Here is a 72089-nt window from a genome sequence, read left to right as displayed (position 1 = left end):
TAGCCACAGCAGTAAATGTCAAATATAATATACTGCAGCAATATTCTTCAGTTTGACTATGGCTCTTTTATTTCTTGCTCCCATGTATCTCCTGCTGTTAACTGTTCATCTCCCATCAATTTTATTCTCATCAGTATTGCCCTGGTCAGACAGAAAGACTGGCTTGGTTTAATTAAATGCTCCCATTAATAAGAGGGAGCTAAGCAGACTTGGGCATGCCTAAAGTATCACTCGCACATTTGAGCAGGTGGCGACCAGCCTTGAGTTTGCACTGATGTGAATTTTATTTCTGCGTGAGTTGAAGACTCAAAAGAATATTATCTCTAAATATTTCGCTGAGTCTTGAGGCCCTAATGAATGAAAATTATTTATACCGAGACAATTATTATTGATTTTGGCTCCATAGAACTCTATCATAATGACTGAGATATATTATGCACCCAACAATTTTGCTTTGAGTAAAATTTTGCTCCAACTGTTGCACTGTGGATCCAGCAAGATGTTCACCTAAACGAGTTTTATTAAAACTAAGGTTTAGGTATTGAAATATTACTAGCTGTTTATAGATCGAGGGGGAATGCAGGCACCTTTAATTAATCTTCACCAATTTCTGTCTGATAAGAGGAAGATGAACAAGGAGGAAGAAGAAAAACAGCGTTGGAATCTGATAACCTGGGAGGTTGCAAGTTCCTCTCGCATGTGAGCAGGAAACCAAAGGACCCGGCAACACCATCACCGCGGTCACATGAGCATGCTTCTGTGTGTATCCTTGCAGAATGAAAATGAGTCTAATTCCACACCTGTTTGTGAGAAAGTGAGCGAAATTACAAATGATGGCGGGCTCAACGGTTTATGAGCGGCAGGAAGTGCAGAGGCACGGGCCCTGCTCTTGAGGCGTCTACAAGGAATCTCGGCAGGCTCACTGAGCGAATGCGCGTGTCTGGACTGAAAGAGTCTAAATTAGAGGCAAACCAGAGATTCACAGGCTATTTTAAAAGTGATTTGGTTACCATTAGTTCTTATGTATTGCATGGAATTCATATAATTTTTTTAAAACTTTAAAAAATTAACCCACAATCACCCCAACCAAAAGTGTCAATTACTTTCTCTTGTCAATATTCCCTGCCCACCCTTATCCACATGCATATGCAGTAGATCCGTGTGCCAGGGGCTACCCTGGGCACTGCCCACACAGCTCCCTTCCTCCCCACAAAGACTCTAATCCCCATCGCATGGGGGAGCCTGAGAATTAGGAAAGGTAAATAACTTGTTTACCATTGTGTGGGAAGTTAAAAGATCCTGGAATTCAGTTTTGGTGGGTATAAATCTAAAGCCTATACTTAGCAACTCTGTAACAGGATACCTGTATTATGTGATCAAATCATGGATGGACTTTTGTAGCCTGCTCTATTTTTACAACTTGCTAAATGAACTTGTTCTTATCTTTTTTATTGGCTGCACGAAATTCATTTGAAGAAATGCATTGTAATTTAACTGGCTCACTATTCTTAGATATTTATGTATTTCTCAATTCTCTGCCTGTGTACCTAGCACTACAATGAACATTTTCTTGCACAATGCTTTTCTTTTCCTCCTTTTGAATTGGTTCTCAAGGATGAATTCCCAGCACTGATATTATTTTGTCAAGGGATATATATATATATATATATATATATATATATATTTAATTATATAATTATAAATCTATATTATATATTTAATTATGTTAAATACATTTGCAAAACTGTACAGAGGGTTTTAGAAAACTTTTAATGAAGCGGTAAGGATATACGACATATGTTACATTCTTTCAACCTTCCTTATGAGCTTGCTAAGTGCTAGGTACTGAGCTAAATGTCAAATATACAAAAACACCAGAACATCTTGCCTTCCTGGTAATTCATTCTACTAAGGTAGAAAATTACATTTAAATATACTTTTTTCATAAGTTATATGATGACAAAATTCAAAACGGATCCTTCTAAATTATGAGAAATAAAGACTAAAGTGGTAAGATACTTGTCTATTTTTTTCACAAAGGAAAATAGCATTTTCAGGTGCCTGGTACAGTCTCAGCTCCCACACCTACAACATGTCCTTGGACAATTAATCTTTCAGTTTCCACTCGTGTAGAATGGATATAATGAGTTATAGGAATAACTGAGATATTACCTCTGGGTGCTTGGGATGGTGCACAACACTTAGTAAGTGCTCAGTCACTGTTGGCCACTTCCATGGTGTGCTGGAGCCTACACACCACCCCTAGGAACCAATCTGCCACCATGGAGACAGCAGCAGGGGCCCCGGAATAGCGCTGTTTAAAATATACACTCTCTCCAGTTGGCATTTGCCAGTGATCTTTTTTATTTTCATCATTTAAAACATGAGAGTGGACATATCTGACAAAAATGTAACACAAATGAAAACTGTTTGCAAAGGTATGCCACAGCAGAAAAGTCATGAGAAAATGCTAACCGCCAGAAGGGATTTATGCTTTGCCCCTTAGCACCACTGGAAATTCCACTCTCAGATATGTTGGAGGTATTTTTTTCCAAAGGGTTCCTAAAATCTGGAGTTCATGGATCTCCTAAAAAAAGAAGGTAATCCCCATAGAATTCCATTTATTCAAGTGTTTAGAGAATGCCTACCATGTGCTAGGAGACAGAGAGAGACAAAGACGGAAGAGAAAAAGTCATAAGACGAGCATACAAATAACTAAAAAAATATAAAGTATACAGAGAGGTTACATAGAATAATGGTTCAGAGCTGGTCTCTGAGTCAGACCGATTAGGTATGAACCATGGCCTAGGCACTTAGAAGGGGTGTGACTTCATAAGTCACTTAGCTTTTGTGCTTTGAATTTCCCCATCTGTGAAATAAGGATTAATATTAGCACTTACTTCCAAAGGTTAATGTGAGGATTAAGTGAGTTAATTTATATAAAGTGCTTAGTATATAGCAAGTACAATATTCATGTATACTATTGTTAATTTTAAGATGGATTGTGACAAGTGTCATAAGACAGGTTAAGAGGACACGCAGTGGACATTTCAGAAAGAAAGTTCATGTTTCAGGAGAGCACAACAAACTTCAAGGAGGAGGTGAGCTGGGTTATTGGTGGTGTGATAAGGGCAATAAGTATAAGCAAGTACGGAAGTGACCCAGCAGAGGGAGAGACAAGTCATCTGAGGAAGACGAAGGCACAAGGTGCCGGTGGGCGCAGTTATGGGGTCGTCATCTGACAAGACAGCTCCCCACTGGCTCTCTCAGGGGAAGGGCACAATAAACACCTTCAGGTGTTAGATAATAGAGTCTCAAGATATAGGTATGGGCTTTAACTAAATGTTTCCATTGCTTTGGTTGTCACATAGCTTATAGTCAAAGATTAAGAAAGTCCATTAGTCATGTCCTAGGGGCTTGCCTGTTAAGCAAGTTCCAGGAGAAATATTTAAAAGTATACTTTGCTTAAGATAATAGAAAAACATAGCTAGTTCAGCACAAAACAATGATAGCTTAAATAATAACAATAATCATGAGATGTTTAGTTTCTGCTTTTTGCTTTGAAGATAATTACCATCACGGATGTACAACCACAAGCTATTTTGCAGATCCTTGGTTCCTCACCCTGGTAAGGTCACCTGACCACAGTGACGAAGACACCAGACAAGATGATGTCAGGAACTGAATTAATCAGACTAAGGAAAATTCTGAAGCTTGAACAAGAACTAACCAATCAGCTTTGCCTGTGACCTCTACCCCTTCACCCTCCATCTTTGCTTTTATAAACTCCTAATGAAAAACCATCAAGAAGTTTGGATTTGAGCACTAGTTTCCATTCTCCTGGCTTGGTGCCCTGACAACAAACTGCTTTGATTTCTCCACTGTAAAACTCAGTGGTCAGTGTTTGCTCTGCTGAGTGTGGAGTGGATGGACCACCTTGTTTGGTAACCCAAGTATAGCGCTGTAAGGTCTTCAGGTGACAATGGGCCATTGTAGTCAGTACAAAAGCTCTGAATGTTGATGTAACTCCATGTGTTTAGAAAATGTCAAGAGTTCAGTTTTGGCCAAATGATAATTGTGCTTAGTTAAGAGTTGGCTGAAAGGGTTCAGGAGAAGAGCAGAGGAGGAAGCTGAAGAGGGGAACAGGGGGTGCTGGGAAGGCCAGGAAGTCCACTGACACCATGCTTAGTAACTGGGCTTCATTGTGCAAGATAGCTTTTCTCAAAGTGTACGTGGTCTCCTCAGTCTTTCCCTTGGAATCTATTATGGTGTTGATTAAAAAGACAGATTTCTCAGGAGGGGAGAAGGATATGGGACTGAGAGGGTGCAGAAAAAGGAGGCAAGTGGTTGCTTCAGGGAAGGAGAAAACAGAAGTCATCTTCTGAAGTTCCTCCTTCTGACCCTCTCCTCACCAAGATCTTCCTTCACCATAAGGTACCAGGGGATAGGGTAGCCAGACTCGGCAATTTATAGCTCTCCTACCCATCCGCTTGCAGTTACCACCTGAACACCCGGATATATGTTTAAATCTTCTTTGAGGTCCAGTGTGTGGGAGCTCACTCCTGCAAATGGGAGGCAAGACCACATCAGGGAAGGGATCGTCCTCTGGTCATTTGTAGGCATCAGAAACACACTGAGGCAGATTGGGAGTGACCCACAGACAATTAGGGATCATCGTGAGGAGCTCTCACTGCACAGTGACTCACTCACACAGCTGGAAAGGGATCACATGGTACAGGACACACCAGGTTGTGATAACACAATGGCAACAGGAGCCCTAACAAAGATGTCAAAGATGAAAGCTACAGAGCCAGGAAAATGAGCTGCCATTTCTAAAGCTAACAGTTTTCTTAAGCCTGGTAATCAATGTAAAGAACCCATCTTCCTGGTGTAGTAAATGTCTATGCAAGGCTGTAGCGCCATGGTTTGGTGGTATCCTTCAAAGTCTACTCTTTTGCCCTCATTTGTTGTGGTGGTTGTTGTGGTTGTGGTGGTGGTTGTTGTAGTTGTATTCAAAGAGCTGTCTGTATGTTTTTCTTAATTCAACAGACAGAGGCTGAGTCTGCTGTAAATTCCGTTACTCAAGGCAGCACCCATACAGGTTCCCTATTCAGGTTCATGTGGGTGAAAGGAAAAAACGGTCCAGGTCGAAGCTTAGACTATCAGAGATAAGGGAGGTCTGAATGAATGAAACATATAGGGTATCTTCTTGTGCAAATTAATTGGAGGGTTTTGAGAGAGCAAAGTACATATACACACAGAAATACATACACACACACACAGAGGCAGCCAAATAATCTCGTTTGTAGTCAGTGAAGAATTTACTAAAACATGTGTTTTAAAATTAAATAATGATTTAATGTTGTCCTTTGCAAAAGCTTGAAAGTTTCTGACTCATTATAAATCTGTTAGAATTTGTATTAGGAGAAGGTATATCCTAGAACTTTGGACAAAATGTTATGTGGTAAGGACATTCAGGTACTGAATGTATTTTAAAAAGAGAGAGAAGAATGGGGAGAAAAGGCACACAACTGTAACTGAATAACAATTAAAAATTAAAATTAAAAAAAGAGAGAGAGAAGAAATTTAGATTTCACTAATGCCTGGTTTGTTCCAGACACTGTCCAGAAGTCTCATCAAATGTGTGTTACTTATTTAATGCTACCACAATCTCATATAGGCAATAGAAATCATTCCATATAGTGGGTTGTATTCCAAAGACTCTAAAGGGTATTTCTGATATGCAGTACCTGAAACAGTGTGAAGGTAACAATAACCATAACAAGAATTGTGTCTGCAAACCATTTTTGTAAGAACTATCATCTCTGCTTTTCTAAATAAAAGTAATAAATAAAGCTCAGGAAGTTAATTGACTAAACCGGTGAAATCCAGTTCAATGTGAATCCCAAATATTGAGATCTCCAGGCCCACATTCTTCTTCCCAAAGTCTCTTTTTAACAGAAACTGATCTTGGAGGAACCAGCAACCACCCAGTCTACATCTGGGGCCACATCCCACCCTGTCCTCACCATCATCCCTAAGAATCATAATTTATAAAAAATATATATGTTTGCTCATTCAGATGACCAAAACATATTTATCCTATGTATTTGGTCTTTGTCCACAATTACTGACTCACAGCCCCCCAACCCCCTGGACTTTCCTAAGTTTCCAGAGTGATAAAGTTGTCTTTTGCTTTGTTAATGAGGTAACTTTTGGAAGGCACCTAAGAGTGGGGACTGTTTGCCAGTGGACCCAACCATGTGATGAGAAGGTTAGAACTTTCAGTCCCACTGCCCTATCTCTACCCTCATCCACCAACCCCCAACCCATGACTTTGGGGAGGGGAAGGAGACTGGAGGCTGAATCAATTTTCAGTGGCCAACGATTTAACCAATCATGATTATGTAAATAAGCCTCCATAAAACCGCAAAGGGACAGGGTTCAGAGAGCTCTTGCATTGGTGAACACATGCAGGTGCTGGAAGAGTGGCACTCATTTCCTTTAACATTTTCAAGTCATCATTGTTTAGGAAGTGCGTGCAGCATGATGGGAGAACCAGGCCTCTGACATCTCATGTCCCTGAATTCAGACTCTGGTTCGAGCCCTTATTGACTGTGAGGGGCTGAGCAAATTACTTAACCTCCCTTAAAAAGGATCATGGTAATGCCCATCTGAAAGCACCAAGCACTGTGTCTGCCCCCTCTCCCTCCTGTCTCAGGAAAGACATCACTCATGATTGGAAATTGAGGTTTGGGGCAATGAAACATAACGATGCAATCTGGTACAAAAAGCAAACATAGATAACCCCTGAAGTTTCTAACCTTGTCACATTTAAGCATCATTTTACTTAGGTTTTTCCCCCCATCATTGACATGTAAGGCACAATAGTAATTATACATTAAGAAAGACTAAATAATAGTGAATACAGTTCAAAACTTTCATGGGACATCTTTAGTACAAGTATCTTGAGAGAAACACAAAGGTCAAAACCAACCACATCTGCCATCTAGAAGGAAAACCGTAAGCCTGTATGGTTCTAGCACAGGGCAGTAACAGTACCGCGGCAGAATCTGTAAATCAACGCCATGGCCGGGGAGGGGGGTTGAGGAAGGTTGGTGGTTAAAGCACTATTTCTCAAAGGCTGAGAGATGAGAAGTGGGTCTTGACTGATAAGAGGATCCCTGCTAGAGGCAGAAGCAAATATGGGAGGAGCCAAAGGAAGAATGAGCAGAGAGCAGGAAAGTAGAGGATGCTGAGGATAATATTTTTAAATGCACAAATATTCATAGTTATTTTGAAATGAGGAATGATATTGAATGAGAAGAACAATTTTGGGACAGCTATAAACTTCCTCATTAGATGATTGTTTTATGTTGGGTGTGACTTCTACCTTGAATCATTCAGGGTAATAAAAATATGCTATAAGATACATGCCACTTCCATCTCCAAAAGCCTGAACTCAGGTCAGCTGGCAAAAAGACACACTGATCAGGTACGATATGGGGGGGGGGGGAACTACCTTTCTCTTCTGGGAATCATCTGGTTCTGATCCTTTCGAAGAGTAAGTAAGAGTATTCCTAATTCTTATGGATCAGCAGGACACGGGCACGAAATACCTATGGAGACTGGGCAGTTAAAATTGCTAAATAAAGATTTATTGCCATCCTAAATTTTCTATTATAATTTAAGGCCCTAAAATCTACTTCAGGCTTCTCAGTAAAGACAAAAGCTTGGTTTCTCTCATTCTCTTTTTTCTCTGAAGAGTGAAACCTTGATTCTACATGAAGACTTTAAAATGTTTTTGAAAGTGGAAAACTCAGTAGCAGAAGAATAACTATAAATAGATTTTGGCAGAATTTGAATAATTTTTCAACTTTCTGCTGCATATGCAGACAATAACCAAATAAAATTATAAATCATGATGTGCCACTTGAGAGTTTCATTGAAAGAAAAATGTCATCTCAAATCTCAGCCAAAAGGTAGGCTATAAATAAATACCTACACACTCTCAAGTTACAATTTCCAAATGTTTCACTGCACAAAGGGGGATATTTTGAAGCATCTCATTAGCAGTCCCAGCTTGTGAGAGCTCATTGAAAACCCCAAATCAAATTGATGATATCAGTATTTGTCATTTACTGTTGATGCAGAGATGGAACCAAATAGGCATGCCGCTAGCAGTAAGATAAACATAATCCACATTTATCATGTGCTGCTAAAACAAGTGTTTGGAGGTTTTAGAAGCAACCTATTGTACTTGCCCTACCCTAGTACGTGAAGCCATTAGAGCTGCATTTCCCCAAAATTCTAAATAGCCACTAATCCCGCCTCCTCCTTGTATACATGTGGAAGCTGCGTCCTAGAGTGGTTAAATAACTTGCTCGCCCTGTCCAACAGCACGTGACATGTTCCAGATGGATGATCACATAGCTCCAAAGACATGGACCTGCAGGGTCCTATCCTTGGAGTTAGGATGGACCCAAGATCATGTAGCTTTTGCCCCTGATTTCTATGCATGTATCTAACCTGAATCTTTGTGCCGCTGATTCTTGGAAGTCCCCTGTGTTACTTTAACTTCCTTCTAAAGAAAATAATTACCTGAAAAAAATTCTCTTTTTCTCTCATCTCCCTCCCTTAGGAAGAAAGAGAGAGAAAGAGAAAGATAATTATTTTTCATCCAATAACTGTTCAGTCAAACTGTCTGAATGACATCTTGAGAAATTAGGCTTTCAAGAAAGCTCAGCAACTAATTTGCTGTTCAGGACAACAGAGGAAAGGAAGTATGGAGAGGGAGAAGACACATGCCTCCTATTTGTCTGAGGTCCCTCTGCATTAACCACCTGCTCTGCGGCTCATTTGTAATTCTTCCAGACACACTGCTGCTTGGCCTCGTCACGATGACCCATCAGAACTGCAGGGCAGTTTCAGACCGTAGATTGGAATACGCGAAGGCCAGAGCAAGAAACAAAATTGTGACTTGAGTAACATCTTGCCACTTCCATACCACCATCTAAAACTGACATTCATCAAGGTGAATAAATACAGCAGATTTGGTTACCCAGATAAGTTCACAAAGGCCTCACAACACTCGTGCATGGCCTGACCAGCCTTTTTGAGAAGAGACGTTTTCCCTTCTGACCTGGTACTCGGTTCCACACGGGGAGCATGGCAGGGCAATGGATCCAAGGTCACTCTTTCTATTAAAGAGCAAATGGTCAAACAAGGAAGGAACTTTCAAAGGCAATGGTAGAATTTGCTGTAGCTTCTCTGGAAAGTAAAGCCATTTAACACTGGCTATGACTAAAAAGTATGAAAATAACCAATCAACAAGGAAACATTGTTTCAGATATTGGCTAGCATATTGCCATGATGAAAGATTGCTTAACAGCTATTATTTTCAACCCATACAAAGGGATGCCGATTACAGACCCCATCCTTTAGTGTTGAGATGGTCATCAGATGAAAGGGTCATTGAGAAGATGCCCCTTTATTGGCAATCAGCTCCAGAGAGGATACAAGGGTAAAACTACAGAAAGGATGAGAAAATTTTCTCAGCCTAAGCAATGTTGAGGCTTTTACAACAGAGACCCTATAAACATTCCACAACTCCCTGAAACTAAGCCAAATTGAAATGTGAGACCGATATCCAGAAATTGCTGTACATTATATAACAACATACCACTAAGCGAATAAATTAAAAATAAGGCAAAACTGAAAATATGCAAGTGTTACATTGTAGAGTAGCCAGTAACATAGTAGATTGTTTAGTTTTCTAAGGAGCACGCATGCACGCGCTCGCACTGCTGAAGCACGTAAACGCTAACACATCCGTGCTTGCAACATTCCCATGAGATGCGGACTGCATCAAACGCCGAGTTCTACCTTCTGGGTTCTCGTATTCTCCTAGACTTTGGCAAAACAATTCTTCTCTCTCAATAGTTATTTGATGCCCTTGAAAAAGCACTATATTCCTAATGTCTTTATTTTGAATGACTGGCAAGCACAAAGGAGACATATATCACTTACAATAAGGGATAGGTGTTCGTCTCAGTTGTCTAGCCAACTAGCAAAAATTTTTGTTTAATTCACCAGGTATAAATTCAATGTTCTTATTTTTAGGAAAAATATGAAACATACAAAGATAGAGAATATTGCAATAAACCTCCACATGTTCATCCCTAGAGTTAACAAAGATTTTCCCACCCTGGCTGGTGTGGCTCAGTGGATCGAGCAATGGCCTGTGAACCAAAGGGTCGCTGGTTTGATTCCCAGTCAGGGAACATGCCTGGGTTACAGGTCAGGTCCCCAGTAAGAGGTGTGCTAGAGGTGACCACACATTGATGTTCTCTCCCTCTTTTTCTCCCAACCTTCTCCTCTGTCTAAAAATAAATAAATAAAATCTTTAAAAAAAGATTTCCTTACACATTATTTCTCTTTCTCACTCTCCCCTCTCCATTCTCCGAATTATTTTAAGGTGAACCCCCAACACTAGCTCATTTTACTCCTAAAATTTCAATATGCATCTTTAAAATAACCTGGAGGTTTTCTTAAATAATTATGGCCTAACCATAATGTCCTCATTAGACCGAAGAAAAGTAATAGTAACACTTAGGTATAGTCTAAGACCTTTAGGTGCTTTTCCTGATCCTCTCAGTTGGTTTGTTTTAATCAAGATTTAAACAAGGCCCGTATATTGCACTTAGCTGTTATATCCTTCAGGTCACATTTAATCTAGAATAGATCACTCTTTCTTCTATTTTTTATAATATTTATTCATGTCATTGGTTTATTAAAGAACCTGGGTCATCTGCCTCACACATTCACAACTTTGCCGATGGCTTTCTTATGAGGCCATTTAACTAGTTTCTTCTTTTGCCATAGCTGCTGTAAATGGAAGTTAGACACAATACTTGATTGGATTTGGATTTTACTATTTGCACAGGGACATGTCATAGCTGGTGCAGTATAATTTGAGCTAAATTACATCAAGAGGACACAGTCTTACTGATGCTGGGACTGATCAGTCCGTGGGTTCAGGTGATAACAAACTGATGCCCCCCTTGATACAATTTCCCACCAGCTTTTCATCTTGTGGCTTCACTCAATCATGATCATTTCCTGAATCTATTATTTCTGGGTTTTTTTTCCAGTTCATACAGGAAAAACAAACAAACAAACCCAGAATACATGCTTAATTCATTCATATTAGTTTTCTATTTTTAAAGTAATTAATTGTTATTTCAGTAATGCCCAATTATTTCTCTTTCTCTTTTTATAGTTTTATTATGAATGCATAGGTTTTTATTATTTAGTCTGTTTACAATAATTGCATCCATTATCCCTTTCATGCCCCAATTGTCTCATCTCTGGCCCGTGGGAGCTTCTGTGTCCTTTGATAACTCTATGAATTATTGGAATGTTCCTTTCAGTTTTATATGTTTTCTGCTCAAGACCTGGAATCAGTCATTCCTCCAAGTAACCCTGGCTCCTGTCAAGAGTGGAACAGTATTTGAAAGCCACGTACGGCATGGGTGGCATGTACGCTCACTTCTGTTGGGCTACTATTGCTTCCATGTCCTTCACTGGACAGAACTAAGAAATACATAATGCTTTTAGAAATACATCATTTTTAAAGAAAAATAAAATTTTAAGTTTATGTTGCTGCCATTGCCGATTTACATTTGATAATGTAGGATTTTACTTAATTTATTTGGGTTTTTACTGAATTTATTTTCTCATATCTGAAAATCTTGATTCCTTACAATAGTAAAGTAATTATTTACTTACATCATGTAAATAAGTACAGCTTTAGAAACAATAGAATAGTTCTGGTATGATCCCTACACTGCACATGAGTAAAGTTTCAGATTTTTTGCAGCTCTGTATGTCCTCAGTAGTATTTTTTCAAAGGTAGTCAAAATACTACTGTGTCCTGAAGTCACTGAAATAATGAAATAAAAGTAGACATGGTCCCTACCCTCTTAGGGCCTTCCTGGGGGAAACAAAAAATAAACAAGTAAAATAAATTAATTAAATAATAACAAATAGTGAAAAACCAAAAAAAAAAAAAAAAAGGAAAGAGGACAGGATGTAGTTTGAGAGAATGGTAGTTGAGGAGGACTTCTATAAGGAGTTGCCATTTAAACTAATATTCAAACAATGAGGGGGAGCCAGAGAGGTGAAGAGGAGGAAGAAGAACACTCTAGACAAATGGATAGACTATGTGAAGCCCATAAGGTGAAAACAAATAAACAGAAGAAAGCTTTGTGTTCAGGAAAATAATAGAAGGCTGGTGTGGCTGAAGCGTTATGAAGAGACAATGGCCAGATCATTTAAGACATTATGGATCATGGTAAAGAGTTTGCACTTCACTTAAGGTGCAATTGGATACCATGGGAGTAAGGAGATGGTATGATGCAATTCAGGTGTTAGTAAGTTTGTACTGGGTACTCTGGGGGGGTCAGGTGAGAGCAGGCAGGGAACTCGGTGTAGGAGATGATTCCGGGGTGTTGGTAATGATGATGAAAAAATTACACAATCAAAGAGACATTGTTGAAGGTAGACTCAACAAGATTGGGTGGTGAGTGACAAGTGTATGGGAAAGAAGGAGTGGTGGTAAGGAGAGGAATCAGGTCTTGAGCAAAACATCACTAACTACAGATGAATTTTATTTTATAAGCAGAGATTAAAAACTTAAAGTAGAAACAAAAAAACAACTTATAAAGAAACTACCCATTAAAACCAAACAGCAATTATATTATAATACAAGAATGTTTAATTTCCATAATGTAACTCATCACTTTGATTAATAAAGCAGCCTACGTTTTTTGGGCTGGATCTTCTAGTGTATATAATAAGACTATTGGGAAGGAGGGAACACATTTATTATTATTTGTTGATGATAAAATTACATGCTTAGAAACTTCAAAACAATCAAGTAAAAAACTTTTAAATACGAATAAGAGACTTCCATAAGTTAAAGAGATACACAATCAACATACAAAAAGCCATTGTTTCCTATATTCTAGTGAAAACCACTTAGAAGAGGAAAAAATGAAGTAACTAATTTATAATGAGAATAATCTTCATAAGTAAAATAGAAAATGTACATAATGAAATTCCAAATCTTTCCTGATATCTGTATCTATATTCATAACCATATCTATTGAAATGCTATGTTCCAAGATAGGAAAAACAAATTTGAAACAATATCAATTTTTATCATACAGTTTATAGATTTGGCACAACTTTAATTAAAATTGCCAAAGATTTCTTTTGAAATTTAACTACACAATTTTAAAGTTTATTTGGAATGAGTATGACTAACCAAGAACATAAAAAGAAATAAAGTAGAGACTTTCTGTAGCAGATATTAAAATCTATAATAAAGATGTAATATATCAGGCAGTCTGATCCAGGTACTAGAATTGACAGATGTAACAGGAAAGTAGCTCAGAAGGAGGTTATAATAGATAGATTTTTAACATGTGATAAAGATCATGTCACAAACCAGTGGAGAACAAAGGATTCATTGGCAAACAGTGCTCATGTAGTGGGTTAACTACTTGTAATAACACTATTGCTTCTATTGGGAGAATATTTCCCACAAATATGAAGGTAAAAGATTAATATACATAATTTTAAGGAACTGTACAAATAATTGAGAAAAACAACAAAACCTCAATAAAACAATAGGCATATACATAGCTAGACAATTCACGAAATAAAGTAAAATGGCCACAAAATGTAAAACTGTTAAACTACAGTAATTAAAATTTTAGAATTTAAAACATATGCTACTTTCAAACTATCAAATTAATGGTATTGGCAGACAGTTCCAGAAACATAATGATATGAATCAAGACCTTTAAAAAATTTATAAAAATGTTTTATGCTACTTGTGGTAATCTATTTTAAGGAAATAGAAATGTAAAAATTTATAAACACCCCCAATATTGATGCTGCTGATATCAATAGTGGTGTGGTTCAATTAGTTACAACTCATGTATCTATCAGACTTTGGGGCATTTTAATGACATAAATTAAAACATAAAGTTTAAAAAGCAAAGTTAAAAATATTGGAAATATTTCTTAAGGGATATATATATATCGCAAAATTCCAAGGAAATTCACCAAATGTTAACAATGGTGGCCTCTGTCTGTTCGATTAAGGGTAAGAAATATTTTTTAAACTTTGTCTATAATTTATAAAATAAGTATAGACACATTATGATTAGAAACAAGTATTGCTAGAAAATGAGACAGAATTAAATAAAAAATGTAGTTTAGAAATAGCATCTCAGAAAATATGTTGATTTTTTTAAAAAGCTAACCTGCCATTATTTGGTAGATTTCACTTGTGTAGAAGCCTCATTTCCTGACAGTTTTAGTACAGTCATCACTGCACTTTGATTTAAAGTGCAAGGAGCTCCTTTCTTCCACTGGCACAGCTCAGATTTGTGGGTCTTTATAAAGATGCAAAATGTCTTTACTAAGAATAAGCAGGTTCCAAGCCATACCTTTTAGCTCTTTACACTGAACAATTCCTATAAGCACCTTTTACTCAAACATATAAGTGGCACATTACTATTTGTCAACTATACATGTGTATGTGCTTAGGCATATATGCGGAAGCCTATGTGTTTCAAAATAATTCTGATCCAAATGAGGAAAACCATTTAGAACCCTTCTGTGTAACTATGATCACATAGCTTAAACTTCACAAAAATAAATGCTTCCTGGATCCCAACAAGTTTTCATGCCTTTCTTTTCCTTCCAAAAATCATTAAAATGAAATTCTAAAAGTATATACTTCTTTCTGCTTCTAATTAGCTTATTCTTTGTTTAGTTGGCAAATGTGACATTTGCATAACCAATCACTTTCTTTCAAAGAGGACTGTGATTGTGGGTGATTCTGAAAAGTCTAAAAAAGGTTTTGTAGCCTTCAACAGGGTCCATATAACCTCTCAAACAGCAGCTTCCCAGCCACAATGGCCATGCGTCAGACAGGGAGCTCCCTCCACACGTGCACACACAGATTGCTCCTCCCCCATCCCTTTTCTGCTGGCACTAGTCAGAGGTGCTGTTTCAAGTGTGAAATGTGGGTACAGGCAGCAATTCACAGACTGTGCGTTGCTTCTTTGTGTTTGTTGGTGGGACACTGGAAAACGGGGCTGGCACAGTTCAGCCCTCACAAATGCTTACAGCCATCCCTGGGGACAGGAATATCATGAGCCCAGAAAAACACAGCATTTAGCAGCTTGGTACTGAGAAATTTCAGGCAGATTTCCAAAAGCCTTCGAAGCTAATGTTGAGTTGACAAAGTGCCAAAAACCTTCCTGGCATTAAATTTCCACTCTTTATTTTTCTCCCTTCAGGTCAACAGTTGTTAAAACAATAATGTGATAATGCCACCCTGTGTTCCAAATATCTCGAAGCACCATCTTGTTAAGCCTCTTGGTGTCCCTTTGGGACTGATGAAAATTGAGCTGACTTATGCATTTACCGAAGAGATAACCTCATGCAGATAGGTCAAATGCCTGGGCAATGGCCATAAGACCACTGGCTTATGTGGTAAGGTCCCAGGTCGGAATTTTTGTTCTAAAATCTATGCCAAATGTAGAAAAAGACCTGAAAAGCTCAGCTAGCATTGGAAAGGGCCAGAGCAAGTATCACACAGGATGCTGGGGTGGGGGGTGGGGGTGAGCTAATAAAGTAGTGAAAGTGACCAAAACACACCCCGGGAGGCACAACAAGGCACAGTCTAGGCATAGCAGTAAAGCAAAGTCTAGGAGTCTTGCCAATTGGAATAGGTGAGAATTGGCATGTTGGCATAGGCCATTGGTAGAGCTAATGTGGCATAAGGGCCATCTTACAATAGCAGGCACAGTGGATCTGTTCTTTCTTTTCTTTTCTTTTTAAAGCACATGTAAGCCCCTGTTCCATAATTACAGATTCCACCGTTATGGGAGTTAGTGCGAGGAACAGGACTCCACCCCCTACTACAGAAGTAACTTCCCTTCCCTGAACCCTAGCAGTCTGGCTTTGAACACATGATCTAAACCCATCGATGGGATAGCTCTGATTCGGGGCTCTGAATTTGAAAGCAAGTGTCTGAGAGCAGCAAGGCACATTTTTTAGAGCTCCTTGTGACAAGTGCATCCAATGTCATAAGGTCAGCAGCATTCCAACAATGTTGTCCCTTAGGTCTGCCTTTGCCTGGGGTTCTGGCCAACCAATTTCCGTTAGTGCCTCCTTGTTTTCTGACCCTGAGGCTCCAGCCTTTCTGTGAATTCAATTAGATAGCTGATAACTTCTTAATAAGTTTTTATTAGCTGGAATTAACTAGGGTCAGTTTCTGTAGTTTGCAACCTGGAAGACTGGAAGAGGCAATGGTCGTAGAGAAGTTAGCACTGAGCAGACCTAGCAGCACACGTCCACTTTGCAGCAGCAGGAATTGTAAGTGTGGAGGAAGAGCTCTGCCCAGGTAGGACAAAAGTCCGGATATGGCAGAAAGTACTAAGTGATCTAAAATCCATGGTTTGTCTTATTTTTATGTATCCTGTAGGATGACATTTCCCCGTTGTCCTTGCAGTTAGGTGTGCATGTGACTGAGTTCATTAAAAAGAATGCGAGTTGAGTGAAGGTATCTCTTTCAGACCTGGCCCATTAAAACTTTCATGTGTACTGCTTCATTGCTTTTTTCCCTTTCTGGTTTGCTTTAGGTTTTGATTCTAGAGTGGCTTTGGAAGCCACATGTTGAAGATGGCAGAGCTCACATCATCCTGGGTTCTCTGAATGACTGCATGAAGGAGGGTCACCCCACTGACCTGCTCACTGGTCCAGTATTGATACCTAAGCAAGAAATATACTCCTGTTGTGTGAGCTATTATACTTTTGGGGGATCTTTTTGTTACAGCACAGCCTACATATACCATGCATAGTAAAAAAAACCTAGTTAATCAAGGAAAGATTCAAATTCAGAGCAAGGCTAGAAGCAGTATTGACTTGATGATGGGCCCTTGAATTGATGGTCTACAGCTTCAGAATTTGTCCTGATTAGGAAAAGGACAGAGGACAGTTGGGATGGAATCATTTTTTTTCTTTTTTTAAAAAGAATTTAATTTATTTTTAGAGAGAGGAGAAGGGAGGAAGAAAGAGAAAGAGAGAAACATCAATGTGTGGTTGCCTCTTGCATGCCCCCTACTGGGAACCTGCCTGTAACCCAGGCATGTGTCCTGACTGGGAATCAAACCAGCGACCCTTTGGTTCACAGGCCGTTGCTTAATCCACAGACCTGAACCAGCCAGGGCTTGGGATGGAATCTCTGAGGGTAGATTATACAGCTACAGCTACACAGGTGAAAAGGATGCAGGCAAAAAGGCTCATTAGAGATTTGGAAATACTAAATAGAGTTGTAGAATTTATTAGATATCGATACATTCTATTTTTTTTTGTTTCTGTTTTATGCATTGAAGTATCTCCATGCTAGAAAAAATGAAGAAATAAATTATAACTTTGATTCTGCTTCTCTCCCCCCACCCCTTTGAATCTGGTTTTCCCTTCTCAAATAGATCCAAGTGATGCATTTTACTCTCCCTCCTGGTTTCTTGCCCCTACCCAGTCTCCCTCTTTCTTACTCCTCAAATAGGTGGCTTCTCAGAGGGCTTAGTCAGACTTCGGTAATCAAATCCATTCTTAGAATCACCCAATGGCTTAAGTATGTACGTAATAAATGTTTGCTGAATATAGAAATTAGTCTTGCTTTCTCCTTTTCATGAAACAACTTTGCACCAATATCTCCTCCTATGTTCAAGTTGAAAGAGATCTTAGAGGTCGTCTATTCCAACCAGCTCACACAGACACACATACACACACCCTCCTAAAACATAGAATCCCCTTCCGCAGTCTCTCTGATGGGACCCATCCAGCCTGTGCATGCATATTCCTGGTAATGAGAGGTTCGTTGCTTTATAGGAAAGCCCATACCATTGAATGACAGCTCCAAAGTTGAAGTGTGTCGAGTGCAGACATGCGGATGAGATGGTGTCAAGGGTCCAAGTAAGTGAGAATCAGGAGCCCAGGATAAATTAGGCAAAATGGAAAAGGCCTGAATTCTTCCCGAGGACTGCCTGGCTGGGTGTGTGCTTGTATTTCACATGCTCCAGCTTGAGTTTACTTAGTGGAGCGATTCATTTAGAGGAACTGGCATTTGAAAGGCTAAATTGAGGAAAGCATTATGTCCAGACATTTCTCTCTGGAAGATATTTCTGATCTTTCAATTATCTGGAGATCTTCCCTGGAAAGTCTCTAAGTTCTATTCAGTTCTCTGAAACAGCTCAGATTGCTTCACAGTTTCTAGTAATATTTAACATAAATCTCAAATCAGTAGGGTCGTATTCACTTAGGACCAACATGTACTGTAAAGTAGGAATGTCCCTTGTGAGGACAATTGGGAGAGGAAACTAACAATAAAACATGATAGCAGGGGACAAAAGTCACTTGATGGAAATCTCTGGGCAGGAGCACCAACCCAGAATGATTCTCTAAGGACCTGGAGAATTGCCCTTGGGTGCTGGATGTCACCTGAGCCCTACCCATATGCTAGAAACACATCAATACAAGCCTAGAGTCCATATGGAACCAGTTGGGGTCCTGCTTCACTGAAATAACCCAAGAATCCCCATTTCCCTTGAAGAAGCTATCCTTTGGGAACTTCCGCCAACACATTCCCCTTTCAGGCTCTCCTGGGCTGACAAGGGCCCTGTTGGAACTTCAGCTGGAAGAGCTGCTTCTGGTAGGAAGCTGAGATGGGGCCACCACAATGGAAGTGAGTCTGTGAGCACCTTAGAGGTAAAAACTCTCTCTCAAACAAATATATCTCCTAGTGCCAAGAAAGGTTGAACTCAGCAGTAAGAATCACACCTGCCAGACAGCTATCTCTATGTTCAGCCACCCTGAAAAGCATCCTAAATAGGGTGGTTTTCATGAACTGAATAAGCCCTTAAATCCTTTGTGGCCAAAGGTTGTAAAACCTTTTCAAGGGTGTGTGGACCACAAAAGGAAGAGATCCATGAGCATATTTTCACATTGGCAAGAAAAGCAAAATGTCACTCAACTAAATTTAAGATTGTTCACCCACATCTGCTACCACCAGAATGTTATAGAATAAAGAAAGAAAGAAAAAGAAATGTGAAGAGCTCACAGTCTAAATAGCTCCGGGCATTTTTCTATTGTTCAGATGACTTATGCTATTTCAACACTGATTAAAAGGCTATCAAAGCAGAAGCAAAAACATGTTTGTGGTCTGTCATGTAGCAACAATTTTTGGTTAAATAAACACATAGACAACCATATCTCACTACAAAATGTTATGTTAGATCGCTATCATTATAAATACATCACTAAAATGTGTACAGAAAAAGCAACAAATATAAAATGTTGCACTTCCTACAATATCATAAGTGAATCACATCTTTGAGAGACAGTGACAGAGACAACAATTGCTAGAGAATAAATTTCTGAATGAGGCACATTTGCCCCCATTTTGGAACATAAAGCCCATGCATTTTGTGATAGAAGCTTCAAATCCTCTAAATGACAATATTATAGACTCATCAACCATAATGATTTGGCCAAAGTCCACTACAAGCAGGGAATGGATACAGTGTATCTTGAAAGAACAAAGTTTTAAAAGAACAGAAGTGCACTCAACAATGTGTGAAAGGCAGTGCTTATTCATATGTAAAAATCAAAGCATAATTATAACATTTGGGGAAATTAAACTAAAAGAATTGGAATCATAAATCTACATTTCACTCTTACTACAGAACTGAGTCATTTTAAATATTAACATCAATTAAAGAAATCATCATTGGATCCATTAAGCACAGCTGACAAAAATGTATAATAAGTACTCAATAGAAAATTAAGTGACTTCCTCTAAAATTTTACAGTCCAGACACTATCAAAATTTACCCCAAAATCAAATGCCAAATTACTAAAGAGTTAAGAAGCAAAACAGCAAATTCACTTGGAAGTCATGTATATAGAAATAGTTATAATTCTTTGTATAAAGAGTTAGGGGGTTAGCTAAGTAAACTGTATTTTACTACTGGTTTTTACATATGAGGAGAACTACTGAGGGAAACAAATTCCATTGTAAAATAATATAAAAAGATAGTCTTATTAGACTTTAAAATAAATGGTTCAGCATAAATAAGTGTTCCAAACCTCACAACTGGCCTGAGAAAAGATAATTTGTTAAATTACTTTTTATAACACTATATACTCTTAAGACAAATTTGAATAATTAATCAAAATAGCTACTGGGGTATCTTGATAGCAATTCAAAGTATCTTTCTTCATTGTCTGTGTGATATCAGAGTTACACTTTTGACAGTTTTAAAGAGAATGTTGAAAGGTTTTTAAACAAAGCATTTTTTAAATTTCTGGCTTGAAAATTAAAATAGACTATTTTGAAACTAATTAAATATTTCCAATGATGCCTAAAAGTACCTCTGCAGTGGCCTGTATCTGATCCTTTTATAAAAGGATCTAACGTTTCCTCTTATTATATGCTCTAGTTCACATACTGTATATCGGGAAATGTAAAATTTCATAAGCCATCAAATAACCCTACGTGTCCCGGCATTAGAATACCTAGACATCTGCTTCTTTGGTAACTGAAAGTCAGATAAGCAACTGAAAAGTCTAAAACTGTCCTTTCAAATGAGCACAAGTCAGAAACTACTTCCAAAAGGAGAGCCTTGTGTTTACAAAGGTCAACAACCTCTATATTTCAAACTATTTAATGCATATATAAAAATGCTATTTCCAAAGCAATTGTCTTGTCCGACGGCAAGGCAATTATTTCATGATGAATTAAAAATAAAAACTCAGATTCCCAAAATTCAAAGCACCAAAAATTCACATACCAACATGTGCAATGAGAAAGTAATTTTCAAGTTAATATATCAATACTTTCTAATATTATATTTTAAATGGTTAATCCCAAATTAAAAATGTAACAAAGGCCATCACTGTATATGGCTTAAATTTAGCCTGGCTTGGTTAGACTGTGCATTTTCCTCCCTCCATGTGTAAAAAAATATGATATACCTAAAGTAGATGACAGGTGTTTGTGAAACTTACACTGTCAGACTGCTTGCCATGGTCACAGTCCCACGTCTTCACACACTGTCCAGACCTCTCCATGGTGCTGAAGAGTTACTCTTGCCCATTTGAGAGGAAAGAGGCGTTGATTCGACCGGCTTCAAAAGAAATCCATAAAGGGCCGCCTGTGTTAGCAGGTAAAGTTACCTGAAGAATTTTGGTAGCACATACTACAAACGAGATGCTTTGCCCTTCAGTTATCAACCACGATGCTCAGGCAGCTCAAACAAGATTTTGGAGCAGAAATCTTCAAATATTGACCAAAGAGAGAGAGAGCTCTTTGGGAGTTGAAGTTTGCTGATTTTTGTCAGTGTTCTTCAAATTGAAAACACACACACACAGAATACGAGGCTACTCAGAGAAGAGAGGATTCCAGAAAAGTTCTTGATCTTAATGCAGAAAACAAGCTCCCATCAGTCCAAAGCAGCCAATTCACTTCATCCTACCATTACATCATTACATCCACTTTTTGATAAAAACATAATAAAATGAAATAAAGCTCAGAATTCCAGATGCCACTGCACACACTATGTAAACAGATATGCCTCGCTCTAGCCCAGCTTCTGTCTGCTGAAGACCATTGCAGCAGAAATCAGGCTCTTGTGGCTTCCACAGATTACGGTATCTCTTTCTGAGGCTGAAACATATAAAGAGCCACATGACACCCAATGATGTCATCTCTAAAGCAGGTCACAGTTGCTGCTGTATGTAGATGAAGTCCTTCTAGTGTTTGGCATAATGATTTTCTTGAAAATCCACTTGTATTAAATAGCATGGTCTTCTATCAATATACTTAACCCTATCAATACAGTGCCATGAAGAGAAAATCAATTTATTGCTCATGTATGAAGCAGAGTCTCTGTTTAACTTAAGATCAGCTCCTGACGCTGCCTTAGGAAACGAAGAACTGTGATTAACTCCTGGTGAATACAGAGAAGAGGGGGTTTTCCCCCCTGGAGCTGTAATGAGAGCTGGAGGAAATGTAGAGACCCAGAATCTGCTTCTGAAACATCTGTCAAGATTTTTAGCAAGTTAAAAACACTTAACTCTTTTAAAAACCAATCCATAAAGATTGCAAAATAAAAAGGAAGACAACTGTCTTCGACTCCTATCTTCAACAACATTTCATTTAATGAAATTTTAAAAATGTTTTGTAGACCAAAAAGTCTTACTATCTCAAAAAATTTGACTATGTTTTCAAATGTTGGGAGGACACTTTTCTTTAACTCATCATTTTGAGGTGTTTTCTAGATCTCAATAAAGTAACAATTAAAATTTTAACTGTATTACAACCAATCTGCACATGTAAGGTAATAGCATACATAGATATTATTTCAAAGGATGTGTAATAATGAGAAATGCCCATTTCCATTCCATGTAATGTATTTCTTTTATCTTCCTCAACTATGTATCACACATTATAATTTAGGACTTTCAGTCATAGATGACATTCTTGTTGGCTAACAGTTAAATCATCTGATCCCCTTTCATGCCTACTTAATAATCCTGATAGTCAAAGTGAAGAATAACTTTAATCTAATCAGTGTTTATTGCATGCATCCCCTTTTAATAAAAAACAGAATAGATCAAACAACAGAAACCTTGCCTGAAAAGCATAGCATTCTGTCGTGTTTTTGATAAAGAATCATAAATCTGAGGGAGAGAAAACAAAATTCCTACACAAACAGTGCCTCTGGGCAAATTCTATTATTACAATAGTGATTGCTTTGGTATTAGATCAGGAAAACTTTGCTTCAGCACCTCCTAAAGGTGTATGTATGTAATGTTAAAATATCAAAATGAAAACCGGAAAAAATATTGATTCCCTGGATGTTCTTGTCATGTAAGTTTCCTAAATAAAATTGATTTTTTGCAGCTTCTATAGCTCAGTGTTTTCTATACTTTAACAATAAGAAGGTTACCTGGCATATTTTTAAAAATTAGGAACCTGAGGCTTCTTCCCAGATAATTCTGATGCAATAAATCTGCTGTGGTTCTGGAATCAGCATTTTTTTTTAAGTTCCAGAAGTAATTCTTGTTTAGAAAACACTGTAATAATTAATATATCACAATGTATACAATCATATGAAAATAAAAATAAATAAAAAATATTTGTGATGTTTGCCACAACAATAGGCCAATTGTTGCTACTGAAGCAGCCAGTGGTGGGGGCTCCTGCCTTCCCATCTCCGCAGGTTGCTATGAGGAAGCCCTTTGAGAAACACTGCCTGTTTCCGATTTCCATCCTGTAATCCTCTCCATAAAGGAGGAAGGAGTTAACTGATTGGAGGATTAGTCAGAGGAACTCAATTGTTCTCCCTCCCTTTTCCTACAGAATCCACCTCCCTGCACAAGATCTGTGGGTGAGGCTGGCAGTTTTCAGGTGTGTTCTGCGATGGGTAAGCTTCCCTAAATCCAAAGTTCAGTAGCAGGAAACCCAGTGGTTCCACAAATCAGAGTTATTACCCCCAATCCAGCTTTGACAAAAAACAAGCTGAGATTTTCATATCCCTTTGCTTAAATCTCTTGCCTTTCAAAATAAGTCTGAAAATTAAGCTAAAAGGAATTATTTATTGTTCACTAAAACCCCATCTTCTAATACTGTTATACTATTGACTAGACTCGGTCTTTGTTTACCTACTATCCAGTTAATGTAACAAGTTTTATATGTGATAGAATTTAATAAAATTAGCATTTGCATAATACAACTCTATGATACAGGCCTATAAAAAGGAGATGTCATATGTAAAAATTTTGTTGAAAGTTTTCAAAATGCATTGTTCAACTCATATTGATTACTGAGTCACTTAGAAAAAAACTCTAACTTCTGGAATTTTCTTCAGCAACTCTTAACTCTGGAATAGTGTTTCGCAAAGTGTTCCATGGATCAACAGTTCAGTACAATGTGACTCTTACTGGGCTTCATGGTCAAAGAAGTTCGGAAAACACAAAACAGTAATACCATTCCTGAAGACCGAAAATGTGTATTAGCCTAGAAGGCTGCAAGAATTCCTGAAGTAAATCAATTGGTTTATTTCACCCTTTCCCCAATTACCATCTATCAATATCCTGTGAGATTACTATTCCAGCTACCACATTCTAGGAAATTCTATTCTAGAAGGTGTTTCAGCAGTCAAATTTTTGATAATATCTAAACCTACTATACAATTACCCAGTGAAATATTATTGAGTGTCTCCTGTAAGTTCTCAGTGCATTTGTTATGAGAATTTCCAACCATGGCTGGGGAACTATGTAAATTCTGCAAGAGTCGAGGTTGTGTGTATCTAGATGCTCATTGCATCTCCAATGCTTCGCAACTGCCCGGCAAACAGCAGGTGCCCAGATATTTGTTGAATGAGTGAACAAGTGATAAAGGCCTAATTCAGGGATGTGAATAACTACCCACTCCCACACACCCAAATATGTCTTGTCTTTTAAAAGAAAATTGAAAAGATCCTCAGGCCAATGAGCTTTCCAGTTCCACCATATCCAGTTTCTCCTTGGATACAAGAGCATCTTTCATACTCAGCTAAGGATTGTAATGTTGGTTTGTAATGATGCAAGTGCGATTTATAACAGGGGGTGCACTCTGGGTTTGAACTGCGCTGCAGAATAGACAGGACTCGTGTGAGGACAAACGCCGAGACTACACTTGAGGGAAACTGCAAAGAGAACAAGTTCTTTCTTAACTCTCTGTAGCACGACGAGGCACTTAATGCTTAGGTTTTTGCATCTATACTCATGGGTCAGTAACTTTGAGGTGCTAAGGAGAATTTATCATATTACTATAGATGAATAAGTCAGTTACCTAACCACAAATTGTCAGTTTTGTATATCATTCTGAACCCAGAAAATGTTCAATATTAGCAGTCCCTAGCCAAAAGAACATGCCCACTTAAGCCTATCAAGAAAAATGTCCTGCAATCATTAAGTTAAAAGGGTGATTTCGGAAAAGGAATGTACACTACCAACTGTATTCAAAGACATAAAAAGAAGAGTGTTTATGATATAAAGATACTATTTTTATACAGACACATATTCATTCAAACTGTTATATATGATTATGTGTTATATAATATTATTTCTAAAACGTTTGAAAAGAAACATTTGTTCTACAAGACCCGGGTTTGAAGAAAAGAGAAATGTATCTAGTGCTGTGTAAATACCAAGAAGTCTTCTCTTTTTACGTGTGATTCTGTATTGTATTCTCTGAACCAAAATTTAAGACAGGCTAACAAAGAATTTGCGCTCTTTGGGTGTCTGAGTGTTGGGTGCTGAAACATTAGAACTCATGGGACCTAAATTTACGACAACAGCTGGGCATAATACTATACCTTGTCTCTGACCTGGAAAATCTGGGTTATTAAATTATTAAGTAGCACAAGGCTTACATTCTCTGTAATTTTATAGGTCTCGAGACTGTATTGAAATAGGCTCCAGGAATCTCTTATAGGACCCGAGTTCCCCCCAAAAAACCAGGGCAGCTTTGTAATACTTTCTCCCTTTAGTCACTAGATTTTTCCTGATGTGTTTAAAGCCGGAGGTTGTAAATCTCGAGAAAGGAAATAAAACCAGGAGGTAAAGAAGGAGTTTGAATGTAGGCACACAAGCCAAGTTGGGTGCACAAGGGCAGTACCCGTATACTTGCGAAGGTTTGGTGGGTCGGCCGGATGCCCCTTCTAACTATCCAACTACTTTTGCTAAAAGCCAGGACCACTCAAGCAGCACCATAGACAGGAGGGCTGCACGGCCTTCTCTCTGGGACAACCAAGGTAACGGGGTCTTCAGCTGGCCAAGCCACTGCCCTTGAACCTGCTCAGGACTGTGATTTTTCCTGACCAAGAGTACAGCAAGGCCTAGAAGCTGGGATTATGTAGCTACTGGAATGGTACTTTCCACACTGACTTGCCTGAGAGGGGAGGCCAAGTGACCCTATTCTCCCCAACATGCTAGAGGTCCTCCCTTTCTCAGGGCTGAAGGGAGGAGAGTGGTCCAGGCTTGCCTTTACTATGCAGGTGGGTGTGGCCTCTCAGAAGAGACCCATTCATTTTTTTTAAATTTATTTTTAGAGAGAGAAGATGGGAGGGAGACAGGGAGGGAAAGAAACATCAATGTGTGGTTGCCTCTCATGCACCCTGCACTTGGGGTCTAGTGCAACCCAGGCATGTGCCCTAACTGGGAATCAAACCGGTGACTTTTTGGTTCGCAGGACAGCACTCAATCCACTGAGCCACACCCGCCAGGGCAGAGGCCCATTCATTTAAAGAAAAATGACTTGTATCTGGTTTTACCTTTGGATATTGAAAATTGGTCTTTAAGGGGAGCAACACTAAAATAAATGCTTAATTTATTACTTTTGTATTGTACAGCTCTAATCTCATAATACACATATATCTTCCAAATGTACATTATATGAATATGTATATTCTAGGACACAGTTAGATCTCATGGATTCATTCGGTGAATCAGAAACAGGCACTATGCCCCACAGTGGGAATCAAGTGAGAAATTCCACCTCTGCTCTCCACAGCTTTTCCTAGGCATTTTGAACACCTGGAGTGTTTTCAAGAGCAGATTCAGGCGGTCTAACATTTATGGAGAGACTTCCGGGTCACAGGCTCTGTGCCGTGTTTCACATATGTAGTGCCATTTAATCTTCACAGCCACGCCAGTCCACCTCTGGGGTGGGTCTTATTTCCAGTCTGCAGATGAAGAGTGACCTCCCAGGTGTTACTTCTTAGACTCACAAAAGTAGTGCCGAGCTGCGACTTTACGGCAGGTAGCTGAGGGCCTTATTCTAGGAGCCACACTGCTCCCTGCAGGCCAAGCCACAAGAGGGAGGAGCCAACGGGAGAGAGTGGGCGTGGCCAGGAAGACAGGCCTGGGTAAGCGGGACTCATCCAAGCCGAATGGGACTGAAAATGTCTCCAAACCACTCAAAGATTTTCCAGGATTTATCTGCAGGAGTAGGCTAATGACTGGGGACGAGGTTACCAATCCAAAGAAGAATATGCCATTTTTTAATTTCTTTCTATGATATCCTATGAGACAAATTACAGATTTCTCAGAGCTGCAAACTAAAAAAATAAGTATTCGGTCATATGAAATTGATTAATTGAAAGTATACAAAACATCTCCCACTTGTCCTCCATGCAAAACTAATATTTTTATGGTTAAAAAAGTTACTTTTTTCCCCTCACTTTAATACTTACAAGCTACATTTCCCAATAACGGTTGCTATTCACAATTGCTATTTCTAAAGCAAATTTTTCTGTTGCCACATGATACATTATGGTATAAGGGTACTTAATATGCAAATTGCTAACATAACTTAATATTATCTTCCCTCCTGTTGCTCTTTAATTTGGCATTGAGCAGCTGAGGTTGGAGGTTTTAATCAAAGAGCATTGAATTAGGCAACTTATAAAATCAAGTGAGGATTCTTTTCAAAATTATTTAATTTACTGTTTATACTTCTTAAATTGTAAAATAATCTTAGAAATGCATTAACTGATTGTCGCTTCCACTGCTTGACCAAGTGGCACAGTGTAGTAGGAAAGGGCAGCTTGCAGGCCACAGGCAAATGTGTAGCCCAAAGCAAGTCAGTTATCTTTAGGTCTCATTTTCATAAATGGAGATAATCATGGTACCTCCTTCATGGGGTCATCGAGAGGATTAAATGAAATAATCCACAGCAAGCATTATTAGTAAAGTACCTGGCAGCTTTTATCAAGGTGATAAATTTGAGAGCTCATATTGAAACATTACTGTTGATACATATTGTAAAGCAGCAATGTTCCAAAAACTATATTAACCATTATGCATAGCCAAAACAATCAGAGCAGAAGCATGCAAAAGCATCATTCTCCGCATGGCACAGGGAGTCACCCCGACCAGGTTGCAGGCTCCCTGTGTGGCACGTGCTTGGGGCAGAGGACTAGGCGGGGCAGTCATTGCAGTTACTACAGGGGGAGGGGTGGGGGGAGCAGCTGGCTAGGCCGCAGGGTTAAGCAAGGGCAGACTGGCTTCCAGCTGAGGTTGTGTTAGTAGAGGAAAGGCAGGGACCCGAGACAAGAAGGACAACTGATCGATCCGGGGAGACAAACGACGGTCTACGCGCACCAACAACCAAGATCAAGCCCAGAGAGAGGGGGCTGAGATTCAGTAAGCTGCAGGGGATCTAGTGAGAGTCGGGGCCCAGAGAACCCTCCAGGGAGACACCTCACTGACAGCATTTGACTGGGACCGAAGGCTTTTAACCCTGAAGTTCCAAAAGGAATCACTGGTTATTAGAGGAAGCGCATCTCTTTATGACAGGCTTAGCGAAGGCAGGAGTGCAAAGACAGTAACTCCAAACCTTTAACTCACAGGCAGAGTGATTTCTGATATTGTTTTCCTCATTCACATGGAGTCCTCGAAGTCTTTTAACTTTCACCTCCTATTGACACTCACAGGGAAGCTATCCAAAACACTCAATTTTCACATTATTGTCCACTCACAAATCATGAGTTAAATACAAACTTTCCTAACTCAACCAGTTTCCAATGTGGTTCACGGGCGCCCTCTGGTGATACAGTAAGGCCAGCTAAGGCCATTTCCCCTAAAAATTGTCTTAAAAGGTGCTGATTCACTAAGTATTCAATTTCTGCTGTCAGCTAAAAATAGATCTCCTGCCGCTGTTATTTCCACAGCTATAAACTCAACTTACTGCTCTTTCTCTAGAATCCACAGCTAGATAAAACCGTTTATTAAAGAATATAAAATGCAATCATCTAAAAACATTTCAAAGCAACCTTTGCTTGCTCCCAATGTGAATACATTATTTTGGATGTTGGAAGGCTTTTTACAAGTGACTAAACAGGATTACAAAGTAGTCAAGGAAGGTGTTTTCTAGAAACAATCTCCTCGCACAGTTGCGTCCCTTCTCTCCCTAACTTCTTTCAGTGCTCCAGCCACTGGCTAAATCCACAGAATTCTGCATTACAATCGCCTGTTCATTTATTTCCTGCCACATCTTTTTAAATAAAGACTTTAAAGAGATTCTTTTACCCCTTAACTCCGTACCCAGGGTTTTTAAACTGGCGGCCGCTGGAGCAAGTGTGGGCTGCAGACATGGTCTAGGTGTTTTAAATTTTCTTCCTGGTTGCTACCATTTAAAAATCTGGATTTCTGGCATCTCCTACAGGAAGAAAGTGACCTTTGACAGCATCTGTCCTGCATCCCCACATAGTGACACACGTCTAGGAGCTCTGCGGGACCGTCGTTTTAGGTCCTCAGTTAGCCAGTCACAACTCAGCCCGCATCAGTCACGTGGGTGACCTACCCCTGTAGGCATTCGAGTTGCAACCCCTGAGTTCGTAGTCCTGAGTTTTTTCAGTACTTTCTGTAAAAGTTCCCTTTATAATCTTTATAACCAAGCTAGTCTTCTATTACATCAGCACCACAAAATGCTACCAGAGGCAGAGACTAAAAGGAACATGCTGTTACAGAGAAAAGAAAAGACATTCTCAGTAATAGAGGAATACAAACACACGAATGAGTAGTTTAGGCTGGTGTCAACTACATCAATTCCCTCCGACTTGATAAAGTTCACTTTGTGTTTATGAATCATGTCCTTGCTCGGAGATAACAAACCCTCGCCATGGGTGCACACACAGCAAATAAGCCATGTAGATCCTCCGACCACAAACCACCTGCCACCTGCCAAGACTGCTCTCCTAGAGCCAAAGCCCTAGGGATCAGGTGCTTGGCCCGCTGGACCAGGAGAGAGACAATGGCACTCACCGGGGTGCTGCTGTCTGAGAAGGTGTTCATGCTGACAGAGCTGCTCAGCTTGTCCGAGGACACGGAGGGCGGGGACGGGCACCTCTTCTCCAGGGGGTCCTGCCGCTGGAGGTACTCGCGCCAGGCTCGCTGAATGCTACAAAACAAACCCAGTGCACGCACGGTCACTCCCTGGTCACAGCCCACAGACTCAGAAAAGCACAAGGCGTCTGGAGGAATCGGCTTTGGAGACAGGGAAACTGTCACATGTAGAACGTGACACGGGAAATCGGAAGACCTGGACTGTCTCTGTTCTACTGGTCTGACTTTCACAGACTTGACTAAGCTAAATCAGTCTACAAGTGTCAGCTTAGTCAGGAAAAGTCATCAGTCAAAGGGGAACTACTTTGCACATGTAAATGTACTTTGATTTATGGAACACAAAATCTTTCAATTTCTCATCCTCTATTTCAAATGAGAATAATAAATAGGCTGACATATCACTTACTCATTCACTCAATACAGCATTGCTGAAGGCTGTGTGTCAGGGTCAGCCCCAGGTTCTGGGCAGACTGCAGTGCTAGGAGTGACCTTCGCATAGACTCAAGGTGAAGGGCATCCTGTGATGTTCTACAATGTGGTCTGCATGGCCACACGCAGCAGCCCTGCTCTGGGACAATACAGGCAAGGGCCTTGCAGTCATGTATTTTACATACAGGGAAAGGAAACAGGTAATGTTTGATAAATAAAGGAATGGTGGAGAAAAAAATACCTGGCATTGTTATGTACCACTTAGAAAATTAAAGTAACATGTGATTAGGTGGCTGCTTGAGATTTCACTAAGGAAGCTTTTTATTTGCTATGATTAGTATCCCAAAGAATGTCATCTTCTGTTTTGGGGAGCAGAAACCTCTTCTTTGTGAAAGCTGAGTGATTTTTTTCCACTTGGACTGGCTTGTAAGCTTTGAGATTAACATCTAGGTTTTCACAGGTGATCAGTGAACACTATCTATCCTCTCCTGGGAGCCAGCAGAACACGCAGACCGATTGTCAGGACTCGGCCTTTTAAAACAGTTGCACTAATTCTTTCACTATCTCCTCCAGATCCTTGAAAGCATCTGATCTTCGGTAATTCTTCTGCATGCAACTAAAGTCATTAAAGTTGTTTTTGTATAAACAAACTGATTGATTTTCATTGGCTAGAATGGTTCAAGGACCATCAATTTTCAGCAGAGGATACAAAGAACATAGAAAATGCTACCTCATTATTGAGTTTTTTTGTGTTTGCCAATTTATTAAGGCTCTGTGAATTACAATGCTCAAGGAAAAGTCTGGAAGCTGCAGTGAAACTATACCTTGGGATCAGAGGCCAATTTCTTTGAAACTATGAAACGTATGCTTCAGAGGCCCTTACTTAGAGGCCAGGAGCTTCTGCCAGACTCTGTAAGGGGCTCTTCATGGTTTGTATAAAACTGCAGAAGTAGATATGTTTTTTAAGGGCCCTCCAAATTATATGTACTTGTCAGGTTCCATTAAAGCAGGATCTGACCCTGCTTTGGGTTATATGTGGCCACTGTTTTGTTGCGCAATGCTTGCTCTAAATGCACCCTTATTTATTTTTCCTTGGTTTACAGATTTTAAACACAAGCTCTAAGAAGATCCTGTAAGATTACATGCCTGGCTCTTGCTGCTTCTTCTGGGACCCATTTTGTTAAGGAGAGTTGAACTTTTGGGAGTGTCAGTGATTTTCACATTCTCTGAAGCACTGGAAGTGCTGAGTGTCGCCCAGGGCCCTGCTGACAAGTCCTGCCACTTGAGGGCACCTACAGTCTATAAAACTGCCCACCCAGGGCTTAAAAATCTGTGACATTCTTAAAGTGATTTTTAGTATTTTTTTTCTTTTTTATTGAATTTATTGGGATGACATCAGTTAATACAATAATATAGGTTTCAAGTATACAATTCTACATCTGTATTTGTATTGTGTTCACCACCCCAGGTCAAGTCTCCCTCCATCACTATTTATACCCCCTTTTCCTCCTTCTACCTCTCTCTACCTCCTCTTCCCTCTGGCAATCACCGTACTGTTGTCTGTGTCCATGAGTCTTTCTTTTACTATTTTGCTTAATCCCTTCACCCTTCTCACCCAGCCCCCAACCCCCTCCCCTCTGACAGCTGTCAGTCTGTTCTTCGTGTCCATGATTAAAGTGATTTTAAAAATCTCTCTCCCCGCCCCCACCCCCATTCTTGCCCTGCCTCCCTCCCTCCCTCCCTCCCTCTCCTTGATTTTTCAGAAAAAAATTAGAAAGAAAATATCCACTTGAGATACGATATTTTAGCTTGTTGAACAGCAGAGGGCAGTGTGACACCTTTGAGAAACAGAACAATGCCGTTCCAAACGAAGGTCTGCAAAGGGGAATCTGCACTTAAGCATCCCCTTTCCCTCTCTGAGTTCTGTGGAATTTGGAAAGTGATGTATCAGTTTTCCTTAAGGTAGAGATTAAGAATTCCATATTCCTTTTTCCCAAGTGGATGGACATTTTCTTTTTAATTTACAAGAGAGTGTGACAATATTGAAGACAGAAAGAGCATCCCAGATGTCCCCCGCGGCCAGGCTGAGGGCACGCTGGGCAGCACCTGCTCCCTGTGAGGAGGAACGGCGCAGTGCATTGCTGCCAAACCTTTCGCCTTTTCAATAACAGTCAGAAATCTTGCTTCTTACGTGAAAGTTACTAGTTCTTAAATGTCACTAAATAACTTTTTAAATTTCAAAATACATTTATTGCCCAAGTGGGCTGAATTTGAGGATGGGGAAAGAGGACACTATCGAAAAGGTCACAAGTCTGAATGTCTCAGGAGACAATAGCTAATTACATGTGGCTTTTTTGTGTGTGTTCTCGCACTCGACCCTCGCCACCGGGGAGCTGTGAAGGCGCGGTTATACCACAATGGCAGGTTTTGCCTGCCCAGCATTAATTTCTCCTTCTTTTTGTTCCAGCACCTGTTTTCCATGGGGACCCACTGACCCTCAGGCCGTGAGCTTTGGATGGAACAGATCATGGCCCTCCAGTGCAGGGAGCGGCCTGTGTGTCGGGGCTGACAAACCAGACGGCAACGGCACGGCTCAAATCAGCCGATGCAAGACTGCTGGGAAGAAAGGCCCCCTTTTCACCTGGAGATTCCAGCTGGTGGCACATAAGCCTGGAGCTGCCATGGCCACAGAGCTGGGAGAGCCCTTGTGAGAATGTGGCAATGATGTGAAGAGCAGAGCTGATAGAAGAAGCAAAACAGCAAAGTCTGATCACCTTGTTTGACCTGCTGGGTCGAGCTCTGCTTGGAGCACATTAGGTCCGGGGTGTTTCTGTTAGGTGTTCCAATATAATCTCTTTTTATACACATTAGTCTGAATTGAGTTTCTGTTACTTGAAACCAAGAGTTCTGGCCAAGTTTCAAGGAAGAAGATGGGAACCAACTGACAGATCCAACACTTGGACCAGATCCCCCATCTCCCCACTGCACCAAGCTCCCTCCTCATGGTTCGGCCAGACAGAAATAGAGCAGAGAGCAAGATGGTGGGTGTGGTTGTCACATGCAGCCATCTGGTGGATCAGCAGAGCCCCTATTTGTTTAAGCCTCTGTGGGCAACTAAGAGTAACCCTAACAGATATGTCATGTTTGCATTGTCTGGCGTCTGCCCAACCCCGTATCCTGACATGACCTGCCCGAAGGCCAGTGAAGGGCCACCGCACGCCTTCGGCTGGCTTTCCATGCTGTTCCCATGTCTCTGGTCTGCCTCCTCCGCACTCCAGTTTCTGCTCAGTTTGTAATTCCCAACTTCGGCTCCTTTGATTACTGCTACTTACTAAGCATCATAGATTTACGCTTTTCTGGATCTTCCTGCAGGTAAAGAAACCTGCAGAAATATTTATGACCACACTGACTGTCAAACACCCCTCTCCTCGACTCCCTCACAAATGGGGATTTAGGCAATTTGAGTCTAGGCTCTACAACTCTTTTCTTTATGAAGACTGGGAAGGCACATCAGAAATATGTCACAGGCACACAGAGGCTACTGAGTCTCTGAAAGAGAACAGTTGCTCTGGGAGACATTTACTACTCCATCCCCGGAGAGCATCCCAGCAGGCCCCTGACCCCAGACCAATGCTTTAAAATTAGCACATGAGTCTCTTTCACCTGAAGTCTGGGTGCCTTTCAAAGGCTGCCTCTGCGCTGGGCCAGGAGGCGGGTGAGTGGTGCACGAGCCCTTTCAGAGCTGTTCTCAGTTCACCACAGCCCTGTGGGTCTCCTGGGCACGAGCCCAGTTGGTCTTCAAAGCCAGATGTTTTGGGGTTCGTCTTTCTGGTGCTTGACTTAAAGTTGGGGTGCCCAGTGTGGGGTATGAACCTTTTGCTCCTCAGGATGAAGCTCTGGGTTTTGAGTTTCCTCCCAATTGTGAAGCATTGCACTGCGGTGGGGTTTATGGCCTCTCCTCCCTGCTTCTACGTGGTTTCCATTTTGTTTGGTCAATGTGGAGGGGTGGCTCTGCAGGTTTTTAGGGTTTTGTTTTTAAAGAAAATAGTTCCCTGTGCAGCTGTAGATTCTGTTTGTCCACTGGTGGAGTTGGTTTCGTGATTTTGCCCTCAGAAACTAAGCGTGTTTAGAGTGATGAGGTTCTTGCTCACGTTCATGTCTCATTAGCTGTGGCCTTGGGCAAAGCACTAAACTTATTGGACTACATTTTGCTTATCCACAAAATGGAATAACAGTAACTTCTTTGTAATTCTTGCAAGAAGTCAAGGATATGGTTGGTCTCCAAGTAACTTAGCCCCAAACCTGACAAAGAGCTCCTGGATAAATCATTACAATTACTTAAGAATTCCAAACACTTGCAAATATTTTTAAGTAACATAAACAAATCATACACATCGATAGGATATGCTGGATTCCTGAGGACCTTTACCGGCATTATTTTGTTAGCCCAAACTGATGTGAAAATGTGTTTGGAAAAGGTACAATTGCATGGAAAAGATGCACTAGGCTAAGTGCTTCTCTTGGATTCTCTCACTGAAACGTCACTACAACCCTTTAAGACACGGCCAGAGGCCTCGTTTCACAGAGGAGGCCCAGGGAGGTAAGCAGTGTTCCCCAGGTCCCGCCCCGAGTAAGGAGCTGAGAGGGGATTTGCACTTAGTTTGCTCTAACTCCAAAGTCTGTGCTCTCAACCTCTCTTTTTTAAATTAAATTTTTGACTAAAGTTGATAGGCATTACTCTTAAACAAGTTATTGAGAATTATCTTTGAAATTTGGGGGAGAATTGTCTTCTTCCTTGTGTGTGTGTGTGAGTCTCCTTTTTAGAATCTAAATGTTTCATCACTACGTCAAACATATTAATTAAAAATGGGAGGAACTAAATGACTTAATAAGCAGACTTATTTATTTTTTATTGTTTATGCTATTACAGTTGTCCCCGTTTTTCTCCCTTTGTCCCCCTTCCCACAGCCAATCCCCACACCACTGTGCCAGTCCATAGGTGGTGCATGTATGTTCTTTGTCTAATCCCTTCACCTTCTTTTCAACAGTCTCCAGCTCCCTCCTCCCCTCATGCAGATGTCGGTCTGTTCCTTCTTTCTGTGCCTCTGGCTCTGTTTTGCTCATTAGTTTATTTTGTTCATTAGATTCCATTACAGATGAGATCATATGGCATTTGTCTTTCACTGCCTGGCTTATTTCACTTAGCATAATAGTCTCCAGTTTGATCCATGCTGTTGAAAAAGTTAAGAATTCCTTCCTTTTTACTGCTGTGTGGTATTCCATCATGTAAATGTACCACAGTAATGAGCAGACTTTTAAAAGGTAATTTGGATTCAATAAATCTCTATGTTGTTCCATCACAAAATAATACATTGTTAAAACATAAGGAGAGGGATTGCAGAGTCAATGAACAACTTTTAAATAAGGGTTCATACTCAGAAAATGCATTTTAGATCTTATTAGAATGTGCAAGACGTGATCCTGACATGAAGGGCAGAGTTGGAGGGGACCCGGTGCGTCTGTTTCCTTCCTGGAGGCCGGGCCTCTGTGCTGGAACCTGTACTCCCTGGGTGTGTGCGCTGTTTCCAGACCCTGTTCCAGCCTTGACTCTCAGCATAAATTCATCTTTAGTCTCACAGTGGTGCTGAGAGCCTTCATTGTGGTGCTCTGTGTTACTTTTGCTTTAAGTAAATTTTCTGACTTGAGAGGCTTGCCTTTGCTTGATCTTCAGAGAACCTGCCTTTTACCTCCCCCAAATGACTTTTTATTAATAGCTATGCCGTTCTGATTGCTTCTGCCCTTTTGATGCAGTTGGATCCTCCAAGTCTGAAACTCAAAATTGCCTCTGAATGTTCATGAACCAGGCAATGCACCCTTCCTGACATTTCATCTAAATTCCAGCCCCCCCCACCTGCCACACAAGTCTTTCCCCGCAGCCGTCTGCTTCCTTCAATGGCGCGTTGCACTACCACAGGTGTAGTCTTTGTTAATCAAATCGTTTGCTTTTTGTGCCGTCCTGAGTGTGAGGAAACAACTGAGAGCCTTTCCTGACCCACCCAACCCCCACCCGGGGCTCCCACCTGTGCAGGTACACAGTAGAGGTGGCTGATACCTGAGAACAATTCTCATCTTGCTTTATATTTTTTAAAAATTTTATTTATTTATTTTTAGAGCTAGGGGAAGGGAGGGAAAAAGAGAGGGAGAGAAACATCAACATGTGAGCAAGTAAAATGTTGTTTTGACTTTTACCTTTCCTGTTCTTTTTATTTCTACCACTTAGCTCAACATGCATAACTAAGGTCTGAAAATGATTTCCCTTAGATGAAGGGGAAACAAATGAGGGGTGAGACAGGTGACACGAAGGCAGCAGCGGAGGAGAAAGGGTGGATGGGAGAGCAGGGGAAGGAGGGGAGCAGGCTGGGCGGGTCTGATGGGTGTGGAGGGAGGTGTTCACCTGTCATAGCAGTTAAGAATTTAATAACCAGATTAGACAAGAGTCACTGAACTGGACTAAATTCTCTAATGGGACTCAAATTCCATTACTGGGCAGATTAAGTTTTCTCCCCCTCACCCCCCACCACTGAGTGGAATTGGGGTCCAGAGTTATTAGGAGAGATAAAACCATTCAGTTTGCACCAAACTGAGCTGAGACTCCTCCATCAAACCAGCTACACACAAAGTCCCAGCCTTTCTGACTGGCTACAATCCCAGGCTCAGAGATACGTTTTTCTTTGCCTGTTCCTCCTGGCCCCTGCCTCTCTGCTTCTACGTATTAGAGAAAATGAACACTAAGAAAGTTAGCCCTGGCTGGTGTAGTTCAGTGTGGATCGAGCGCGGGCTGCAAACCAAAGAAACAACGGGGACGTTTCCTAACGTCACTTCAGCATTTACATTAAACACTCTAATTTTGACACAGCCAACTTCCCCTTCCAGCACTTTTTCATTTAAGAGAACGTTATTATAAGAGAGAAATTCCTAGAGATAAAGCAACCTATGTTGTGGAAACTAACATTTTGTGTAGTGAGGCTGACACACTGCTTACATAAAACGATTTAGTAGCCTGACTCATTATTCATTTAGTGAACATAGCACAGAGCTTCCTGGGGGAACCCACTCATTCAGAGGCCGTGTTTGAACTCTACCTTGAGAGGTAGCCCTGTCTGCTTGCTCAGAGGCAAGCTTTTTACTGATAACCGAGATCGACGTAAGTTTATAGTGGTGTGAATTAGTATTTGTTTGCATCCAGCAGGACAGGACCTATCCGCACCACTTCTTTCTCAGTTCCCGAAGCCAGCAATGGCTTATTGTTCTTCAAAGTTGTACACCTCCAGGCTCCCTTCCTCAAGGAGGCTTCTTACCTAATGATTTCTCTGGCTTTTTGCAAATGATCAGTGATCCTGGCCAACCTCAGGCATACTTTATTTCTTAGATGCATGCTTCTCAGGGCATTAAGCTGAATGTGTGTATGTGCATGTATTTTATAAACTCTCAGAGGCAATTCTTATATGCACCCCTGAAGGCAAGTCAGAATGGGAAGGGGTCACGGAGTGGGCACGACTAGTTTAAAATTGCTTCTATGGTGATTATGATAGGCCCGTCTCTACCTAAAAATGCTTTTAAAAGGTTATCACTTTAAGATATGTTTTATAATTTGCCTGTCTGACTTTGTATCTTATTAGTTCCGTTTTAGTTAACATTGAGGTATTTTTAGCACAATTTAAATGTAATAGTCATATATAATGGGGAAAGGGGACTCATATTTGGCCTTAGTGAGAGAGAATGAAAAATAAAAGGACAGAAAGTGAGAAAGACAAAGCATACTTTCCCAAAATATTTAGATGAGAGCTCGAATGGAAGTGGGAGAAGGAAGAGAGTTGAAAGTGTGTGCCTGTGTGTGTGTGTGTGATAAAGACATGGCCTGAGTAGAAATAAGCACATTGTTCCAAGGTGGAATTAGCCAAGTCACTAAGATGAAAGGCAGTGGGAAATGCAGGTGGAAGCTAAAGAGCAGTATTCATACTGAAAGGGGAAAACCTAGAAATAAACTGATGGCAATCAAATGATTCCCTATGCTATCCAGTAGATGGTGCTGTGTGCCCAAAACAGCTTTGTTGCTGCTTAGACCAAAGAGGAAATAAAGAATAGCACACAAACGTGAAATAAATAAATGTGTAATGCTTCTATCACAAAACTCCAGAGTAGTTCCGAAGTTAATAAAACAAGAACTGTAAAGCTAGTGCTTTAATTAAACTTTAAAGCAACTTACATTTTCACCTTTGATTCCAAAGGCTGTAGATTGAGGTGGTATTGTTCAATGTTGTTCTCCACATCCATGGCCAACTGGTGGCTGCAAACAGAAATAATGTCTCAATATGGCGTAATCCAGAAACTTAATATATGTAGCAGTGATACTGCCAATTTATACTTATTTCAAAGAGCAAATATATATTCAAGTGTTTTATTTTAATTTATTAACAGAGTCCTAAAAGTTCCTATTAATGGATAATGGATAAATAACCATATAGTAGAAATAAAATATTGCTTTGTCTCTAGTATTTTCTGTTCTTTTTATTTCTATCAGTCAGCTCAACATTCATATCTGAGGCATGAAAATCATTTCTTTTAAGTGAAGAAGAAAGAAGAATACTGAACCATTTCAGGGGGGACAAAAACATAAGGAAAATGTTAGACATCCCATGGCAAGGTCCACGAGTAAGTTGTAGAGAGGATCTCATTCATCCCAAGCAATGCCACTGCCATTGAATCTTTACTCCTTTTACTTTGTGAGCTTTTCCAAAACTCCCACCCACTGTGAACAAAGGTGAGACTCTGCCCCGGAGAAAGCAGAGCACTACGGATGCATAGTCACTGTTCCTGACGAGCTCGTAGGACGATCACTGGGTGCTACAATGGTCAAGAAAGGCTTCATGGAAAAGGTGGCACTTGGGCTGGGTTTTGAAGAAGGGACAGGAATTAGGTAAATTGAGATGTGAAAGGTTATACATAGAAGGAAGATAATATAGTAAAGGGCAGAGGTGAAAACTTCAGACTATTTTTAGATCACAAAGCTATTTGACAAAAGTGGATAGGCAGAAAAGAGTCGTTGGCTACATAATGTGTACAAATCACTGTCATAGACATTTTACATGTATTAGCTTATTTAATTCTCACAGTGGCCTCTATCAATTGAGTATTAGTTTCCTTGGGGTATAGCTGAGAAATCTACAGTTCGCAGTTATTACGTCAAACTCAGAAGAAACCCATTAAAACTTAAGTCTAACTACCACAAAGTAGTGCTTGGAGGATTTTAACATCAGACTTATTAAACTTAACTCTGACTGTGGTTTTCATAAGTGAAGTATTTAACAGCCCAATCCAGTACACATGCATGTGGTAAGGGTGTGTGTGTGTGCGTGTGTGTGTGTGTGTTTAAAACTGAAAACTTTCAAGAAACGTTATTTTCCCAACTACCTGTACTGTTGTTCTCTGACGTTTTCATTATATATATTTCAGATTTTTTAAAAAAGGCCAGTGGTTACCCATGAAATTTATTTAACGAACCATTAATGGCGTGTGATCTACAATGTGAAAATCAGTGCTACCGGGAAGTGTAAAGCATCTGAAGCAGGACAATGTGACAAATGGGGTATCGAAGGATGGTTTGCAGTGGGAGTGAGCAAGAAGAGTGAAGGAAAATCCTTAGGAGAGTATTCAAATTGGCCAGATAATGAGAACCATGATTATGGTAATAGTAAAGAAAAGATAAGAGAAAACATTGCGCTGGAGGCATTATTAGGATAATGCACTTCTCTCCCCCTCTTTAGAAAGGAATAACCAAGTAGTGGGGAAAACTTGGTAGAACAGATAAATTCTTCCATGGCCACCAGGTGGTGCTATCAGCCCAAGCTAGCTTTGTAATAACCCAGCGGAAAGGTTGAGGGGCAAGGGAAAAAGCTCTTCTTTGCTCTGTGCTGTCGGTATTCAGGGTCTATTATTAATTCATCCATATTCACTCACTTTCCGATATATTGAACATATTCTGTGTACCAGCAATGATGTAAAGCACAGGAGATACAACGATAAAAGCACTGGACCTGCTCCCTGTTCTTATGGTTTTACAGTCTAAGAGAAGATGAATATTAAGTAATTATAAATGTGATGGATGTTATTTAAGGAACCTAATCAAGGGTTGGTGGGCATGTAAAGTCTCACTTTTATAAATCTATGTTCTTGTAGGGACAGCAGCCTTATAACAAGGACAACTTAAGGTTTTATAAATTACCCCCCTAAATAACTAATTATCAAATTATCAAATTGAGCAACAGAAATACAGGTGAGGTGTTACGTATATCTGGTTGCAGATATACAGCAACTAGGGACAAAGCTCAAGGTTCCATGAAGAGGACTTTTTTTGTAATATTAACAAATTTGCTATCTGGGGATTACAATTTATACGTCCTCAACAAACTATGAACTACGAATAGCTGTAGGCTTAAATTGGATACATTTAGTGCATCGAATCAATAATTGCCTGTGGGTAATGTTGTGATTATATGTCAGGAGGATCCAACTTGGGATCACACATTTCATACCAAAGACCCGGCTTGATCCAATGTTTATGAAAAAAAAAATAGCTGTCAGTATAAGGTCTTAAGTAAGTTAATAAATGATTATGAAATAAAGTCATAAATGGTCTCCTAATTAATGGCCTTACTAATTGCTCTTCTCTACTTGTTGACTTCAGTGAGTGCATGTGTGTATGTGTGTGCATGAGTGTGCATGTGTGCATGTGTATATGTATGTGCATGTGTATATGTGTACCCACAAATGTGCTCGCTTGGCCCTAGGCATCGTCTCTAGCAGAACGGAGCTGCAGCCTCCCCTCCCTTCACACTGCCTACCACAAAACCCTGTTGAGCATTCAGAATAAATGTAATGTTCCAAGGGGGAATAACCGATCAAGTGCTATGACACCACTCTCACTGAACTTATGGTCATTTCAAGTAGCTGCGATGATTTACATCACACCTAAGTCAGCTACAGCTATAATGAAAGCTTAATCTGCTCACTCAAAGTGTACCAATTTTTCAATCAAATTTGACAGCTTTCAAGGACACAGCCCTGCCCTAAAGCAGACCAGAAAAATCTCCAGAATTCCAGGCAAATGGGTATAGGGTTAGGGCAGAGGGCCATTATTTGTTTTCTCTCTGTTCTGAATGAGCACAAAAGAGAAACTTCCCCCATAGGCCTATGTGCTTTGAGGGGAACTTGAATTCCCAGTCCTGGAATTCCTCAATCACGACTGGGGAAAATAAGCATGCAAAGCAAACTAGCCATTTCCAGAAGCTTTTAGCTTTCACAGGCCTCTAGATAATGAGAAGAAAAGAACAGGGGAGGAGGCAGAAGCCCACGTAGATGCTATTATTTTCACACATCTTCCTGAGGGCAGGGAGATGGGAAAGACACATGCTGGTGTTGGTGAGAGGTTTCATACCGAGTTGTGGTCCATTAGCAGGACAAAACCTTTTGCAGTTCACCTCTTACTTTAAAGTCAATCGTGAAAAACAAGCAAAACCAGAATTAGCAGATAAATGGGCTGAACAGCACAGAGAAAGCATGTCCTCGGAGAATCAAGCTGCACAAGGTTATTGAATGACCAAGAGGAATCAAAAATGCAGCTGGACCACTGGTTCTCAGCCCCAGCTCTTTATTAGGATCACACGAAGGAAGCTTTTAAGAAATACTCATACTAGGATCTCACCCCCAGAGATTCAGATTCACTTTGTCTGGGGTGGGGCTTATGCCAGGGCATTTTTCTGAAACTCCCTGGGTGATTCTAAGTGCAGCCACAGTGAAGAACTACGGATCTCATGTTGTTACAACGCTAATCTCCGTGGGACGGAAATCTAATTTCTAGTTCAGCAAAAACTCTTCAGTTCTTATTGTTTACGTATGATGGTGGTGAGAAAGACTGAACTATGGGGTAGAAAGACTGAACTATTTTATTCTTATGTACACATACTAATTAAACAGACATGACAAGGATAAATGAAATCCATAGATAACCCAGGAGCTTGGTTTGGTCAAAGGATTGAAGCTGTCCTTCAGGTGGTGACGTAGAGAATTCTTAGAATCACGAGGGTGGAATGAACCTGAGCAGCTCTCTAGTCCGCACGCCCACCCTGGGGGGAAGGGAAGGAGCTGGCACTGAAGGCACTCTTGTCACGGGCGTGTCAATGCTCGCAACGAGACCGTCAAGCCAGGACTATTACCATCTGTTAAAAGATGGGGAAAGCGGGGCTCAGGGTGGTGAAATAATTGTTTCCACGCTGACAAAGCTAGATAGAAGCAGGAAGAGGAACCAAGTCCAAGATTTTCCATTTTCAGGAATGTCTTCAGCAGCGTCTCAGATGAACGGCCATTTACACTCTTCTGGGGCATTTCCAGCACCCAGCAGCTCACTCTTTAACAAAGAAGTCCATCCTGTTGGGCAGGCTGACTTTTTACAAAAGTTACTCCTTTTCTGAGTCACGAGCCAGCTCGTTGATCCTTATTCTGCTTTCTAGGGCGAGAAGAGCAATTTAGCCCTTCTTTTAAAGGAAAAATTCCTTCAAATGCTTAAGGAGAGCCATTAAGTCCTCTCTGAGATTTCTTTTCTCCAAGCTACACATCCTCAGCTCTTTGGAGTAGTTTCACATGATTTCAGAATCCTCATCATTTTAACTCACCTCTTCCGGTGCTCTTGGGGATGTCAACGTGCCTTTAAAATGTGGTGCCCAGAGCCAAGTGTGACACCCATGCAGGCTGGACATTGGGACTTTGTGAGTGGTCGAGAGCAAGGGTTCTGGGGGGCATTCGGACCTGGGTTTGATTCTCATCCTTCCTCACCGCTCGTAGCTGGGCTTACTTACACCAGTGCTGAAAGCTCTCTGAGCCTCCTTCCTTGTCTATAAAATGGAAATAATAATGCCTGCATCCGAAGGCTGTGGTCAGAGTTCCATGAGGAAATGCCTGTAAGCCTTCACTCATACTGAGGACTTTGTAAACACTCAATAAATGACAGTAAATTTTTTCTCCCTTTATCTCGACAACACATGACCATTAATCAGTTAAATATTGTGGTCCTATTTTTAGAAGCCATATAAAATCATGGTCTCATGTTAACATCAGATAAAACCTCTAAACATTTACCCCCGAATTGAAATCAGAACATCTCTCTCACATGTCCTTATTGTACAATTTTTTAAAAACCTAAAGGGAAGACTTTACTTTTATCTCTGTTCAATTTAATCTCTTTCTTTCTTGCATTTTTTAGCTCAGTTTTTTCCATTCTGCAGTATTATTTGGAATGTTCCTTCTATTAGTTTTGTGTAACCCTTGTGGTTTTTTGCAAATTTATGATTGCCTTCTATATACATCCTTGATTAAAAGCCAAAGACAGAGCAGGGTTAAGTTTCCAGCCCTCAAACACACACCGGAGACGTCTCCAGGCATCATATTACTCTGTTAATCAGTATAGCTTGTGTACCAGAGCTCCTCTCGTCATAAATCTACCTAACTGCATCTCCAATGAGACACCCAGCTGGGTGTGACCACAGTGACGACATAACAAACGGTCAAATTACTGAATCACTTCTGCCTTGCCAGGTAGTTCCTTTTTTTTCATGAAAGCTTTTCAACCTTGCAAATAATTTAATTTCCTTTAATACTTTTACTTACTTTTCAAGTAAATATTTTCCATCATTAACTTGCTCTAAAGGATTCTGCAATCTTTTCATTTCTTCCTGTGGGGGGGAAAAAAGAAGTGTCTTAAAAATTGACCCATGTACGTATGGGCAATAATATTTGAGGACAATATTAGCAAAATCGAGATAACACACTATTAAATGTTCTGGGCTTTGTCGTGGATAAGTGCTTGAACATAGAAAACAGTTTCATCTTTGATCAAATTGGAATACGATACTGCCAGTCAAATTGTGTGATTTTTTCAACACTAAAGATAACGTTTCCTGTTATTTTTCTAGATTGGGGATATGTTTATACAGATCCATCCACTCAAGTGTACTCTGCGGTCTGTATTGTGTGTGCTGGTTGCTGGATGAGGGGCGCTAATGAACATGAGCTGAATTTGGCCACTCAGTAACCACCCTCTCTTGTCTCTTGGTAACTCTCAACAACCTCTTCCCTTAGCCCCAGTGCTCACACACACACACACACACACACACCCCTTCCTGAATTTCAGGCATCCACAGCCTCTGTAATCCCATCCCCCTGGCCACAGTGACTGGTTCGGGAATGTGCTAGAAGTCGGCCCAGGTTCCTGGTGTGATTGTCTGTCCCGTGGGATTTAAGGAAGGCACACGGAACTCTAGTGCTGGGAAGACCGCAGTTGTTTGAGGTGGTGCTGCTTGCCTCATCACCACAAACGGCTAAGGTGCCAAGAGGAAGCTCCAACTAGGATTAAATTACTCACGTGCCCCTAAAAGACCATCAAGCTAGTCTCAACATGCTTCTACCACCAGACATCAGAGTCTCCTAGGTCATCCCTCATTACCTAGTCTCTTTAACTTCACACTGCACTGTACATCCCAGAATTTGAGCCAATCACTCACCTCTTGCCAATCCCTCAGACCTTCCCACTGAGCTCTTTGGGATGCACAGTCTGTTATCAGCGAACCCTCTATCTCCTCAGTTTCTTTGGAATTTCTCTGAATTATCTTGTTCTAAGAGCACATTGCCTTTGCGTTCTGAGGACAGCTAAGTTTTTGTTAGAGCATGAAGATCAAAGAACTCTTTAGAAAAGAGTTGTAGGATATAGAGGATTTTACTGTTGACAAATTTGGCTGAGTCTCTGATCACACTTATCCCCTACAGTCCTCTTAGGAGGTGGCCATTTCTTCCCCACACACCACACAGTACATGGTCTGGAGCAGGGATGGGACCCTTCTTTCTCCTCTTGCTGCTCCCAGATCCTCCTCATTCCTACAAAGTCTTAGCCACTCTGGAAACATGCCCACAGCCTTCCCAGGCTTCTGTCCTCTTCTCTTCCCTATCTATCCACCCTCCTCAGGAGGTCTTCACCAGTCCCTAGTCCCATAACTTTAAATACCTGCCCTGACCTGTCCTTAAACGCCACCCTTATAAATCCACTTGCCTACTTGACAGACCTTTCAAGTTCAAAACCAAAGTCTTGATTTCCCTGCCTACACCCTCTCACCCTAAACCTCCTTTTTCACCACTTCTGCCTTACTTTAGTAAATGTTGTCACTATTGACCCAGATACACAGGACCGAAATGCAGGAGTCAGTCTTTATTCCCTTCTTTCTCTCACAATTCAGTCAATCAATCAGCTAATCTTATTGGGCCCAATGTAGAAATACACCCAGAATTTGACCACTACTTCTCAGTCAGGCTAAGCCAACTGTGGTAGACTCTTGTCTCCCTGCTTCCAGCGTTAGCCCACGGCAGTCACTTCTTTCATCAGCCAGCATGTTCTTTTAGTACTGGAGCTTTCTTTGCTATGTGTGTGAAATGCATGTGTCATAAGTGTACAGTGCAGTGAGTTTAGACAAATGAATGCACGGGTAGAACCACCACCCAAAACAAATATAGAACATTTTCCTCACGGCAGAAAGTTGCTCTGTGCCTCTGTTCAGTCGGTTCCCCTCTCCTAAAGGCACCCCTGCTCTGGTGTCTATCATGGTGGATTAATTTTCCCTGTTCTAGAATTTCATATGAAATTATCTATTCATTTGTATTTGGCTTAATTTACTCAACATTATATTTTGGCCTTAGTTTCTTCACCAATCTTAATGGTTTAAACTTCACTTTAGTATTTGGAGAAATTTGTTTCCTTCCTCTGAATTTGAAAACATAGAATTTTGAAATGAGAGAAACACTGGAGCTACAAGAGAAGTATTTGCCTCTGTAAGAAACACTAACTGGAGGAAAAAGTTAAGAGAGCAGAGAGGATGGAGGCCAAGGAAAACAGCCAAGGAGCCAGAGCCCTGGTGATGCTGTGAACTTCTGGGTCAAACTGGAGCTGATATTGATGGACTTTTCAGTTTCATGAGCAATAGATTCTCTCATTTGGTTAAGGCAATTTTGGTTGAAATTTGTCTCTCACTTTTTTTTTTTTTACAACTGAAAGAATTCTAACTCAGAACTCACAGTTTAAGCCATAATCTAGGACTGCTAAGTATAAAATCATAACTTGATGAGCCATAGAACCTTAAAAGTTCAGTGGTGGTGTTGTTATTTTTATTTTATTTTATTTTGGCAGTACCTTAAAATTTTTCATATTCAGAATCCTAATGGATAAAGCTGGTTATGGCTTTTACTTCCTTTTTATTAAAGGCTGCTGCTTTTATATCCAACACTTATATAACAAAACTCAAATGAAGAATATTTCTGCATCTTCTGCAAAATTGCTATATAAGATGCTGCATATTTTGCTACTGGTTCTCTTATATAAAAGAATAAGATTTTAGGATTTAGTACTAGAGGATAGTTTCTCATTTTGACAGAATAATGAACTTCTTTTCATCAACAATAACAACTTATAAGTCTTACACAGGTTGTTTATTTTGCCTTGGTGGCCAGAAGCTTAAGCTAAATTAAATATTCAATTGCCAGAACTATTCTTTCCAGGCTGTTAGTACAGTTATCCCCCTCGCCCTTCACTACATGATGTGTGAACTGCTTTATTTTTATTGTAACTCTCCTACATGTGCGTTTCCCACAGTTAGTAGAGGCAAGTAATATATAGGCAGGATACATATGATAAATGGGTAGGAAGATAGAGATGACAGATAGGTACATGATGGGGAGACAGATGGATGGTAGAGAGAGAGAGCATTCTTTTTAATTGTATATGTGGCATTCTATTTTCAAGGTAAAACTATAGATGCTGGATCCTTATTCTAAGAATAAGTATCCTCATCTACCCTTCATTTCTCCCAACCCTCCATCTCTCTCACCTAATCCTTCGTCATACCCCATCCTTCCTACAGTGACATAGGCAATAAAGGCAGGTCATACAAAAGGCCATGCTTGAAGCCACTTTCCAGCAAGGAAATAGGTTGGATAACACCCCTTAGTTATTCTTGAAAACCAGGAGAATTTTTAGGTCATTCATAAACATTTTCTTTTTTACCCCTCCTTATGATTAGGAAAGAGACTGAGTTGTTAGTAGTCCCAGCACTTCCTTCTCTAAGCTGTGCCTGTGGCATGCTTTCTCCTTTTCTTTTGCTGTGGGGATTTGGGGGGCAGGTAGGAAAGGGCTTTTTAACTCTGCCTGCCACTCTCTTTTCCTTGGTTCTTTCAGAGCAGGGAGCTTGCCTGGGTGGGGAGGGCTTTGAAGTGGTACTTTATTCAATCTGACTATCCACGTTCTAGGAAATCATATTAAACATAAGGTCAATGACTAACAAGAGCCTTCTGAACAGCTGCTCTGCTGACAATTTGGAGGATTGATTTCATCATTTGGTTATTTAAGCCAACTATACAAAAACACTTCAATTCAATTGGCCAGACCGTGTCCTCATTTTCTCTGAGATGGATAAGGAAGATGGCTTGCTCAACAGATCTTCGCTCAGTGTTTCACTCTTTGAGAAAGTTTTGTTTTAATTTACTGTAAAAAAAATACAGATTGGTCTTTCTAATCGTTGGCTTCTCCCACTCATCCTCTTTGTGTCTGATTTTATGTCTGGCAGTGCCATTTCCCTACTAGAAACCAACATAGCTCCCAGTGTTTTCAGATGGATTCCACTGTCTCCACCAAGGTCTGGCGCACTGGGGGTGTGAACTCCACAGCCACACCCTGTCCCATACTGCCCCTCTCCAAGTCAGGTCATATGAAACTTCACACAGTCCCAGAACTCACATGCTTTCTTACTGGACATTCGAAGACAGTGTGTCCCCAACTCTTCTGCTGGCCTACTCCCATTCTTCCTTTAGGAAGACCCCAACTTGTCCTTCTACCATACAGTCTTTCCAAACTCAACAGGAAGGCTGGGTATCCACCCCTCCTGCTTCCTCAGCATCCTGGGGGAATCCCTACTTTAGCATTATCTCTTCACCCAACTGTCACTGCCCCCCCTAGGCTCCTTGAAGTCAGGGGTGGTGACTTACTCACCTGAAGGTGCCTATTCCCCAGATGAGGCATTTAGGAGGTGCTTAATAAATATTTGTTGAATAAAGGAGTTGAATGCATCAACCTCACTGGGATGAAAAGAAACCTTAGTAACTCCCCAAATCCCAAGAAGTTGTGAGTCCTCTGTTGATTCTTTTCTGCCCCTCTATTTATACTTTTTAAAATCACTCGTTAGCTTTCTTTTTAATTTAACATTATATTTTCCAACTTTATAGAGGTATAATTGACAGTTAAAGTTGTATATATTTATGATGTACATTTGATACATGCATACATTGTGAAATCATCACAATCAAGTCAATTAACATATTCAGCATCTCATGTAATTTTCATTTTCTTTTTCTGTGTGTCTATGTTTGTGGGGAGAACACTTAAGGTGGTATACACTACAGTATTGCTAACTGTAGTACATGGTTGTACCTTAAATCTCTAGAATTTATTCATCTTGCATAATAACCAAAACTTTACACCCCTTGACAATCACCTCTTCACTTATGCTCTTTGCTTTTCTCCATTTTCCTTTGTGCTCCGGGAGGCTCACCATTTTGGACTTTATCAATCTGGCCCCTTTGCTCTGTGGCTTTGGATAGAGTTTGAGTGGTGGGAGGCCCTGGCATGAAATCAGACAGTAGCAGAAGAGAAAAGCTGTCAACTCAAGGGCCTACCCACAAGTTTCTGGCTCAGTGCGACTCACCAGATGAGGGGACAATTTCTACTGTGCTCTACTTAACTTGTGCCTTTTTTTTTTTTTTTTGAAATGTGGGTTAAGCTGCCCTGCAAACTACAAGTAGAATTATTCAAACATGAGCCAGACATATAGCATTCCATACTCCATAATCCCACTTCTCCAGATGAAGTTGGTGTTATATGTGACTGTGAAATGTAGGCCGTACTGTTGGGGGGACAATTGATTGACTACTTGCCAAAGCCATGCCTCCCACTGTTCTGAAGTGACGTGGGAGTGGACTGTTAGACTGGACGGTGGATGCTGGATTTTGTTCTTTAGTGTTTGGCTTCCTCCTCCACCTTAATCCCACAGATATCCCTCCTGTCGTTAACAGAAGAATGTGGCTAAAAGGTTAGACCAACTTACCTCTTTGGCTACTTCATTCCTTAACCTGCCCAATAACAACATACTGTTCTTACATTTTTCTGTCTCTGCCACTTCTACTGTCTAAATAAGCAGGGTATGTTCTTTGGACAAGTTTAAAATCAGAAGTCCACACAAAATTGCTTTTTCTCTAAAGTGCACTTCTGTCTAAACGTCAGCCTTTTAACTTTTCTTACTTATGCCCTGGCCATTTTATTCTCAGCATATTCCAGAGCTTGCAAGGTAACTTAAAACATGAAAACAATCTGCAATTTACCCCATTGTGTAGCTATGGTGACAAAACCTGTGCCATATATATATATATATATCTTTCGTTTTTTGTGTTGGGAATAATTTCATATTAACCTGAGGGTAACAATTGAACAAAAGTTAAAAGCCAAAATTACTTTTGACACTTTTGACTATTTGATCATTCAATTAAGTATCAGCAGGCTTCCCCACACCCCCCACCGCCCCATCACTCTTTTTTTTAATGAAAGTGTAATAAGGATACTAAGAAGGGGGTTACTAATGTTTGCATAATTTGGAAAAGTAGAAGACATAAAATCTATACTAATTTTAGCTCTGCGTCATTAAACATGAAATATTGATTATAGCTCATTGAAACAGAGTTTATGAAGCTAGCTAGGCTGCTGTGTCCCCATAAAGTGATTCTGATGCTTTGCCCTCAGACCTCAGTGGCTGTAAATGATGCTCCTTGGTGACAGCTGGGAGGCTGGCATTCTGATCCACAGCCTTAAGAGATACATTTCCCAGATTAGACCAGGAATGACCCAGCTGCACAGCCTAACTTCAGAAAATTAAATTGGAGGAAGTCCAAACCTCTGTTGAAATAACTGTGTAAATTACAATGCTTCCACAGGCCTTGTTATAATGTAAATGTGCTTTACAATTTACTGCCATTGCCTTCTTCTCCTGCTGTGAATATGGGCATTAATAGTCATCTCATATATTTAAAGGCAAAAAGGCATCAAAAATGAAAGTGCAAGATTCATGTTTTCTTCCTTTGGAAAGCAGAAACTAAATTCTTTTCTTTTTTCTTTCTTTCTTCCTTTTTTTTTTTTTTTTGCAAAAAGAGCATACATTTTGTTTATGTATTATGCATTAATGTTTTTCTATGGTTGACAGACCTGTAAATTTCACACAGAGAAGTTACCTTGCAGCTGAACATGAATTTCTTTAGGAGGAAAAAAGTGTCTAATAGGACATTGACAGCTCATTTAAATAATTCATTCAGGTAAATGATGAGCACATAAGGCATATAGGAGGTAGTAGACTTAAAAAGAGATTTGCCTGTTTCTAGCACTTGAAGGACATTTTGCCTGTCTGAGAGATGCAGAGGGGTTGTGATTTTATGGTGACAGTCACTGAATGAGGTAGTCCTGGACCTCACTATGTGAATTCTCAGTGGCGTTATTATTTGCTGCCTCATTTATAATGAAAATTACAAATTTATAACCATAAGACATGATAACGGCAATCATTGTGATAGCCCATTCTTCATTCTTGTTTGACCAACCAGGCCACGTTCATAGACGTCAGTACATAAGAGCCTTTGCCTGTCAACTGTGAAAATGCCAAACACCTGAACTCATTTTAACAGAGGTCAAATAGAAACATATTAAGTAAAATCCCACTTATGACTGTTTAAGTCATTGGTCACCTTGGATCTGAGATGTCTTCAGTCCCTGATATTCTCCTGGAGTACATGCGTGGAATGGTACCCACCTGGAAGGGTATATCTACAACCAGATCACCCAAGCCAGCCCCTTGTCCTAACCTGAATAAGCACCTGCAAACTCCAACCAGCTGTGCTAGATGGACAGCCCCAGTGGACCCAGCACTGTCAGATGGGATAAACCAACCCCATGATAGGTTGAATAATACCTATTCATTATACCTATGCATTAGGCTTAAATGCCCCTCCTCTCCTTTCCCTAAAATTGCGCATGGTCTCAAGATCCTCTGCTAGTTTTAGATCACAAACATTCTAAAGTTATTAAAGAATGAAGACCCAGTTCATTACAGAAAGCCTAACCACTTCCGTTAAATCTAGGATACAAGAAATTAAAACACTATCAGTAATCATTTTAAAGTGGTCACTCTGCTCAAAGTTAATGTAGCTTAACAGCAGGACAACTGTTAAAACTCAACTGAAATTGAAATACTAGGTACAACCACTAGGGTGCAGATATTTTTGTATCATATTTCCGCACTCTGAAAAAAAAAAATCCTAGAGACCATGTTTCAAGTTGAGAACTAAAAATGCAAATAAACACACAAGCCAACAGATAAACACCCCTCAGAACACAGACAGAATAGCAAAGGTGGATAAGTGAGTCCATACACTAACTCTAGCTTTCCTGTACCAAAGGATAAACACAAAGTGCAGGCAATCAGAACAACATGTACCTCCCAAATTGTTTAAACTTGATTCTGGAATGCACTTAACTGTAGCACAGCAAATGCTGTCCAGATTAGATTTTTTGCTTAGTCAAACTGGAAAATGAGTTTGCATTTCTTATGTACTCACCAAGTAATACTGTGGGGAAGGAACCCAAGTGCATGCTGGGAAGAACTCTTCCAACGTGCTCTGTAGCACCTCAGACCTCTCCATGTCTTTCTTTCCATTCCCTCCACTGCCACCTGCATTCATGACCTTGTTCACTCTCACCAGGATTATTACACTGGGCTGCCTAATTGCTTCTCTTAAGTACATTTCCAATGATTTAACTCTCCTACTCATGAACCCTACTGCTGGCCTAAATAAAAAGACTCATCAAGATTAAAAATACTCTTAATCCCCTAAACCCAGAGTGCTCCTTCCGTACCTTCTGAAATCCTTTCAAATTCATCTCAAATGTGATTTTATATATTTTAATATTTCCTTTCATAGCTAATTGCATGTCATTTCTTTGAACTACTGCTATTACTACTAACATTTATTAAATTTTACTAGGTTACAGGCACTTTGCATAAGTTATCTTTTTAAAAGTATGACTGCAGCCCCATAAAAATATCAAAAGATGCAATTATTATTCTGATTACCTGGGTAAGAAAACAGGCTCAGAGAAATTAAGACACGTGACCAAGGTCTTACAGGAGAAATGGGACGCCAACCTAAGCAGTGTGATTGCAGAATTGAACATTATCCTCTCCCCCTTTCCCACGAGTCTCATGGGACATGCACCAGCGTGGCAGTGGGGGTAGCTCACCAATGGTGCATATAAAGAAGAAATCACAGTGTTCTCCCATCCAAGTACTATATTTGAACAACAATAAAAAAAGAAGTAACAAAAAATATTTCTTTAATTAAAAAAAAAGAAATCACAGCATTCTGCAAATATTCAGGTTTCCTATGTGAACCAGGTATGCCACCCACCCGCTGTGTGATCTTAGACACCGACTCCCTGCCTCCAGGTCTCAGTTTCTTCATTTGTAAAATGATGATGACAATGCTTATTACACAGTGTTATGTGGGGATAAACTAAAACATCACACTTAAAAGTGTTTTGTGTACTCTGAAGTGCTGGCCACCCATAACGAGGTTCCTTTAGTGTCTGTCTTATTGAGGACAGCAATTATGTCTCACGTATTGTCATTCCCATGGTACAAAATCCAAGGATTTCATGAGGCTTGATGATTAAAATTTTATGTAAATTATTCAGTCTTATGCCAGGCACATAGTAGGTGCTCAATAATGTTATTTGTTTTCATTATCATTAACTTTTATTTTTATATCTCTCCAGTCTCTCTAAAACATGGATGTGAATCCAGACACCTCCTTCTGGCTCATTCTAAACCCATTTCCCATTAGTCAGCTAGTTCTATCAATTCTTTCTTTTTTTCTCTTTTAATGTTATTCAGTTACAGTTGTCTGCATTTTCTCCCCGCCCCTCCACTCCAATTCTTTCTTACTTGTCTCCAGAGCATACCCTCTCTGACCCCGTTGTCCATAGTTGAGGGTTTATCTCCTGTCAGTATGAGCAACCTGAGAGGCCCAACTTATCATCAGGCTTGCAACCCTTCTTGCTTCCCCTAAGCTCCCAGGCCTAGCAGGACCTCATATGAGGTTCTGTGTGACCGGCCCAATCTGTCCTTCCAGAATCTCTTTCCTGACTCTCCTACCCCCATTTCACTTAATCCTCTTGGAACATAATGTCATTAGAATTGCCAGTTAAGATCAGGCACTCGAAAACTCAGAATTAGTCAGTCCATGAGTTGAAATAAAACCGTGATAAAGAGAATCTTTTAAATAAGAAACAGTGTGTATATTATCATCAAACAGTACAGAATCTCACCTTAGTTATCCAGAGTGGTCTCAGAAAACTTTATACTGGAAAACTTTATATCTCCACACCTGGATATTAAGTCCCAAAATACCCATCACACATCCCTTAACCTAAACCTACCCTTGTTGCCGGTAAAGTCTTTATTTAGAGTCTTCTTTAGAAAAAATTATTAAACAAGCTTCATTTTATTGTTTTCTAACTTGCAGCAAATAAAATAATTCATGAGGATATTGTCAGAAGACGTGAAGTGAGGTGATCACAGATTTGATGTGGGAGGAAGAAACAGACAGACTAAAAAGTAGATCCTGTTCTGTATTTCCACTGAATACATAAAGGAGAACTCTTACTGCCTGAAATCTTGCCTCTCTTGAAACCTTTTTGGAAGTCACCCTGTTTGAAGGTAATTTTGCCTCTCTGAAATCTTAAAACTGTGTGCGTCTTTGCTGGGTACAGACGTCATGTTGTCTCTGCAAGTTGTATTTTATTTTCCTTACCGTAGCCTAAGTGTTTAGGGGCAGATTTTTCTTCATTAAGCCTAAGTATCTTTCAAACTGGCAAACACTACACCTGGACTTCACAAGCTGGGGTGCGCCGGCAACAGGCCAGGGGCACATAGATCCTGAGATCGGGGCACGTCTTTCCAAGATGTCATTTTAACTCCCCGCAAAAGCATGATTTTACAATGGAGTCCAAGCAAAAACATTCGTTTTAAAGCAAAAACAGGGGCTGCAAATAAAATTTAGGTTTCTATATGGCTATTTCTTCTCACATCCCCAACGGTATATATGCTCACTATTTTCTGCCTCCAAGTTTTCTGGATGGGGAATTTGATTAGTAAGGATGGAAAGTGAATATCATGTATTTTTTAAATTAAGTTTGTTGGGAAGTGTGTAATAGCATGATTTCTATCAACTCTGGATAAAGTAAAAACATTCTGTACTTGTTAGGGTATAACAGTTTTACTTTTGATGCTGCAGGACTTCAATTATATTTCTCTCCTGCCCCTCACTGGTCGCAGAGGGGGAAGTGGACTCCACATACCTCTCATGTCTTTTGCCTGTATGAGACCATGCAAAGTAGGCAGCACTGGACTTAAGGAAGGAAAAAGTCACTTCTACACCTAATTGCCCACCCGAATGAGTGGATGCTGGGCTTTCTGGGATTACATTATAATCTCATGGGTACATCAACTATGATAAATCTTAGCAGCCAGCACAATTCGAGGCACACAGCAATAACTTGGGTGTTAAGAGTAATATTCAATAGATAGTCATTAAAAGAATAAAAATATACCTAGGAGTTCAATGGAGGCCACGACACAGAAATTGTGAAATTAAAAACAGGACTTGAGAAAGAACATGAAAAAAAAACTGTCGCAAGTCAGCAAAGTTTCCTCTTGTCATTTATTCAATCATTGTTCTGTTCATTGTTTAACAAGAATACAGTCACATGTGCTAGGCGTGAGGATACAATGGGCAGGGGGAAGACAAGCAGGCGCTCCTGTTCCCAGCGGCTTGAAGGGCCCAATGTAATCAAAGGAGAAAAGATGTTTTAAGTAGTCAGGAAGTTGCTTAAGACTGTTTTTATTCAAAAACTGGTTTGGACATTTTGACATTCAGGACAGAATGCAGATCAGTCAAGTGAACCTGACCCCTGTGTGTATGACCACAGAGCTTGAAAGTTGATGTTCCAGTACTCACGGTGGGGCAATTGGTCACACTGGCTGACCAGAGTGGTGTGCCCATGTGCAGAATGTGGAAGGGGTGATAGAAATGTCTCCAAAGTTGAAGTGCAAAATTCCAAGATATGTATTAGGGGATTATTCAATGAAAATGACATTAATTGAGGGAGACAGAGAGAAAGAACGCAGGCAGACAGACAAAAGACAGTGTGTCCACATCTGCTTTGTCATGTGATGAGCCAAGGCGCCATTACAAATAAAAGTGCCCATTTACCCCCTGCATATTTCAATCTATTAACAATTGAGTATCACATGTGCCTAGTAACTCCAAAGGCAGATTGTGCATTAGAAATAAGTCTTTCTTCTGTAGATTTATCTATTCTAAGCCAAGGGTTAATTTTCTTGAATAGAGAAACCATATGGAAGGGAAAACATTAAGTTTTGTATAAACAGAGCATTGCTTTTTAAAACCAACAAGAAATTGCCAATGAGAGGACTATTTTCTTACATGTGAAATTCCCATTAGTGTAGCATTACATTTCATGATTTTAATAACTGCCCAAATTGTTTCATAACAAGTAGGTGCACAACCTTGATAAGAATTACTTTATGCTAAACCGATGACAGAATCGACTTTTTTCTTTCAGACAGCTATAGCAGAATGTTCAGAAAGCATGCCCAAGAAGATGGCGGCAACATAGGTGGGAGCAGAGTCCACTTCCCCTCAACGCCAGGGAAATACCTAGCTGATCTGAGGAGCAGAGCGAACAGCCAACAGTATTCCAGCATATATGAAGATGGGAGACCAAAGATAGAGGACATTGAAAGATCTGACGGTAAGAAGAGTGCTCAAGGACAATAAGGTCCCCGGGACCCGGGACCCGCGCGGTACAAGGGCGGCAGAAGCACCAGCCCTGGTGCAGGGGCTGCTGCAGGAGTCTTGGGAGAGGACCAGGCTGCGCTGTGAGCAGCCAGGTGCTTGATTGGACCAGGGGGGCTTGAAAAGCAGAAAGCATGCCCAAGACCCAGAGAGGAAATCAAACCTCAGTGGAGCTCTCTGTTATTAAAACTACCCTTACATCTCCTGGACATATAATCTCTAAGTATTCAAGATATAATGGCACAACTGTTATCTGGAACCTAAGTGGAAATACACAGAGGTAAAAATGGGTGGTGTCCCAAAGATGGATGACGAGGAGGAAAGAGGAGAGAGGACAAGAACTTATCTGAAGAGAACATGGAGTGGCATCTTTACTGGTGAGGACTGCTAGTTGATGAGTGGTACGAACTCCCCAACACAACTCATTGAAGCTGCCGTCTCCAGCCTGGTAACTAGACTACTCTTCGCTCTTCTCCTGATTCACATTAAATTACCTTCCTGACTTACCCCTCTCTGTTCAGTACGGCACTGTCTCTCTCACTACCTGTGAAATCTCCAAATTGAGGATTTCATCCCGAACTTTCCAGTGACTGTTCTTAGACTTCTTACACTTATGCTTTGAAACATGTATCTTCTCACCGATATTGAAAAGTTCAGAAAATGCATTTCTTCTTTGATAAAATATTTTCACCACACTTTGGGGGTAAACGTTTCCCCTTTTCCATGTGGAAATCTGGAAGAACACTCTTTGAGGAATGCTTCCAGGAAGAATCTTCGAGAGAAACCTGATATACTCTATAGGGTCTGTAAGGCCAGCATTTGTTTAAAGTCCACTCTGTACCTGGCCATTTTCTGCCATCAGCTGCTTTGAAATGCTAAGGTGGGGAAATAGCCATCCAATCGACAACACCACTTTTAAAGGCCATGTAATATATTCCAGCATTCAACCATATACAAGGTGAGGAGCCCAAATGCATTCTGGGGCATTCCCTTAAAGAAAAGAGTCCTGATATTTCATTCCCCACCCCCCACACAAAATAATAAAGATGCTCACTCTATGTAAGAGGGCCTCGAAATATCTGTATAAGTGGTTATAATCTTTAATAGACCTTGGAATCCAATTAGCTACAATTCTGTGGTGGTTTAATAATTAATGATAATTGCAAATTCATTAGATTACAATTCACCACAGCCAAACCTATGGATTTTCTGTTATCTTTAAAAACATGCATTCTCAAGGTGAGGCATGACATTGTCTATGCTCACTGTTATGAAAATAGTCTAATTTAACAATTCAGAATGTGCCCCATTACTTAAACCTGATTCATTTGGAGGGTTCCCCTGTTAATGTAAAGACATAAACCTAAGCGCATTGTAGCAGCTCATTAAGCCTCTGATTTCAGCAGCTGTCTGGTATTAGCAGAAAGCAATCTACTACCGTGTGTGCTTAAATGGTCCCTGTTCACCTTTTCCTCTGCTCCATAAACAAAAGCAAATCAAGAGAATGTATACATACAGGTACACGCACACCACACACACAACACTTTCACAAAGCAATGCAGTTTGGCAAATTAGTATAATGTAAACTTCTAGAACTGTCTCCTATGTCAAAAACCAGAACTTCACCCAACATACCAGAAGTCCCTTCCCGTGCCCTATTCTGACTGCAACACCCTTTCTCCAGAACTAACCACTGTGACTTACATAGCAACCACTTCCTTACACTTTCCTCCAGTTTTCTCACCCAACTGTGCATCCTTAACTACTATTGTTTAGCTTTGTGCACTTGTAAAACTTTTTTGAAATAATTACAGATTCACAGAAAGTTGCAAAAACATGTCCAGGGTGGTCCCACATACCCTTGACTCTTTCTCCACCCACATTTCCATCTTGCACGACTATTTACACTAGGAGCACCATAAAGCTGACATTGATACAATTTGCAGAATTTATGCAGATTTCATCAATTATATACTCACTTGTGTGTGTGTTTACAGTGCTATGCAATTTTTATTCCATATATATCTTTGGGCAAACACCACCACAATTAAGGTACAGAACCATTACATCACATGAGGCTCCTCATACTACCTCTTGAAAGCCATCACCAGCTTCTCCGCTCCCAAATCTTCACCCCTGAAAATGATTAATCTGTGTTTCATCTCTGCTTTCTTTGAAGGTTATTTCAGAATAGATCCATAGGCCATGTAACCTTTTGAGAGTGTCTTTTTATATGTGTAAGAAATTTCTTTGCAGTCTGTTCACATTATCGTGTGTGACATTATTGTCCCTTTGTCTTGTTGAGGAGTTGTACACAGTCCAGATGGGTCAGTTTGTTTCGGTCACCCACTGAAGGACGTTTTGGGTTTTTTTCCCCAGTTTCTGTCTATTATGAATAAAGCTGCTATGAACATTTATGTACAGATGTTTTGTAAATATAACGTTTTATTTCTCTGGAATAAATGCACAAGCAATACAACTTCTGGGTCACATGGTGAGTGCATTTTTTAATTTGAGAAGATATTACTTAACTATTTTCCAGAGTGACTGTACCATGTCATATTCCCTCCAGCAACACATGAGTTAGCCCATTTCTCTGCATCCTTGACGGTATTTTGTGTTTTCCATCTTACATTTCTTTTAATTTACAGATTCCCCCTCTATCTCTTTCTTTTCCTTCAAATATTTTTTGTTACAAAACCCAGGCATGTTAACTATAGAGTTTCGCAGCCTGGATTTTACTGATTTATGGGCTCATGGTGAAGTTCATGCATGAAGCTGGATCCAGAGGCTCGACTGAGTTTTGTTTTGATTCCATTGGCGAGGCTTTAGGTGGCCCTGTGTCCTCGCATCAGGAGGCTCCTCACGCTCCGGCAGCTTCTGTACATTTGATGAGAGCAACCACTGGAGCTCAGTGCCTACGTCCACCAATGTAGGAGGAGGTTGCAACACGGTTGTGTGCTAACTATATACTATTACTATGTGTGTTACATGGAATAATTTTATAGAAACTTTCCTTTATTTACTATTTCCTTACCTACTAGTACATGCATATAAAAGAGGAAGGATAAATCGTGATTATTTTCTCAATTTTCAAGATGAAATGGTTCTCTGTCATCCCGCAGAGGTGGCCAATTATTTTTTAACATCACTAGGAATTCATGAATTTAAACAAATGTAATGGGTTTTTCCTTATTATTAAACATAAGGTATTTGTAATTGTTATATATTAAAATTCAAATTGTTTCATTTTAGGGCAGTGGGAGCTTCTTCAAGTTGGCGGGCAAACCCTTTTATACAAGCTCGTAGTCTCTGAGAGCTTCCTGTCTGCTCTGGCAGAATGATCCAGACTTACACACCTCCAGCCACAAACCAGGGATCAGCTGTTTCTTCAAAAAGCCCTGGGTTTTGTTGTTGTTGCTGTTGTTTCTCTTGCTGTTGTTGTTGTAGTAAAAGGTATTTTAATATCATAGTCTGGGCAATAGGCATGCTCATTATCACGGCACTGGTCATTATTTCCAGGACTTTTCAGTAGAAAGAGCTGGGATATATAATAAAATACCTCGGGCTCATACTGGGACTTCTGATTCAGTTTCAGGACTGCAGAGTTTTAACTTAACCTCTTTTAACAGAGAATATGTCTCTATCTCTTCTATACTAAAGTTCTGGTTCTCAAGGACATAGGAAGTAACAGAATTTGCATAATTATATTATATGCATAACTTACACACATAACATTGCTACTATTATCACTGCCCACTATGATTACTAAAAACAGTTACATTTTTTATATATGCTATACTCATTTTTTATCCTTCACTTATTTTTATAGTTTTATTACCTGTAATTGTTGCATATGGCCATTATATACTATAGTCTCTCTTTTTGACCCTTATTTAACATTAATTTTTTAGTAAGCATATTTTAACACATACCACTAGTTCATCAGCTCCTGTCTCTCTAGTCAGTTTGGTTGTCTGAAACTTATTTTTTAGTAAAGTGCTCTTAGAAACATTAATTCCCGAAGTTCTTGCATGTCTATAACAATTTTACTGGAAGAGTTCGGGACACGCCACCCCAAAACATGCTGCATTGGTACACTGATTATTCTGAGCTTGAGGCACTTGGAAAACAGTGTATCCAGGAAGAGGCTCTCTCCGAACTCCCCTCATCTGCCTAAAGACCAACCCTCCAAAAACGAACCCAACAGTCAAGAATCCTCTTCCCAGGAATTTCATCCACAGGAGAGGGTGACTCCTATTACAAGGGAAGAGAGGACTAAAAGTCCACACCACACCCAGACGACCCTTATCAGAAACTATCATAGCCACCGTCTAGTCTGCCACGGGCCCTTCATCTTTCTTAGAAATTATTTTCTCTTCCATCAGTTGCCTACATCACCCCATCCACCTTCCCCTTCCCCTGTTACAATGCTATATAAACTCTCAAAGCTCACTGCCTTTGAGTATCCAATTTTTTTTCTGTGATGCCTCTGTGCACATAATATTAAAATTTAATAAATCTTTATTATATTAATTTTCCCTGTTACTTTGCCTGTTAACAATTTCTTTCATAGCCCCAGCTATTGAACCTGGGATGGCAAAGGAAAGTTTTTCCTCCCCCTTTGCACTAGGAAGTTTTACTTTCAAATATATAAAATTCTCTGGCATATATTTTCTTTTCTTGAGTATCTTAAATATGTTACTCCATTTGCTTTGGGTCTAATAAAAAAATCTGATGATAACCTAATTTTTTCCCCTTATAAATCACACGTTCATCTTACCTAGATATCCAATGGCTATTTTTCATTTTCCTCTTGGTTGAAAAACTTTATCAGAATACATCTTAGTAATTGTCATGCTGGGTTGATGGTCTCAGATACACAGGATCCTCTTTCAGTATGTAGTTTCAAATCATTTTTTTTTCAGGAAAGTTTTTCTAATGAAAGTTTTTCTAATTTCAGTATTTTATTCCCTTGCTTTGATTTTCTTTAGGGATTATGTTGGATCTTCCTCACATGTCTTTGCTATTTGTCACAGTCTCTCAAATCTGTTTCTCTCTTCCTTCATTTTTAATTTTAAGCATTTACCTCTTTTTCATCTTTCATTTCTCTTAAGTCACTATGGTGTGCTTACTCACTCTAAATGTGTCTTTCACATTAGTGTTCAATTCTAAAGTTATTTCTTTCTCTAAAAGAATTTTTAATTCTTTGCGGGGGTTCTGTCACCTCCCTAGCAGAAAGGCTTGCTCTAGGTTAAAGCCCACCAGATTAGAAGAGTGAATGAAGTTTAAACTTCTTGTAAAAACTAGTTCGGTCTGGCTTAAGGAACTGCCACAGCAGGAGGTTTTGCCACTTGGAAGAATTTGGACCACATAGAAAGCTGACACTGTTCTACTCAAATGTATACTCAAATGTAAAGACTCTCCATGAAGCCTTTGAGATGTTGGGCAGGACATGATGTACCCTGTATTTGCCTCTACTTAGAGAAAATTGTTGTAATTTATAATGACTTCATTCTCTGCAGGAAAACACTCATGGACAATCGCCTCAGGCTCTTTCCTTCAGAATTCTAGGAAAGCAGCAGAGACCATTTTAAGAACAACTTTTTAGAAAAACATCATTTAACCCTTGAAGGTCTCTTGTTATGCATCTGTGGTATTGGAGAAAGGAGCCTGGTAATCCTGGAGCGTCTGCTCCACATCAGGCACCTTACGTTTATTATACACCCGAAATTTCCCGCACCAGCCTATGAGACTATTTTAATCGTCTCCATTTTAAAGAGGAAGAAACTAAAACTCTAAAGGTTAAGTACTTGAGTAGGATCACAGAGGAGAGTGGGCATTTGCATCTAGGCCTGTTCTAATTCCAAGACCATAAATAATGTTACCTTCTGTTTGAAATAGAGGGGGAAAAAACCACAAGTGTTTTTAGTTTTTTTCTGACTTCTTAATTTACTTACTCTCTGCTGTCGTATTCTATGTCACCTTTGAAATGCTGGCAATCTGACTCTTATTCTCTCCATAACAGATTTTTGCTTTGTATAATTAGGTTTCCCAAATTCTGAAAGAACATGAAGAGTAGCAGAATATGCCACCCCCAAATATGCCATGTTCGCATATTGATTATTTTGAGCTAAAAGCAGTTGAGATGAAGCAGATACAAGAAAACTATCTGTCCTTCCCCTATTTGCCTAAAAGCAAGACATAAAAACATTAAGGTGCCTCCCTTCCCCTCTCTATCAGGAAGAACAGATGTTAACATCCAGAGACAATTGTGCATCCCTATCAGCCCAGACACCACCAGAGGAATCTACTAACACATCTTGCTGAAACTAGCCCTGAACTACCGTTGCATTGTTCCTCCATATATCAGTATTTACCTTTCCACAATTTGCTGCCCTAGAAACTCAAAGTGCTTTTCCTTTATCTTGTCATTTCTCTAAAAATTATCATTCTTTTATTAAGATGCTATATAAATTCAAGTTCTAACTGACCCTTTGAGTGACTCCAACTGAGTATTCCCATGCGTATATGTGATACACACATTACTGGAAACTGTTTGATACACACATTAATTAGGAAACTGTTTGTTTCCTATTAATCTTTCTCTTGTTGGTCTTATATACAGGGCCCCAGCATGAGAACCCAAGGTGAAGAGAGGTAAAAGATTGTTTTCCCTCACCCACAAACCAAACATGTAAGTGACAACTGCTGTGATACAGTAATGGAAGGGTTTAGTTCAGGGGACAGAAGGCCTTAGGCAAGTCCACTAATGATCAGATTTGGTTTCTCATATCTAAGATGAAAATAACAAGAACCGTAATCAGCAGCCAAGACATGTAGCCCCCATCTCTTAGTGTTCCAAAATCACAAAGTTAATGTCCACTCATGCTCCATGTTCATCAAGGAACCACTGTGAGGATGCTGCGTCTTTGTTGCACTGCTGTCGGGACCCAGACCTATACAGTATTTCCATGACAGAAAAAAGAGATTGTATTAGTTTTATAGGGTTGCTATAACAAAATACCACATACTGAGTGGTTTCACCAATAAGAAATATCTTCTCACAATTCTGAAGTCTGTAAGTCCCAGATAAAGGTGCCAACAGAATTGCTTCCTCCTGAGGCTTCTCCCCTTGGCTTGCAAATGGCTGTTTTCTTGCTGTGACCTGACATGGCCTTTTTCTCTGTGTACATCCCTCGTGTCTCTTCCTTTTCTTGGAAGGGCACTGGTTCTATTGGATTAGGGCCCCACCCTTATGACCTCATGTAACCTTAATTGACTCTTTAAAGGTCCTATCTCCAATACAGTCACAATGGGGGTTGCAGCTTCAAATTCTGAATTTGGGGGAGAGTAGGGAAAAATTCAGTTTATAACAGAGACCATGAATAACTGTGCATTGGCTTCAATCCTACAACTTTACTCCCATTTTAACCTGTGGCCAAGGCTGCCTTTTAAAAGTCTGACAATGTGACAGTTAAAAAGGAATTATCAGGGAGCACATGTTATAAAAATCTGAGACACAGAAAGAATAAAAACACACCCATTGTAGACTCGCCCCTTGTCCATTAGGTTTTGTTCATATCTCAACAGAGAAAAATTTCAAAAACATAAAGGGCAAAGAGAAACCTGTTAAACTTCTCTAGGGACACTGTTGAGTGAAGAGAAAAACATTGCATTTAACTAGGCTTTCTCCTTCACTCCCCTAGGCCTCATCCAGGGGGATTGATAACAGGAGGCTACTGCAGACTCAAACGTGATGTGAAAGTTATGAAGATGTCTTTTTAGCCTAGACCAGGTATCATTTCTCAAATACAGAAACATGAACCAGCTTGATATATATATATATATGTATATATATATATATACATATATATATATATACACACACATATATATATACATATGCATCTCCCCTAATAAGACCAGCTACTCCATATTATTAAGACAGAGATACAAGTCAGTACAGTTAGAAGGACAACATTAAAATCTCTAGCAAAGAAGATATCTTTAATATTTCAATGGAAAAAACAGTGTGATTCTTTTGAAGATCCGGAATTGGCTCTCTTTCCATATCACCTTTTTGAAGTTTGTTAATTTATGACTACAAATTTTACCTTTACCTCCTCTGTTGAATATCAAATGATCATGTCTCTCTTCAAAGTCAAGAGGTTGTTCTCCCTTCTAACCACAGGTCGTCGTTCAGAGGAGGTCCTACGTTATTCTTGTGTATAGAAGGAGCCCAATGATTCTGATGTGTATGGAATTGAGAAGTGGTGGTACCAAGCTTCTGGTTGAGGAAGACTACCTTCCATCCTTTCTGCAGCACCATTCTTATAAACAGCAGTTTCCTTTTAAGTTCTCAGTCAAAAAAGAAATTCTGAATCTTTGTTTTTACTTTCTATAGCATCCTCAACCAGACACAACATGCAGGAGTATCCTTTGGCTAGACATGTTTTTCTTTGTGATTAGTAATGGCTGAAGTAGATGGAATAATGTCTCCCACCCCCAAAGATGTTCCTGGAAAAATATGTTCCCATACATGGCAAAAGGGACACTGGGGAGGTGAATAAGTTAAAGATCTTGAGATGGGGAGATTTTTTTAGATTATTCTGGAAGACCTATTGTAATCATAAGGGTCCATATAGGAGGAAGGCAGGAGAGTCATATAAGAGAGATTTGATGGTGCTATGCTGCTGGCTTTGAAAGAGGGAAGAAGGGGCCAAGAGCCAAAGAATGCAGGCAGCCTATAGAAGATGGAAACAGTCTTCTCTAGAGTCTCCATACCCTTGACCCATTCCAGACTTCTGATTATCAGGTCTGGAAGATAAATTTGTGCTGTTTTAAGCCACCAAGTTTACAATAATTTATTAGAGTAGCAATAGAAAACTAATAGAAAGTTCAATCCATACGAGGGGGGATGGAAAAAAAACACCAAATTTGTCTTCTGGAGGGTGGGTTCCTTGTAGTGCAGGTTTCCCCCGCTAAGTGAGTGTTCTCAGAACCCATATGAATCAGTGTATCAGCTGGCATTGCTGTGAGAGGCGGCATTTGGCTTCAGTGAATTTTTTTAAGACACTTTCAATGTGTTTGTCTGTTTCATGATGGGTGATTTACAAGCACACCTGCCCACACTGTGCTGTGTATTCAGCAGCTTTTGACCAAAAATGGCCCCATGCTCCACCCTCCCTATTCACCCAATCTTGCCCCAAGCAACTTTTTTTGTTTCACTGGATAAGAGAAGTCCTCAAAGGGAGATGTTTTGCCAATGTGGAAGAGGTGAAACAAAAAATGGCAGAAGCAGGAAAAGGCATCAAAATTGATGAGTTCAAAAACTGTTTTGAAGGTGACTGAAGGTGCTGAAGTTTAAATATGTAAGAATAAATACACAATTTTTTATAAATAAATTCTGTTTTGGGGGATCCCCCTTGTATAGCCCTCAAGTAGGTTGTGAAATAGAGAATCCTGCCTACTTTATATTTACTGACAACATAAATGATTCTGAGACATACTCATTCTCAAATCCTTCTCCAATGCCAGGTCACCTAGGGAGTTTCAAATGGTCCTATTAAGCCACGTGTAGATTCTGACATTCCTTCTTGTCCTCTCTTTTATAAAGTACTTGTATTCACAAAGACAAGATGGCTCAATGAGCTTATGACACAGTATTCCATTTTTATGTTTCTGACTTGACCCCTGGCATCATGTCCAACATATACTGACTTGCTTGTTATAATCCTGCATCTTTCTTGTGTGTTTGAACTTCTGACAATGTCATCACTCTCTCTTTGTGTCTATGTCTGTCTCTGCCCCTCTCTCTCTCTCTCTCTCTCTCTCTCTCTCTCTCTCTCTCTCTCACACACACACACACACACACACACACACACATACCTTTTGGGGAAATGTATGTTTCCCCAAAACATTCTCTCAATATTTCAATATTTCAGCATAATCACTTAGGGCACACTTAAGTGAGAACTACATTCTCCATGACCCTAGTCCCCTGTGACTCTGTACTAACTCACATATACTGTTCATTAGGCATATTTATTAAGCATTCAGACTCTGGAGCCAGATTGTTAGGGTTCAAAGCCCAGCAACTCCTCTTGCTAGCTGTTTGACCTCAAGTATTCAAGTTAATTTATATTTTTTGCCTCATCTCATCACGTTTAAAGTGGGCATAATAGCAGTAACTACCACACAGCATCATTTATGAGACTTACATGGATACATTATATAAAGTACAGTACTTAGAATAGCAACTGCCACCAATGCTGCAGAAATTGGAGAGAACACAGCCCCTGTTGTCAAGGAATTGTCTAGTGGGAGATTCAGGTAAGAAAAGAGGCCAGCGTGACTCAGGATGAATGCTTCAATGGACAGGCTCAGAGAGCACCCTGAGAGATGCAGAACCTGGGTGGGCTATGGGAGGTACAGTTAAGTAAGTCTACTTAACGAAGGTAATCTCTCCACTGAGACTTGGAAAATGAAAGGAGTTGTCCAGGTAAATGGAGTAACTGAGGGAAGAGGCTATGATATGGAGCAGGCATACAAGAGAAAAGGACGAGAATGTTCGGGGCAGTGGAAATGAAGTAGAAGGATGTTCCCCATAGAATGGACCCGATGCGTACAGAAAGGAGAGTATCTTCCATTACAAGCAACTTTCTCTTGATTTACTGGAACCCTGCAAGATGAATCCAATTTTCAATATAATAAGCAAATTCAAGATCATGGTTCCTAAAGAATAATACTGAGTGGGAATCCACACTCCTGATTCTTACATGACAGAAATCATACATCTCACAAACTCTTAGGCCACCACAACTACATTCAGCCAAGCATGACAGAATGCTCAACAAACACAGAAGATACCATTTTTTTTCTGAAAGAAAAATGTCTTGAAGGACCAGCTTGAAATCGAGATGACAACTCATCCAATAAAAAAAATCACAACTTAACGTTATTTATAAATGAGTTCTACAGAGAAATTTTTCTAGAGGTTTTTCAGCACTGGTTGGACATTGGAATTACTTAGTGAGCTTTTGAAAATTACCTATCCCTCGGCCTCATCTCAAACGAATTAAAACAGAATATCTATGGACTCATCCAGTTCACCGATATGATTTAAAACTTTCCTAGGTGACAGTAATGTGCAGCCAAGGATGAACTAAAGAGTTTTGAAATATTCCAAACATTTCTTTTAAGTGATCAATTCCAGTTTAGATTACTGTTTCAACCCAAATTTGTCAGGCAAGAAAGGGAGAGATAATTGAGCTCTTAAATTGTAAAATGGGAGCTATCATTTCAATGAATAGATTGATTAGGGTGTTTGGATTGTCTTTTTGCTTCATGTATACTCATAGTCAAGTTATTGAATTCTATCTCTGTCACTTTATTTTGTTTTTAAAGATAACTTTAGGTATTGGTTTGATAATACCACTCTGACATTTTAATGTATTGCCAAACTGAACACACTATTAATGAGAAATGGGCTGTGTACATTTATGCACTCATTTATTTTGAAGGCAAAAAACAAAAAAATACATGCATGTCAGTCAAGAAACAAGTCACAGGCTGCAGAAAAATGTGCTGCTGAACAGATTAGGCAGTGGGCAGGAAACAAAGGGCACCATCGTGGAAATCTTTCAAGCCTGAATTAGGTTACTGACTAATGAGGGTCCCGCAGGGAACAGTGATAAAGGGGCTGAATGTTTAGTAAAGAACTATTCCTGCAAATTACCTGACTGATGATGTCGCTGGCAAGACCCCTAAGATCCCTCTGATAAAAGGGCAGCAGCCATTAAGCAATTTAGACGCACGAGCATCTGAAAGGAAAGTAAGAATTTTTTGCGTGTATTCCAGGAGGAGAACTCGTGTTATTTATCAAAAGAAAGATACTCTGGCAAACACACCTGAAGAAATTAGACCTACAACACTGTGAAGCAACAGTGAGGCAGGCACATCGAGCGAATGGACGCAACCCCATCGGATGCTTGGAGTTAGCGAGAGAGCACTCACACAGAGGACAGAAGCTTCTCAATTCCTTTTCAGGCACATACATATGATGTAAATATATAATTATATATTTTTCTTATTTCTCAAAATTTCTCCTTCTTTAAAGGAGGGGAGAAAACCCTCCAGTTTTTATAAGGGACACTTAACGTTTTTTTTCCATCTGCAGTTAGTGAGTTGTTTCCAAGTCTAGAAAAGCAGGTCTGCAACTTAAGGGATGATCCAGGGTTGGAATAGAAATGGGAATCAGCAGGTCATAACTGAAAGGATGGGATTTCCCAGGGAGTATGTCAAGTGAGAATTAAAAAGGAACAAAGGTAGCTCTGAGGAACATAAACATTTCAGTGATAAGTTAAAGAAGGGAAGCTGTCAGAGTACTGTAGATTAAAAAACCACAGCCAGTGAGTGCAGAAGAAAATGGGGTCACAGAATCCAAGTTAGGAGTTCCTGATAAGAGGCCAAAAATGATCAAGATGGGAATTGAAAACTACCTACTTCAGTGGTCCCCAACCTTTTTGGCACCAGGGACTGGTTTCGTGGAGGACAATTTTTCCACAGACTGAGGGGTGGGGGATGGGGGTGGGGATGAATGGCTTTATATCCTGCCACCAGATGCAGTTAAATTGTCACTTGCCACTCACTGATGGGGTTCTGATATGAGTGTGCAAGCAATTGATTTATTATGTTCTCTATGCAGTCAAACCTCTCTGCTAGTGATAATCTGTATTTGCAGCCACTTCCCAGCACTGGCATCACTGCCTCAGCTCCACCTCAGATCATCAGGCATCAGATTCTCATAAGGAGTACACAACCTATGTCCCTTGCATGCGCAATTCGAGGTAGGGTTCATGCTTCTGTGAGAATGTAACGCCACCAATTATCTGACAGGAGGCGGAGCTCAGGCAGTAATGTGAACGATGGGGAGTGACTGTAAATACAGATGAAGCTTTGTCACTCGCCTGCTGCTCTCCTCCTACTGTTCAGCCTGGTTCCTAACAGGCCATGGATCCCCAAAGGTCCATGGCTCCAGGGCTGGGGACCCTTGACCTACTGGTCTTCACAAGTAGGAAGGAGGTTAGACAGCAAGGTTCACTCCTCTGGTCTATTCACGTATTGAGGGCAAATGCCAGACTTCCGTGGTTGAGGGGTAAATTACTGTTTCCCAAGTCCTCCGCCACTATATTTGAATTATTTCTCCCTAAGAAACTAAGACTCCCTAAGAAATCTCTCATTAAGAAATTTCTAACTCTCTAAGAAATTCCTTTTAAAGAATGAAACTTGGAGAGCTGAATTGTCAGCTTTCATTCTTTCATCCATTCAATAAATATTTATAGAGCACCTCCTATTATGAAGAATTCTCCTAGAATGGGATGTTAGAATCAGTAAGACATAATCTTTAGTGGAAGGAGTTTAAACTGAGTGGGAAGATAAGGTAAATAGTTGCAGCATAGGACAATCTGTGTGCAGGGCCTTATGGGAAGATGCCCTATGACAGCCTGGAAGTGGAGTCAGGAAGTGCTCCCAAGAGGAACTGATGTCATGGACTGAGTTTGAAAAATAATAGCAAACATTTATGTAATGCTTATCAGGGGTCAGGTTCCACTGTCAGTACTAAACATTTAACTCATTTCATCTTCACAACAACCCCTGGGTGAGCATTATCATGACCCACATTGTACAGATGAGAAGAAGGTACAGAGGTTGACTTGCCTAGGATCACGCAGCAAGACAGTGATAATGCTGGGATTTAAACTCAGGCCCTGTGCCTCCAAAATCAGAGCTTAAAACTGCTATACCACACTGCCTGTTAAAAGACAGCTCAAAATTCATGCAGTGCATGAGATGGGGATGCTTGTTCATAATCCAAGGAAAGGAAACATAAGCCAAGAAACATGGAGGAACATGCACAGTTAATCTGGCTTTCACTCACAGCTACCCTGGGGAACAAATCTCTCATGGCTTATGTCATCCAAGTCGTTTTTTCTGTCTAATTTAGACTATGCCTTTTTATTTTAAATTCAGTTTACAGATCTACAGTCAGACACTTCTACTAAACTTGAGCTGCTTTTACCCACACAATCCATTACAAGAACTTCTTTGCCTCCTTCAATTCCTTCTGTTGTCTTCCCTTCCATTCTGCCTGATTTGACTTCAGCCTCGACAATTTTCATATTTCATTCTAAAACCTCTCTTCTGTCTAGACTGTGTCACCACATCTGAGCTCTCCTGGGGTGTAATGACCCCTGTCATTGCACTTAGTCCCTCCCTAATCCAGGATGGTATCATTTGAAGAGATCCCTGGATCTTGAGTTACATCTTTTTCCCAATGAGGTCACATTCACATGTTCCCAGGGTTAGGACACAGACATGCCTATACAACCCACTACAGACAGTGACAGTATTCAGTATTGAGTTGACCCAAGAACCTCCCACAAATAAGAAGTTGGAGAAAAGAAAATTCCTTTTCACAAAAAGTGGATTGTTAGAACTGAGTAGATTTCAGCCCATTAGCCAAGAATTCCATCCTGGGGACAAGTTCCTTGAAAAATATCAGGAACCCAAAAGGCCAAGAAAAAGATGCATAGGTTTACACCTGGCCTCCCCACAGAGGAGAGCAAAGGAAGCCAAAAGTACCACGGAGAGTACTGTGAACAGGACAATTTATGTGCCCGGAGGCTCATGAGCTGTGGCAGGAGACTGCTGACCTAGTCCCTCTTGTGATGGAAGGGAGAGGGTAGAGCAGCTTAGAAACTGCAAAGCGGTCAGTGGGACTGGCTGGGTGGGTGAGACTGTGAGCAAAGGCTGGGCCTGGCACAGTTGTTCTGGAGACGCCTTTTCCTTGAGGAATAGTCAGGGCCCTTTTCTATCATCTGTCAGGAGCTCCCAGAAGCACTAACAAAGGGCCTTTTCATAGTGAAAAGTCTCTGGACTTGATGGTCCGTGAAGACTCAATGAGCTTATTTATCCTCCCTCCTTCATGGCTCCACTCCCACAGAAGGAAATGCACATTCATTATCTTGTCACAACTATACTAAAGGGTAAATTTTAAAATAATGGGGCTCTGCACCACAGCCCTAATTGCCTCCAAACTATGTGTGTGTGTGCTTTCTTAGCACATGTACAAATACAGTCAGACGATCTGGCTGCATTTGTTTTTCAGCTTGTTCAGCTGAAAAACAAATGCATACTGGGAAATACATACTGGGATGCATACTGGGAAAATCAGGGCAATTTCCAAGAGCCCCAAAGGTTCAGGATGAATTTAGTTGGTACCCCTCCCAACACCAACCAGATGGAGCACGACTTCTGCTAACTACCACACATTTCTTCCAAAAGATCCTTTCAAAAACAACTTCCTACTCTTGTTCGCTATATTCCCCAAATGCGGAACTTCCCTTCTCATCAGCTTTTGATGAATGATTCAGAAATCTCATTTAAAACTTCAGTGAGTGAGAATCCGACTCCTTTAGGCCTCTCACCCTGATGA

At 40.2% G+C, this 72089-nt stretch overlaps 1 protein-coding gene across 1 annotated transcript; it reads right to left on the bottom strand.

Moving 5' to 3' along the window:
• Positions 1 to 29785: 29785 nt before the first annotated feature.
• On the bottom strand, positions 29786 to 52372 carry IQCJ (IQ motif containing J). The gene is made up of 4 exons (XM_045199502.2): positions 52271 to 52372; positions 44192 to 44256; positions 38739 to 38819; positions 29786 to 30098 (listed from the first exon to the last, which is right to left on the bottom strand). The coding sequence occupies exons 1-4, from the start codon at positions 52352 to 52354 to the stop codon at positions 29786 to 29788; spliced, it is 543 nt and encodes a 180-aa protein (XP_045055437.2). The 5' UTR covers positions 52355 to 52372.
• Positions 52373 to 72089: the final 19717 nt, after the last annotated feature.

This window comes from Desmodus rotundus, chromosome 2, assembly GCF_022682495.2.
Source record: "Desmodus rotundus isolate HL8 chromosome 2, HLdesRot8A.1, whole genome shotgun sequence".
Taxonomy (NCBI): domain Eukaryota; kingdom Metazoa; phylum Chordata; class Mammalia; order Chiroptera; family Phyllostomidae; genus Desmodus; species Desmodus rotundus.
Note: the sequence above shows the minus strand (reverse complement) of the source record. Positions and strands in the feature narration are given on the sequence as shown.

Excerpts from the sequence above, each read along its gene's own strand:
- IQCJ (XM_045199502.2), bottom strand. The coding sequence starts at position 52,354 with ATGGAGAGGTCTGAGGTGCTACAGAGCACGTTGGAAGAGTTCTTCCCA. Across the intron at positions 38,820-44,191 it reads GGAAAATATTTACTTGAAAA|CCACCAGTTGGCCATGGATG; the intron begins GTAAGTAAAAGT and ends TTCTGTTTGCAG. Across the intron at positions 30,099-38,738 it reads TTGGAATCAAAGGTGAAAAT|CATTCAGCGAGCCTGGCGCG; the intron begins GTAAGTTGCTTT and ends TTTGTTTTGTAG.